At 44.2% G+C, this 72,089-nt stretch overlaps 1 protein-coding gene and 1 long non-coding RNA gene across 2 annotated transcripts; both read right to left on the bottom strand.

Annotated features, from left to right (window-relative positions):
* Positions 1-25,044: 25,044 nt before the first annotated feature.
* On the bottom strand, positions 25,045-26,853 carry LOC310858595. Its single transcript, XR_014569216.1, has 3 exons — positions 26,756-26,853; positions 26,178-26,693; positions 25,045-26,136 (listed from the first exon to the last, which is right to left on the bottom strand). It is a non-coding gene; the product is annotated as an uncharacterized lncRNA (long non-coding RNA).
* Positions 26,854-27,990: 1,137 nt separating this feature from the next.
* Positions 27,991-49,540, bottom strand: c1qtnf6b (C1q and TNF related 6b). Its single transcript, XM_083765036.1, has 3 exons — positions 49,415-49,540; positions 42,476-42,667; positions 27,991-28,867 (listed from the first exon to the last, which is right to left on the bottom strand). Exons 2-3 carry the CDS (start codon positions 42,654-42,656, stop codon positions 28,320-28,322), a joined length of 729 nt encoding a protein of 242 aa, XP_083621162.1. The 5' UTR covers positions 42,657-42,667; positions 49,415-49,540; the 3' UTR covers positions 27,991-28,319.
* Positions 49,541-72,089: the final 22,549 nt, after the last annotated feature.

The raw sequence follows: 72,089 nt of genomic DNA, 5'->3' as shown, positions 1-72,089 counted from the left end.
TGCAGGTTGACAAATAGCACTGCCTGAAGCTCATTAGTCCGATATCTCCCCAAGGCCTTTGCAGGGAGGATTCCGTCTTTGAAGAGCGGTAGGAGTTTGGTCTCCCCATGCATGCATGCCCGAGGCCCGGATTCAAATCTCGGTTCGTACGGATTGCAGCTTTAAGCCTCGGTCGCCGCCTGTCCACTGAAATTGAACAGGGTCAAAGTTGCTGTCCGGCATTGTCAACGAACGCTGTCGGAAAAAGCCCCATTACACACTGTCCCACTGAAAAAAAAAACGATATTAAAGAAAAGGCTTCTTCGTGCGGTGGTATTACACTTACCACAAGATGGTGACATTTTTGTACAGCAATATACTGTATCACACTCATGCCCAGCTGCCGTCGTTTTGGTCCCATGCACTGATAATGATTGTATATGATGATATAGTTCATTTTTTATTTTTTTATACCATTATTTTGAGGGTTTTCATTGGGGTTTTTTATTTTATACTTGCCTGTTTTATTCTTTTGTGATGCTATTTCGAAATGGTTTGATGGTCTGTCTGTAATACGGGATGCGTGCGTGTGCGTGTGTGCGTGTGTGCGTGTGTGTGTGTGTGTGTGTGTGTGTGTGTGTGTGTGTGTGTGTGTGTGTGTGTGTGTGTGAGAGCGAGAGAGAGAGAGATTGTAATGATCAGAGGCTTGCTGTTCAGCAACCAGTTCATCAGCTCTTTGCCTGTGTTCATCATTATTGTGCCAGTGTGTGTGTGTTCAGGTTTTCCCACCCTTTGCATCCATTCATCCCAAACGGAGAGAAAGAGAGAGAATTACATTTGTGGAGGATGAGGAGACAGAGAGTGAGTTTTCCTCCATGGGGGGGAAAGAGAGAGAGAGAGAGAAAATATACTTTTGAAAGAAAAAGAATAGAGATTTTTCTCCTCTGCGTGGTCACAAAGAATAAGAAGAAAAAAAGCTAATTTGTTCTCTATATGAATGGTTGTATGTTATAACAATGAACAAAAAGTAATGACTTCTATGACAAAGAAATATAATAAATTAATTTTAAAATTTTATCACCTCGACTTGTGTCTCTATTGAAAGTGTGTGGATGGAAAATGAGTGTGTGTGCATTAACCCTGATCCCACTAGAGGGCAGCACTGTAGCAGACATTATTACTGCTGATTATCACTATGTAACAAGTCTTCACATTAGACCATATTGATTGTAGTATAGCCTACTTAAATTATTATGTAGGTTTTCTAAGGGAGTTAGTTTATGAAACCATATAGCCTCTGCACCCAGGCTTTGGCTTTGTCTCTTTTTTTCCGTCTCAAAAATAAAAATGGAACAGTGACTCATGTCCTGCACCACAGAGTAAAATTGTGACAACTTGGCTCCATAGGATTTAGAAAACTATGAAATCGCAAGCTTGTAGCTAAACTAATTTTTAAACGTGTGTGTGTCTACAGTACCTTATTGTCCGGGGTCCACCAGGGGTCTATACTTGTCCTCCTCCTCCTGTGTCCCTTACGTGCAGTCGTTCACACTTAATCGGTTCTTACGCACACACACACTTCTGTTAAAGATTAGACCCAGATATAAACTTGGAAAACATCATTGGATTTTAACCAATTTTCTTGAACCAGGGACTTTGTGTTTCCTGGACACCACCTTATCTCCAGTACCAAAGAGACTTGGACCTATGGTGGGTGTGCAAATGTACCCTTTGGTTCCATATAGCCTACACTCTCAGAGTAAACCACACAATTAGCTAGTCATTGCAGTAGCTATACATTAGTTAATCAGTTAGCTCATCATAGCTAAAGCATCAGGAATTATTACAAGAGAATACTGCCTGTTGACTGTGTGTAGTACATATTGTGCATACCGACACAGGGTTGGAGCCCAATATAGTGTTAGACATAACATTACATCCAATCAGTAAGTCTGTCTATTTGGAGCATCCAGAACGTTAGAATTCAATCTTTGGGAAACCACAAGGAGAATGGTAACATCTGGGGCCACAACACCACACTCTCTGGCACATCCAGTGGTGGTGAGAATGATGTAGGCCTACTTCATGTATAAATGTCCACTGTGGTTTTTCTGTCTAGTGTATAAGTAACAGGTCAGCCACACAGTGGACAGGGGACGGAACAGCCATGGAGCTGCCCGGTCGCAGTGACCCCATCGCATGGCTGTAGCTGCCGTGGACTCATGCAGCAATAGATCTTTACTCTTTACATATCGTTGCTGTTGTGCAGAAACCTCCTACGTATCTCTATAATTATTATTCTCCATATTATTCAAACTTTTTGTGTTTTTTAGTAAATGACTTCGCCAAGGCAAACTGAATCATACACACTCATAGACAAAAACAAATTGTATTTTACACACACACACACACACACACACACACACACACACACACACACACACACACACACACACACACAGCTGTATCACTTTACAGCTACTGTACATTGCTAAAAACCTCCCTGTTATGTTATTTCAGAGATTTTGTGTTGAATAGCATTGTTACGGTTCAGCTCACTTAAACCCCACTTTAGACACCTCCATTGTGGACATGGTATTACGTATCATAGCCATTACTATGGCTTAAAGGGTATTTTTTGGTCTGGTACTTCATTCGACCTCTTTGGAGTACACCCTTCACCAGACGTCCTCATAAATCTAGAACTACAGATGTCCCGATACCAGTGGAGTGCACAGACATTTAGAGGGGCAGGTGCTCAAGTGAAAAAAAGGGCACCTTGTGCAGCGCATTTTGGGGCGGGAACCCATTTTGGTGCTTTAGCTATTGAAAAATAGCAGATCTACAAGCTCATAGCGCGCCACCGAGTGGCGCGCTACGAGCTTGTAGGTCTGCTATTTTTCTTTAATCGAAGAACCACTGACATAGAAACATATCTTTAGATTGTGGTGGGGGCCTAAATAATATAGAAGAAGCGTTTTTTTTTAATCAAGATTAAAAAAAAAAAAAAAAAAAAAAAAACTTTTTTTTAAGAGCAAAATTGCCAAAAGGGCAGGGGGTGCTCTAGCACCCCCTAGTGTCTATCTGTGCACGCCACTGCCCGATACTGTATCGGTATCGGCCCTTTTTGGTCATATCGGCGAACATGCCAGTCTAACCACCGTTCCGATACAGGGGTAAGCGGTTGACACTATGGCAGGTAAATACAATGTTGGGGCATCATGTGGAGTTAGCTTTCAAGTTGCCCAAACTGAAAGTGCACATTTGAGTGAGGATTCCGCTATTAACAACACGAGATAAAATAAATCATTGTTTTATTATTATATTATTATAAATATTATTCTCTGGTATCGGTATTCGGTATATCGGTATGGGCTAAATCGTGGTAGGCCTATCGGGATCGGATCGGGAACGAAAAACGTGTATCGGGACTAGAACCATCTAGAACCATAATTCATCACAGTGAGGTGAGGTGAGGTTGCGGGGAGAACACAAAACATAGCTTTATTGTATTTTGATAATAACTTTGATCAATAACTGGCACCAAGAAGGAGCATGTATAGGCTACTGTATAACCCATTCTGACCTGAGATCAGATTCTAAAAATGTCTATTACATCCTGACAGTTTCATTATTAACCCATTCTGACCTGAGATCAGATTCTAAAAGTGTCTTTGATTTTTCAAAAATAGCAGACCTACAAGCTCGTATCGCGCCACTCGGTGGCGCGATATGAGCTTGTAGATCTGCTATTTTTCAATAGCTAAAGCATAACATGATGCCAACACCAAAATGGGTGCCCGGTCAGAATGGGATAAAGCCAGCACAAGGGGTTTGCATTCAGTTCAGAAAATTGTAATTTCTTGTAAGCAATCATAGGGAGGTGAGAGACCATGTTGTGAGACAAACAGGATATTTTATTCCCATCTTCACAAAGTAGAGTATATATACAGGCAGCTAAACCCCTGAAAATATGGAGACTATAACAATCCTGTTGGCTGGGTGAGTCAGTCCATTTGTAATATAGTAGGTCATGCTGCGGCCGTGCTTTCAACACTTTCTGGAGGAAAAGCAGAGTGCATTCATTTAGTTTTATTTTATTTTATTCTAACCCCTGATCCAACAATCGATGACTCACCCAGAACACTTCAACCCTGTATAGTTCAATGACTGGAGTCCCCGCTAGGGAGGTGGTTCTAAAACCTTTTCATGTCGAAGACCCCCAAAGTGATATGTATTTGGCCACGGTCCGGATCTCCATCTGAAAATTGTTTGTTTCCAAAATATTCAAGATTTTCCACAGTTTAGGTATTTTTCAAATATTTTCAAAAAAAGCAGATGTGCAAGCTCACTTCTGTGAGCTGTGAGCTTGTAGACCTGCTATTTTTGAACTCCTTTTTTATCCTTATACTACACTAAATAGCCAATCTACAAGCTCACAACAGGTAAAGAACATGACAGTTTAGTAAATTGGCTATGTTCGCCAAAGGTTCCCCCCAGAATAGCGATGCTATGGCTCATGTGGTGAAGTATGAGTCAACTAGAAAAAGTGCCCTTCTGGGCACAGGTCTCCACCAGGATAGGAATGTAGGACATTGCAGCTTGCCTTCATCTGGTGGTTGGATAAAAGGGCAACAAAAGTAAATAATATAACATCTAACAGCGCCACCTTGAGGCTGAGTTGAAATTGTTCATGTGGCATTTCGTCCTCGGCCTAGTGGGAATGTGGGTGCACAATTTCACGGAAATCACGCGATGTGTTCATGATTTGCAGCATTTTGTTTGAAACTGAGCACTCCTGTGAACTTTGGAAGCCAATCTTAACCAATCAGGATGCAGTCTGAGAAATCTGAAAGACCGGTTTCGTTGAATGGCTCTAGAGAGACTGTGTACCAATTTGCGCGATGTTTGGACAAAATCTGTAGGTGTACTGTGCAAAAACTTGTTTTGCACAAAGCGGCCTCCTGGTGGCGCTATAACAGGCCGTTCTGGAAATTTTGGGGCAGAGGTTCATCGTTGGCATCCAGGGAGTGTGTGTGCAAAATTTGGCATCGACCGGGTTAACGGTGGCCAAGATTAGCTGCTCACGGACACACACGGACGGACACACGGACGGACGGACACACGGACGGACGGAGTGCAAAACATACTCTCCCCCCATGCCTTCGGCCTGGTGGAGACAATGAATATGTTTGAATACAATACTGCAGTGTAAAGTAAAGTCATCATCATGGTACGTATGTGTGTTCATTTTGTGTCCAAACATAAATAGACACATGGTTGCGTACCATGAAGTGGCATTCAAGGTATAGCCAGCTTTGGACCACTGAGCACTTGAGCAGTAACAGAAAAAGCACTTCCCCTTTAAGGGTAGCGCCTAAAAAGGCGTGACCAGGTTTGAGACCTCATGTTTTGGTGAATAGGATATAGGAGTTTTGATTTATTTTATTGGTTTGCTGCGTAATCCCTAGAACTACACAGTCCAGCTGGTGGCGGTAATGCACCTTGAAAGGTTTGCCAACCGCCATAAAACCTGAAAGAAGAAGAAGAAGAAGAAGAGGCCTCATGTTTGTCCAGAAGCCTGATTTGAGTGTTTGTTGGTTAACCATAATATCAAAGAAGAAGAAGAAGAGTGTTTGTTGGGGACCTGGAGGCATGAGATGAGATGTATACAGCCTACTACTTGGTAAGAATTAAGAAAACCTCAAACAAATATTGATGCTTTGATAATTCCTTTTGATTATATGGGGATATATTTTATATTAGTGACATTTTATATTCTATTTACAGAGTTCAGCAGGTGTGATGGTTTGTGAGGGGGAGCTGGGATGCTGCCGGACTCAGTAAAGGGTAGGGGGATGTTTTGTTTTTTTACATGGGGACAATGTTAGTCAACTGTTAAAAGCTTGTGGTCAGACAGGATCCATATAGGTGGGGCTCAGTGATATAAAGTGGTGCTAGTCCATTTAGGGTTTTAAAAACAACTTAAAATGAAATCAGGTCTTATTGTCTTACTGTCAGACAAAGAAAGGAGGTCAGTATGGGGGTAATGTCATCCTACTTATGGAGGCCAGTCAGGAGTCCAACGTAGCATTCTGGACAAGCTGCAGAAGGGCTTAGTCCAGTGAGTTGCAATAGTCCAGATGGGATGAAAACAGAGCATGAATCACTTTCTCCGTCCAGATCATGGACAGATGGAAAGTACTTTAATTGGAAACAGCTAGCTTCCCTTTTTTAAGAGTTGATCTGATTGTGAAGAAGGCAGACTCGAACAACATAAACCTGGGGTTCGATTCCAGGACGTTAAAATGTTGCCATCAGTTTCCTGCTGGAGGAGGTCAAAAGGGGGTGAGTAACAGTAGTGTCTCAGAGCCATCTGCCTGATGACCAAAAAGTCTAATATCTCCTCTGGCCAATGGGGAATTCCCATTTAGACGGGCCTAGTAGAGGGTAACGCGTTGGCTTTCCACGCGAGAGACCTGGATTCAATTCCTGGATGATACTAGCCTTGGTCCCAGCCTTACTCATCTGCCAGAGAGTGCATAGCCGGAAGTGTGAGGCCGGCATTTTGTCAGATGCATTTTCCCCGAATATGACATTTTCCGACAAATCATAACACAGTTTCATCAGAGAATGTAAACACATTTGTAAAGCGTCAACGTCATTTCCTTGAGCGGTACAAATTCCAGCAATGTGCTCTACAGCATAGGTCTTTATAGCCCCTTTTGGGACCCGTTTCTGAAGTTTGGTCGACGGTATAGGGTCCCTGAGGGTCCCTGAGGGTCCCTCAGTACTTATTCCACTCTCCATGGGAGACAGATGTACATAGCCTCCGTTCACGCCGTGCTGAGTGTTGGTGAGATGTTTCAAAGATGCATAAAGAGGCTATAGGAGACCGCCGCAACGTGTATGAAATGGCATTAACCGCCGATGCCGTTAAGTATTCTTAATCTTTAAAAAAAAGTTTTGGCTGATGGTTCACTCAGCTCGGTACTGTGGCTGCTTTGGAGAGGTTATCCTTTAAGATGAATAATCAGTTGGATAAATATGATCTGAAGTGGGACGTGTTCCTCAGTCATGTTGCAGGTCCCTTGGTGTGATCCATGGTCAGGCAATGCCCTCTTGATTGTTTATTGTATTACTACACATTATGATACGGTTGATGATGCTGCGTTTGGTCGTGTAAATAATGTAAACTATTTTCACATTTTAATTTGATTTTTCCTTTTTTTTTTCTTTTTTTAATTATTTGTTTATCATGTCTATCTTAATTGTCTATATGAATACGTACTCTGCTGTTGTTGCTTGTGTTTGTATTGTATAGGTCTTATGTTTTATGTGTTTGTAAAAAAATCTAAAATAAAGTACTGATCATAAGAATAGATGATGGCACTACACTGAAAAAAAAGAAAAAAAAAGAAAGAAAAGTTTTGGCTGCTCTGAAATTCTCTCTTCCTCACTTCCTTGACTTCCTGATTGACTTCCCATTGTACCGCCTCCCGCACCGAGACTGGCCTCTGATTGGCCGACCGCGTGCATGCAGGATGTTTATAATGCTGCTGTGTCGTGGGAGGAAGAGAGAATGTTCTAAATCCAGACGGGAGCACTTCTGGGGATGCAATCAGGAAAGCATTGTAGTAAAATACAACCTTTAGATGAAGCTTTGACAAGAAAGATAATTTAGAGATCAGTTTAAAATTGGTATGGACTGCCAGGTCATAGTTTGTTTTAGGGTTAGCCTATAGGCTAACACTAACTGGCTGAATCACATCGTGATGGGGCATAACCTGACTGCTGTTTATAATTGACAGGATTATCCGTTGCAAACTGTCAAAAGCCTATTCATCCATCGAAAATAGCTTATGTACAAGCTCGCATCGTGTTGCAGCGATCGGCTATTTTGGATTGTTATTGTACAGTGAATATGGGATTGAGGGGCCTATAGTCTATAGCCCTGGGGGTCTAGAGTGCACACAAAGCAGCTATATAGGTTTTAAGTGGTTGAGCAGGCGTGAGGGGAACAATGTGGAGGGAGCAGGTTATGGGTTTCATATGGGAGACTACATTCAGCAAACAAAGGAGGGAAGCATGTGTGCGTGTACATGTATATACAGTACATAATGTATGGTACTGTGTGCGTCAGGCTGCTGCCCTGAAACGCACTGGGTGGGGCCATTGTGGTGAGACTGTATGTAATTTGGAGTTAAGTGTGTGTGTGTGTGTGTGTGTGTGTGTGTGTGTGTGTGTGTGTGTGTGTGTGTGTGTGTGTGTGTGTGTGTGTGTGTGTGTGTGTCACAATGCAGGAATACTCTGTTACAAGTACAATAACTGTATTCAACATATTGCTTGTCGTAAAAGTATTCATGCAATTCATTTATACAAGTTAATTTCTTTTTAAACTTTTGTATACATTTATATAGGCTGCCCCGCTGCCATCCGGCTGCATTGTCAGACCGGTGGGCGACGCGAACACTTTTGTGATTTTCAAGTGGCCACTGGGAACCGCTTGCCTCGGTGGTTTATTTTTGCAAATTGCAATGATGTTAAGCAGGACATTAGGACTGTGTTGTTATAAATGGCTGTCAGGTTGGCTGACTAATGGCTGGTCAGGAGAACTTGACCTGGAAACTTCAACTCCATTAATGCCTCGCCTCATTTGCTCGACTCGACATAATATAGTCCGAGAGGAAAAATAAAAGGACATTCAAGTACTTACTGTACACTGTGAAGTCCAGAGTGTTAATTTAACTCTCATTTGTATACTGGGCCATTTGAGTTAAGTGAACATTTTACTGCGTTACGAACTGTAGCTGTTACTGCTTTTGATGTTAGTGTCAGTGGCGTGCACAGATAGACACTAGGGGGTGCTAGAGCACCCCCTGCCCTTTTGGCAATGTGCTCTAAAAAATAAAATAAAAATTCTTTTTTTTCTTAATTTGTAGTGTGTGGACCATGGTGACATTTCTTGATAAAAAACGCTTCTATATTATTTAGGCCCCCACAATCTAAAGCTATGTTTCTATGTCAGTGGTTCTAAGATTAAAAAATAAATAGCAGACCTACAAGCTCGTAGCGCGCCACTCGGTGGCGCGCTATGAGCTTGTAGATCTGCTATTTTTCAATAGCTAAAGCACCAAAATGCGCTGCACAAGGTGCTGAAGAATATGGGATTCCATAATTATACAATGATATTCTTCCTTGTGTGATTGACATGCATTGCTCTTGTGTAGACCTATTTTTGGTGATGAGGGTGTCGGCCTTCCCAGGGTGATATAATTATCCTGGAGCTGAAGTCCGGTGGCTAGCCTATCTGTATGACAAAAGAGTTTGTTGACCTGAAGGAACATCAAAGACTTGCCACTAATAATATGCAAGCAACTGTCGACCCCCACGCCAATGTAGAGTGCTTAAAGTAGTGACCAAATATACAATGAGTGGTCAGTCAGGGCGCGAGCCTTGTGTGGAGACGTTGGCCACTTTGCTGGCGGGCGTGAGTCTATGCTGTAAGCTGCTGTACTTCGTTGAAATAAACATCGTGGAACATCATCTCGTCTCATGTCTGCCGTGTACAATTCTCCTCTGTATGGTATGAAATAAATATACATCAGTGCCCTTTTTTTACTTGAGCACCTGCCCCTCTAAATGTCTGTGCACGCCACTGGTTAGTGTAGCCCCCGCCAAGACCCAGCCTGCAACAGCCCTGCCAAGCGTTGGTCTGGCGAGTGGGAGCGCCCAGGCCCTTTTTGAAACCGCCTCCTCGCCACTCGCCCTACACACTTGCACTCGGTATGTGCGTTCACGCGAGGCTGCGCCATATTAAGTGTCGATCGAAACCAAGCAGCCTTGAGTGGAAGTGGCTTATAATTATAAAGCCCTCAAGGGCGAATCTATGCCGATCTAAACTCGATTGCCTTGTGCAGCCCTGCTCTCTGTCCGCATGGAAACCGCCACCTACAAGTACCACCACAAATACATGATAAATAAACTCCTCCTAAACAATCTTCATCTGATGCAGAATAGACAACGCTCTTTATTTACCCCACCGTGAAAATGTATAAATTAAACCACACAAACAAAACACCTTTAACACAATGATTTATAAACACCATGGATGTATATATGAAATGTCCTTTTTGACAATCATGCTGTAATTCCTTTTAAATGTCCATAATGAAATCCACATGTCACACAAACACAAGATGCAATATAACTGTACAAACAAAATAACCGGTAACACAATGGCATGATGGTAACCATGGCAACCAATGGTGTCTGTTTCCTGTTTCTGCACAAGGACTGTTTTTTTATACCCAGCACCCTAATCAAGGGAACTTGGTTCAGCGAGTGGGAGCCCCGGGTTCAATCCCTGCTTCCGTGCAATGCTACATTAGCAATATAATATAATATAATATAATATAATATAATATAATATAATATATACAAGTAAGACGCGCAAACGCGGGAAGCGAACGCAGCTCGTGTGTGTGTGGTTGTGTGTGTGTGTGTGTGTGTGTGTGTGTGTGTGCTACAGCTGCGCCCTGTGTGTGTGTGTGTGTGTGTGCTACAGCTGCGCCCTCTGGTGGCGGGCGGGTGGTGTCACAGCGGGACAGACACACACATACACAGACATGAGCAGCAGGGTCTCATAGTAAGTGGCTCACTGCGTTCGCAATAATATAATACGGTCACATTGGAAGAGCCCCAGATAAATTGGCCCAACTTAAAAGTAGCTACAAATCAAATGTATGTGAACAGGTAAAATAGTACACCCAATTAATTTAAACCACTGCGTCCTTTACTGTGGCATTCATTAGCAAGCAATAATGCACAATGTACGGTACTGGAAATGTAAAATTAGGGAAGGCAATATTGTTCACAAAATTGTTGTGTAGGGGGGGATGGGGGAAGATGAAGCGTCGGGTAAATTGAACCACCCCCTGTATCTTTAAAACTACACACATGAGTTGTCATGTGACCTCAAAATCAGGACACACCCACCATTTCAACCTGACTGTGAAGATGAGAGACACATGGACAAAGTGGAAAGTACATTTATACACAAAAAAGGTTTTTTGCTGGTCAAAGTAAAAAAAACTTTTCTTTTCTGGAATAATCATTTTGATGTTAAAGCAAAATCACCCAGGTCTAAACTTATATATCATGCATGTTGGTGATATACCAATGTATAAAACCCATGTGAATCATTTAGCTAAACATTAGCGTGGAGCATAAAGCTAGCCATGTTTCGTCAAAAAGTGGCCATGGGGCAAGTTGAACCAATTCCTTGGTAAAATTGAGCCAATTTTCTTAATGTGAATGACCATTCATATTTTTGTATTAAGTATTTGCTACTCAAATTATACTGAATGACCTTTCATTTGGATGTTTGCAAATGTTTGCAAATTTGCTATATTGTATTAACAATATTGCAAATATTATAAGGTTCTGAATAACAAACTTTATTTAATTGTCTTTATATTGTTTAAATAATAAATAAACAGATAAATAAGACAAAAAATTCCAAAAAGGTAGCACATCCAAAAATGTAACAAGCGGGGGACAAGGTACTCACATTTCCATTTCTTTATTGGCAAACACCAAAAAGTTACGCTAACGCGTTTCGGCTATGCAGCCTTCATCAGAGCATTCACATCAAGTGAATTCAAGTCAATTTATACAAAAGGGTCAGAGTTCACCTACAGCTGAAATCTCAAGTTAATCAACAGGGTCCAATCACAAACTGCTTTGAATAAACATTTTGAGGCATAGTATATATCTCAGTTACACATCCAGGCATTAAAGCCAATCTTAACCCAGAAAGCATTTTAAGCTATAGCCCTCATTCAGTCCATTGGGTGTCATGGTATTGAGTGTGTATATCCACTGCATTTCTCTTTGGGCTAGTCTCTTTAGAATATCACCCCCTCTGCTGGGCATCTCCATTCTCTCAATCCCACAGGATTTTAATGAAGAAGGTGAACCATGGTTTGCTTCAGCATAATGTTTTGCAATGGCATAATCCATATTCAAAATTAAATGCTATTTTCTAATAGTCTTCATGAATAAATAAGTCTGTAAGTATGTGATAAACAAAATAATTATCACCCAGCTTTCCTGAGGTTGGATACCAAGGGCAACAACAAATGCCTTGATAAACCAAAGCTATGACTCAGTGTTGTGTCCCATTAGTGCCTCTCCTTTCTACAAATCAAATGTTTATTTATGTATCTGTAAAACATACTGTACCTGAAACCTATTTGTTGGTTGCTTGCTTTATTGCATGCTTTTTGCTTACAAATATGCAACTGCTGTTGCATACAGAAATGCTAATCTTCTTCTTTTCCTTTTGGCTTTTCCCTTCTAACTCCTCTAACTCCTCCTCTCTCACACCAACTAACTTCATGTCCTCTTTCACTACATCCATAAATCTTCTCTTTGGTCTTCCTGTAGGCTTCCTGCCTGGCAGTTCCAACCTCAACATCCTTCTACCGATAAACTCATCCGTCCTCTGTACGTGTCCAAACCATCTCAGTCTGGCCTCTCTGGTTTTATCTCTAAAACGCTGTCCCTCTGATCAGTCTGATGTACTTGTGGAACTCGTGGAATGACCTACAGTGCAGACTGAAATTGGCTTTTTAAAGTTCCTTTGAGAAGTTTCAAAAGGATCAGATGTATACTGTCCAACACCTGTTCATATTTTGTACATTGTGTATTTGCCCTGCCACTAAAAGATTAGCACTTTGGTGATTTGTTGTATATATTTCATAGGTACTTTGAGGTGTATCATGGAAATACTCGTTCCTGATCCTATCCATCCTTGTTACTCCCAGTGAGAACCTCAACATTTTAGTACTCAGTGTGACTGTCTCAAGTCTAAACCATACAACATGGCTGGTCTCACCAGTCCCCACAGTGTTGTACACCTGCCCTTATGGCTGGTCTCACCAGTCCCCACAGTGTTGTACACCTGCCCTTTCATTCTTGCTGATACTTTCCTATCAACACCTGACACATTTCTCCACCCATTCCAACCTGCTTGCACTCGTTTCTTCACCTCTTTTCCACACTCATTTTTGCATATAGGTGGATTTAGCTTTAATTGTTCCATTAGATGAATGAGTCAAATTATTAGCCGTCGCAATGGAAGTGGCCATTTAACCTACACGTATAAATGTGCACGTGCACACACACACACACACACACACACACACACACACACACACACACACACACACACACACACACTATTAGCACGTAGAAGATGTCTTTAGATCATAAACCCAGAATATGATTTCACAGTGTGCAGGGTTCAGATGAGTCAAACGTTTGTTCTAGCTCACCCAGAGCCTGCGGGCAGATCACAGCCTGGATAAAAGAAAGAAAGTCCCCATCTATGTCCTCAAGGACGGGCCTATCAACCAGTCCTCTCCTCTCAGAACAAAGGGAGAAAGTCCCCATCTATGTCCTCATGGACGGGCCTATCAACCAGTCCTCTCCTCTCAGAACAAAGGGCTCATATTAGCCCATCTATGTCCTCAAGGACGGGCCTATCAACCAGTCCTCTCCTCTCAGAACAAAGGGCTCAAATTAGTCTCTAGAGAGATATAAGGCAGAGTATAAGGCAGAGCAGTGTCCTGTCTTCATGTAACTGTCTGAGTTATGCTTGGCTCTGTCGTGTGCTGTCACAGACTGAAAATGTCAGATGTTGACGTTCACCACTTGTAACAACATGAACATGTTGTGAGCTTGTAGAGCTCTTGTTAATACTTCATTGGTTAAATATTTATAAAACCCACAGGCACTTTCAAAATGTTTCCATTAACTTTATAACTTTATACTATTGTGTGATATTTGTATGAGTGGGGCAGTAATTTACAACAAACTGTTTAAAAATAGATACTAATGAATGAAATAAAGCATCTTTATTGCATTATTTTTTTTTACAATATGCACTACTATTTAAGAAACATATCGTACAACTAAGTTGACATTTGTGTGCATTTTTCATATAAAGAAATTAACAGCACTAGTCTGTAGCACCATACTGTACAGTACAGCCAAACGAACAAATTAACTTCTGAAGTTCTCATATCCAGTCCAAATTCCTTATCAGCTGATAAGCAAATGACAGTTCTGAGAAAGATTTTGCATTGCTTAATGTGAAATTGTGAATACATTAGAATATTTTGTTTCCCTGACGGATTACATTTCCATGAACTGTAATTTGCAACAGATTACAGGTACTGTAAACAGTCACAGATGCCTTTCCAACCTTGGACGTTGTGTTATTATTGAGACAGTCTGGAGGCAATGCCGGAAGCGTTTTCCTGGATGAAAGATAGTCCAGCGGAGAGTTCCACATGCTGTTGGTTACAGTGGCTGCATATTACGAAGCACTGCCGATAACAAAACATACTGAACATGTAATTCTACACTTTGTAGTTTGTACACATGCACACACGTGCACACACACACACACACATACACACACACACACACACACACACACACACACACACACACACACACCACAGGAACACTGGGGTTGCAGCAGGTCTTCAGCGGGTAGTATACGTGTCTGGGAACTGGAAGGTTTCGCTCGGTTTTGTGTTGAACTTGAAGTGTCCTTGAGCAAGGCACTGGGGCCCAGGTGTGAGCAAGGCACTGGGGCCCAGGTGTGAGCAAGGCACTGGGGCCCAGGTGTGAGCAAGGCACTGGGGCCCAGGTGTGAGCGAGGCACTGGGGCCCAGGTGTGAGCGAGGCACTGGGGCCCAGGTGTGAGCGAGGCACTGGGGCCCAGGTGTGAGCAAGGCACTGGGGCCCAGGTGTGAGCAAGTCACTGGGGCCCAGGTGTGAGCAAGGCACTGGGGCCCAGGTGTGAGCAAGGCACTGGGGCCCAGGTGTGAGCAAGGCACTGGGGCCCAGGTGTGAGCAAGTCACTGGGGCCCAGGTGTGAGCAAGGCACTGGGGCCCAGGTGTGAGCAAGGCACTGGGGCCCAGGTGTGAGCAAGTCACTGGGGCCCAGGTGTGAGCAAGGCACTGGGGCCCAGGTGTGAGCGAGTCACTGGGGCACAGGTGTGAGCAAGTCACTGGGGCCCAGGTGTGAGCAAGGCACTGGGGCCCAGGTGTGAGCAAGGCACTGGGGCCCAGGTGTGAGTGACACCTAACTGTGCCTGCAGGGTTTGATTTGCTGGGGGGGAGGGGGGGGAATCCATGCCTCTGCTTTTGATAAACCCCCCTCTGATCATTAATTATTGTCAGTGGGGATATGTTTGATCCCTGCTTCTGGGTCAGACTGAATGGGGAAAGCACCATCTGATATGTTTAATATTTATATTTGATCATCTCAATTAACAATTACATTTTTTAATATTTTTTGTTAAACACCACATGGGATATTAACCCTCACATCCCAAATTGTGGGAAAATGTTAAAGAATATATATATTATTTTTGTTATACTGAAAATGGGCCAATGTGAATTTAGGCTCACTATGAGTTGCATCCTATTTTTTTTTCCTACTGTGTGTGTGTGTGTGTGTGTGTGTGTGTGTGTGTGTGTGTGTGTGTGTGTGTGTGTGTGTGTGTGTGTGTGTGTGTGTGTGTGTGTGTGTGTGTGTGTGTGTGTGTGTGTGTGTGTGTGTGTGTACGTGTACACTGGCAACAATTTATCAACATATGGTAAAATCTCTGCTCTTGCCAGAAAAGCATTGCTCACCTCTAAGACTTGGGTGAAGGCACTGGAATGACCCTGCCTGTAGACTCCTAAGGCACTGAAATGACCCTGCCTGTAGACTCCTGGGTGAAGGCACTGGAATGACCCTGCCTGTAGACTCCTGGGTGAAGGCACTGGAATGACCCTGCCTGTAGACTCCTGGGTGAAGGCACTGAAATGACCCTGCCTGTAGACTCCTGGGTGAAGGCACTGAAATGACCCTGCCTGTAGACTCCTGGGTGAAGGCACTGAAATGACCCTGCCTGTAGACTCCTGGGTGAAGGCACTGGAATGACCCTGCCTGTAGACTCCTGGGTGAAGGCACTGAAATGACCCTGCCTGTAGACTCCTGGGTGAAGGCACTGAAATGACCCTGCCTGTAGACTCCTAAGGCACTGAAATGACCCTGCCTGTAGACTCCTGGGTGAAGGCACTGAAATGACCCTGCCTGTAGACTCCTGGGTGAAGGCACTGAAATGACCCTGCCTGTAGACTCCTGGGTGAAGGCACTGAAATGACCCTGCCTGTAGACTGAAGGCACTGAAATGACCCTGCCTGTAGACTCCTGGGTGAAGGCACTGAAATGACCCTGCCTGTAGACTCCTGGGTGAAGGCACTGGAATGACCCTGCCTGTAGACTCCTGGGTGAAGGCACTGGAATGACCCTGCCTGTAGACTCCTGGGTGAAGGCACTGAAATGACCCTGCCTGTAGACTCCTGGGTGAAGGCACTGAAATGACCCTGCCTGTAGACTCCTGGGTGAAGGCACTGGAATGACCCTGCCTGTAGACTCCTGGGTGAAGGCACTGAAATGACCCTGCCTGTAGACTCCTGGGTGAAGGCACTGAAATGACCCTGCCTGTAGACTCCTGGGTGAAGGCACTGGAATGACCCTGCCTGTAGACTCCTGGGTGAAGGCACTGGAATGACCCTGCCTGTAGACTCCTGCCAACCTCAAACACAATACCAGGATCACAAATGTGCACGTGCATAGCATGCACATGTAGGATAAGCCAAAGCCACCCCCTATTTTTTGGTTGTTTATTTAATTATAATTCATATTCTACTCAAGAATTCTACTAATGCAGTTAATGACATTACAAGTCAAATAGTTAAAAAGATACAAGTTCATGCATAAGTGTATTTCATTTTGTCATTGTTCTATGTAATGTTTAATAGTCTCAAATACAAATAGTCACTGTGTTTCTGCCCTGCCAATAACAAAACAGAGCGATTGCTCCTCTAAGCCACAAGGGGGCAATATACTCCAGTGAGTCAGCATGTTTCTGCCAGTCAGGCAATGAGGAAACCAGTACATCCTGTATATGGTGATTGTGCATATAAGCTGGACAACATGTGTCTCACTCATTTTGTGTGTTTAACTGTCTTGTTGCAGGTGAGATATAAGAGAGTGGGTTAATTTAGACATACTGTATAAAGTAGCTGAACAGGGGATATGTGATAGTGGGAAAAGGTAGCCGTGTGTCTCCACAATGTTTTAGAGTACTGTCTGTAGTCAGGTTTTGCTTAGCAGCTTAGCAGCTTAGCTAATAGCTAGCAGCTAATGCTAACTCTGTGATAGTGACTGCAGGAGGCCCCAAGCTACTATACTGTCTGTCTGATGTTATTGATAATAATTCCAACTCACTGTGATAGTAATATGCTATTGTGGAAACAGAACTATTTGGTGTCATGTCTTTTTGTTATTTTGTTTAAACTGAATGTGATTATTTTGTTATGTCCAGTGAGTCAGCATATTTCTGCCAGTCAGGCAATGAGGAAACCAGTACATCCGGTATATGGTGATTGTGCATATAAGCTGGACAACATGTGTCTCACTCATTTTGTGTGTTTAACTGTCTTGTTGCAGTTCCTTGATGTCCAGTAAAACGGTCATAAAATCAAACCACACTGATATGGACTCATTCATTGAAGTGTGTAACAAAAATTGGTGGCAGCGGTGGGATCAGCGGTGCTACTGAGACGCAGTGAGGGATCACAGACTCAACACACAACAGACCATGGAGCTGGAACAACTGCACGATCGTCTGAGTGAGATCCTGGTGAAGTTGAAGTTCGAGCAGCTACAAGAGGTGTGTGTGTCAAGTAAGATCCCAGCTGAGAAAGCGACCAAAAAGCACACGCTGATCAGAACAATAAGTGAAGCAGTCGATGGAATCATCGAAATTGAAGATGAGGAAGTGGCACATGCATTCTTGGACCGTTTAATAGCATGTGCTGAAGACAAAACACAGAGAGATGACCAAGCACAGCGTGAAGGGGAAAAGGCCAGTCAAGACGCTGCAGCATTGGCCAGTCTACGAGGACAATATGCAGACCTGCAGCTCAGCTTCCAGGCCTCTACAAAAAGATTGGAGGAGGAAATGGCGAGGCTGACAAACAGAATGAACTATCCCAGCCAGGGGCCCAGTCCGCTAACTACCTCGTCAACAATACAGCCACCTGAGGTAACTATACGCAGGGAATTTAGAATTAATGGCCAAATTGGGGAAAAGGGTCAGAAAGACAAGTTGTCATATTCTAATTTGACCCATCAAATTGAAATGGGACGGAAAAGAAATCACTGTGAGGCTGAAATTATTGAGGCCGTGGTCAGAGCCATTAGCCCAGGTCTAAGCCTCCGTGATATGCTAGAGCTCAAAACAGACCTCACCCTTCCCCAGCTCCGTACAATTCTAAAGGGCCACTACAAAGAGGATAGCTCCACAGATCTCTATCACAGGCTGATAAATATCACTCAAGAGCAGAACGAGTCCCCACAGAACTTCTTATTCAGGGCAATTGAGCTCAAAGAGAGACTCCTGGCTGCATCAAGAGAACCAGGCGATGATGAACAGTACAGTCCTGCATTGATACAGAAGAAGTTCCAGAGAGCTGTGGGTACAGGGTTAGTTAATGATAATGTCAAATATCAGATCAAAAGCTGCCTTGATGATCCCACAGTGACTGATGATGTTCTGATTGCTAAAACCAATGAAGCCGCCAGCCTGGAGTCGGAGAGACAGCAAAAATTCAGAAAGAGCAGCAGAGAAGCTAAAGTGAGGGAAGTAAGAGCTGAAGTGCAACCAGTACAAGAAGCGTCAGTTGGAGCAGTGGGTGGGCGTGAACAGTCATCCTTCATACCTACCAAAGACAAAATGGCTAGAGCACAACCAACAGTGACTCACAAAGAATCAGAGCTCCATCAGATCATCAAACAATTAAAAGAGGAAGTCGCTGAAATAAAGGGTGCCATGCAAGAGTCACACAGGCCGTCCCCCCAGCACCGTCCCATTAGGAAACGGGGCTGCAGAGACTGTCAGGACAAGAACAGAGGGGAAGAGTGTGACCATTGTTTCAAATGTGGACATAGTGGCCACTTGTCCAGAGGATGTAGGATCCGGAACAAGCCCACAGACAGGTCAGAGCAGGTCCATATGTCATCTAACACTGTAACACCCCTCCCATCCCCCTCAGTTACAGAATCTAGCCAGAGTCAGCACCCAAAAGATGTCTACAAGCTAATCACCGACAGCATTCAACATCTAGAGGCAAAATTGGCAGCTAACACACAAGACAAGAGAAATGAAGTCGTCTGTGTCAGTCTCCTCTCCCCAAAACGAAGAGCAAAGTTACTTAACCTGATTGGAAAGAAATACACCATCACTTGCCAGTTGGATGGAGTGAAGACCAGAGCGTTGTGGGACACTGGGTCACAGGTATGTCTCATGAATGAGAAATGGAGACAACAAAATATGCCCCATACCACAGTTAGGAGTATATCGGAGATCCTGGGGCCTGGTACGTTAGATGGGAGGGCAGTAAACCAGACATCAATCCCTTTCTCTGGGTGGGTTGAAATCAAGTTCAAGTTACCTACAGAAGAGGCCACACAGTTAGAGCTTTTAGTGCCAGTTTTAGTAGCTCAGGAAGATGGGGTGGCGGAGGAGCCAATCATTGGGTTCAACGTGATTGAATATCTGTTGGAGAGAGGCATAGAACCACCACATGTGGTAACAGAGGCAGTCAGCACAGCATTCTCCTTTGATTGTAAGAAAGCTGAAGTTTTTGTAAAAGTGATGAAGAGTGGAGAAGACAGACTAGGAGAAGGCACAGTGAAAGCAGGGAGAGAGCTCACAACTATTCCAGCTGGTCAAACAAAAGCTATTAAGTGTAGTGTGAGAGCAGGTCCACTCCCTGATTGCCAGGATGTCCTGGTCGAGCCAGATGTCCATCTCCAGTTGCCAGAGGGGTTGGAGTTCAAGGAGAGTGTAGTGAGTTTACAGCGAGGTCCCTGGTCCCGCATCACCATCCCTGTCACGAATAACACAGCACATGACATCTTATTGCCACCAAGAACTGTACTCGGGCAAACTCAGATGATCAAAACTGTGTACCCAGCTGACACAAGACCAGTCGAAATAATCCAGACTCAAACAATGATACTCACCACTAACCAAACATTGACAGGAGAACAGAGGACGGAAACGGAAAACAGGAAAAGCGCAGGCAGTGATGACGTCTGGGACCCTCCTGTCCCCCTTGATCACCTTCCCCTAGAACAACAACAGGAAGTGAGACAGCTACTGAGGGAAGAGAGAAATGCATTCTCTCGTGATGACTATGATGTGGGGACCATACCCTCACTACAGCTCCAGATTCGTCTCAATGACCCCATACCGGTAAGGCGAACCTATATCTCAGTACCAAAACCACTCCATAAAGAGGTGAAAGAGTATCTTGAAGACCTGTTAAACAGGGGGTGGATAGCTAAGTCAAAATCTCCCTATTCCAGTCCCATTGTATGTGTGCGAAAAAAGGATGGGAATCTCCGCCTGTGTTGTGACTACAGGGAGCTAAATAAGAAGTCAATCCCTGACCGTCATCCAATACCACGCATACAAGACATGCTCAACACCTTAAAGGGAAGCGCCTGGTTTTCGGTCCTTGACCAAGGAAAGGCCTATCACCAGGGTTTCATGGAGGAGTCAAGCCGCCCTCTCACTGCATTTATTACACCATGGGGACTCTACGAGTGGGTGAGAATTCCCTTTGGATTATCATCAGCTCCTGCAGAGTTCCAGAGGTCAATGGAAGAGTGCCTGGTGGGACTGCGTGATGAGATATGCCTGCCTTACTTGGATGACAACTTGATTCACTCTCAGACATTCGAAAACCACTTAAATGACCTGAGAAAAGTCCTGCAGCGTTACCAGAGCCATGGAGTGAAATTGACATCAAGAAAATGTGAGCTCTTCAAAAATCAGGTGAGATTCCTGGGGAGGATGGTTACCGAAGATGGTCATACGATGGACCCTGCAGACATTGCCCCAGTCCAGTCTTTAAAACAGAGAACTCCCACCACCATTGGAGAAGTGAGAAAACTATTAGGATTTATTTCATACTATAGAAACTACATAGCAAACTTCTCACGTATCGCAAAGCCTCTGTATGACCTCCTCTCCACAGAAAAGGCAGTGAAAGAGAAACAAAAACGAAGAAAATCAGACAAAAGAACAAGCAAAGGGGGCCAGTTGCCATCGTCTCACCCCATTCAGTGGTCAGCTGAACATCAAAAGGTACTCTGTCAGCTAATTGACTTTCTCTCCCAGCCACCAGTTTTAGGATATCCTGACTACGAGCAGCCATTTATCCTACACTGCGATGCATCACAAGAGGGGCTGGGGGCCGTGATTTACCAGAGGCATCAGGGAAAACTGGTTGTGATCGCATACGGGTCCAGGACTCTAACTGCCCCTGAGAAAAACTACCACCTTCATTCAGGCAAGCTGGAGTTCCTGGCCCTTAAGTGGGCCATATGTGAGAGGTTCAGGGACTATCTTTACTATTCTCCACCATTTATAGCCTACACTGACAACAACCCACTCACATACGTGCTCACTACAGCCAAGTTGAATGCCACCACCCACAGGTGGGTAGCTGAACTCGCCGACTTCCAGTTCTCCATTAAATACCGACCAGGCCGAGCCAACAGGGATGCTGATGGTCTCTCACGCATGCCATTGGATATGGAACAGTACATGCAGACATGCACACAGGCAGTGGCACCAGAGGTCATAAGCAGCGTGACCCAGGCTCTGGCCATTCAGATGCATGAAAGTGAGCCCTGGCTGTGTCCTCTGACCATCTCAACAGTGTTAGCAGAAGAGAATGAGGAAGTGAGGATGTCAGGGTTGGAGCTCACAAAAACATCTCTGAAACAGGCACAAGAGGAGGATCCTGTAATTGGAGAAGTGCGGAAGTATGTCATCTCAAACCACTGGCCGAAAGGTGGAAAACAAGCCAGTAACAAAGACATTTCTGCCCTGGTAAGAGAAAAACAGAAACTGCACATTAATGATGATGGTTTATTGTACAGAAAGACGGCCAGCCGGTCACAGCTTCTCCTGCCTAAGAAGTTCCATGGGCTGATGTATAAAGAATTACATGAAGACATGGGCCACCTAGGGGTAGAGAGGGTCCTGACACTCGTCCGAGACCGTTTCTACTGGCCTCACATGCAGAGAGACGTAGAGCATCAAATAACACAGGTGTGCAGCTGTCTGAAGAACAAACGTCCAAACAGGCCAACCAGAGCTCCCCTCGTCAACATAACTACCACATATCCATTCGAGCTTGTCTCCATTGATTTCTTACATCTGGAGAAATGTAAAGGAGGGTTTGAGTATATCCTTGTTGTGATGGACCACTTCACACGGTTTGCCCAGGCCTACCCCTGCAAGGACAAATCTGCCAAAACAGCTGCAGACAAGATCTATGGTGATTTTATGTTGAAATTTGGATTTTGTACGAGGCTCCACCATGACATGGGTAAGGAGTTTGAGAATAAACTGTTTGCCAAGCTGGGAGAATACAGTGGAGTAAAGGGGTCCAGAACCACACCATATCACCCACAGGGAAATGGCCAGGTCGAAAGATTCAATAGGACACTGCTGGCCATGCTCAGAAACCTCCCAGAGACAGCCAAAACAGATTGGAAAGCATCCCTGGCCAAAGTGGTCCACGCTTATAATTGTACCCGCAGCGAGGCCACTGGGTATGCACCCTACTTTCTCTTGTTTGGACGGAATCCCAGGCTCCCTATTGATCTGATGTTTGGCCTCACGGCAAAAGACCAAAGCTCATCACCCAGAGGCTATGCTGAAAAATGGAGAGCTCGAATGGATGATGCTTACAAGCTGGCCTCAGCCACAGCCTACAAAGAGGGCAGAAGAGGGAAAGCTCTGTATGACAGGAAAGCCTATGGTGCAGAGTTGTATCCTGGATGCAGAGTGCTTATCCGAAAGCTTTCTGAAAGAGGCGGGCCAGGAAAACTGAGGTCATATTGGGAAGATCAAGTACACATTGTGACACAGAGAAAACAGCAAGACAGTCCAGTGTATGAGCTCAAGCCAGAGAATGGAAAGGGCCGTATTCGAGTCATGCATAGGAACCTTTTGCTGCCATGTGAATTCCTGCCAGTGGAGAATGTGGACCCCTGTACAGAAAAAAAGAAGGAAAAAAAGAAAAGCAACTCACAGGGACAAGAGAACCCAGAACAAGAACACAGTTCAGAGGATGAGGAAGAATGGAGAGGAATCATCGGATGGAAAGCAGACGACAGAGAACAGGTGGAACAGCATCTGCATACAGAGCATCAGCAGCCAGATGTCTATCCAGAGGCTGGAGCAGCAGAAGAGGAGGACCTGGATGGAGAGGATGATGCAGAGTACCAGCTGGGCAGACAGGAAGAAGAGAATGATACACAAAGCCCTGAGAGGTCATCAGATCATCAGTCTGCCGAGTCTGCATGCAGTGACAGTGACCAAGACGATGATGATCTTGACCAATCACCTGTCCGAGAGAACCGATATCCTTTGAGACAGAGAAAACAAAAGTTAATGTTTACTTATCATAGGTTAGGGATGCCCACGGTGTCACATGATTGAATAGATTGATTTAACACAGATATTAAGTACTGAGATTTGAGGATTAAGTGATTTTAGTTAGGATAAGAAAGTTTTTTTTGTGTTGATAATGAAGTGACCCACTATGACTACAGTCTACTGCATGTTGAATTACATAGGAAGTTTTCGCTACAGTATGTAAAAGTACTTTACTCAGAGATGATGCAGATATACCCATTCTCGTGATGGAAGTGGCAGTGGAATGTCATTGTGCACAATGACACCTTCTGCAAACATAAGGCATTAAGAGGAGCTACATGTCATATGGTTTACTGAAATGGACAGTAATGCATCTTCAAGTTCTTGGACTGTTTCTGACTCCTACTTGGTTATACTCTTCCTAGATGCAAGGCATAAATACAACATGTGGACTGATGATCGTAATGTCGGGACGCCATTTCATTTTGGAGGGGAGAGTGTAGGATAAGCCAAAGCCACCCCCTATTTTTTGGTTGTTTATTTAATTATAATTCATATTCTACTCAAGAATTCTACTAATGCAGTTAATGACATTACAAGTCAAATAGTTAAAAAGATACAAGTTCATGCATAAGTGTATTTCATTTTGTCATTGTTCTATGTAATGTTTAATAGTCTCAAATACAAATAGTCACTGTGTTTCTGCCCTGCCAATAACAAAACAGAGCGATTGCTCCTAAGCCACAAGGGGGCAATATACTCCAGTGAGTCAGCATGTTTCTGCCAGTCAGGCAATGAGGAAACCAGTACATCCTGTATATGGTGATTGTGCATATAAGCTGGACAACATGTGTCTCACTCATTTTGTGTGTTTAACTGTCTTGTTGCAGGTGAGATATAAGAGAGTGGGTTAATTTAGACATACTGTATAAAGTAGCTGAACAGGGGATATGTGATAGTGGGAAAAGGTAGCCGTGTGTCTCCACAATGTTTTAGAGTACTGTCTGTAGTCAGGTTTTGCTTAGCAGCTTAGCAGCTTAGCTAATAGCTAGCAGCTAATGCTAACTCTGTGATAGTGACTGCAGGAGGCCCCAAGCTACTATACTGTCTGTCTGATGTTATTGATAATAATTCCAACTCACTGTGATAGTAATATGCTATTGTGGAAACAGAACTATTTGGTGTCATGTCTTTTTGTTATTTTGTTTAAACTGAATGTGATGTTATGTATTATTTTGTTATGTCCAGTGAGTCAGCATATTTCTGCCAGTCAGGCAATGAGGAAACCAGTACATCCGGTATATGGTGATTGTGCATATAAGCTGGACAACATGTGTCTCACTCATTTTGTGTGTTTAACTGTCTTGTTGCAGTTCCTTGATGTCCAGTAAAACGGTCATAAAATCAAACCACACTGATATGGACTCATTCATTGAAGTGTGTAACACACACACTCATACACAGTAACTCTGTAACTGGTGGTAATATAAACACTGTCCAGAAGGGGTATAATTCAATGATGTTTACTTTAGAGAGGCTAAATCCAAGTGCAGTTTTCTCTTTTTCAGCTTTGCTTCCTGGCTGTGTTTATACAGCAAAAGTAGACTGTATAGATCTAGAAACGGTAGATTCTGCAGATTTATATCTTGGTGCTTTCGTTTTTAGAATAGAATTTACTGCAAAAGAAGTATACTGTGTAGGCCACTGAGTTCAAAGAGTGGGACAGATATCGGGTACATTCTTAGACTTACTGTATATTCTTAGTATTATCTCCGTTTCGGCAGACCATGTAACGTTTCAACTTTTTGTGGTTTTATAGGCGATCTACAGTACAAGCTTCACAATGCAGCGCATCGCGATGAGTTGTGAGCTTAATTGTAATGCAGATCCGCTGGGGGGGGGGGGGGGGGGGGGTTTGTTTTGTTTTTATAAATATTTAATGAATGTGACACAAGTTTCTGCAAGAGCTTCTGCAAGAGCTTGTGACAAATTAATAACCACATTGGATCCACTGGAACACAGGTTATTTCTTTCCATTTCTTGAAAAGGACCTTTTGGACATACAAGGTTTCTGGCCGATAATAATAATTCTTCTCTCTACATCAAACGTTCACCATCTCTCCTCTGCACAATACATTTCTCTATTTGCCCCCTCGCCACTCCTACAGTATGCCTCTGCCTCCCCCTTTCACTCTTTTGGAAAGATGTGTGTGTGGTCAGAGGTCATCTGGTTGTAATTGGGAGAGAACTGACCCAGCGTGGCCAGCATCCTGTTTCTGATCTGAAGAATAACAGCCAGAGGGGAGGTAAGGCTGAGGAGGGAGAGAGAGAGGAGAGAGTAGAGAGAGAGAGAGAGCGTACGTAAGGGAAGCAAAGAAAAAATAACGAGGGGCAGAAAACATGAGCGAGACAGACAGAAAGAGACATGCGTCGGAGAGATCGTATAGAAAGAATGTCCTTCCAACCTTCAGCCTTCCGCCTCCTTCCCTAAATAAACCCGTCATTTACTGCCTCATAATACACACCATAACCTTTCCACCGCCAACAGACTCTACACCTCCATCTCTTTCTCTACGTAATAAAGAACAGACTCTACACCTCCATCTCTTTCTCTACGTAATAAAGAAAAGCCGTAGCAGAGATTTTCCACACAGTAACTTTGGAATGGATCCTTTAATGGGGGGCAAAAGGTCCAATGACCAATGATGAACACATCAACCAGGTCTGTGGCGTTAAGTGAAGGCAATGAATTGGATCGACACATAAAGTACATAAAATTGCATTCCCCGAACCCGTGTCACTGAGTTGAGTTGCTTTGCTTTCCAGGAATCCCTGTGACGCCTCCCATTCATTTTATTTGCCAGCATTTTACACGCAACAGTGGTAATGGGAGGGCAATTAAAGCTACTTCATTGTTTATGTACATAGGATTAGCTATAATGGCATCAACTGGCTGGATGTCTTGTAAGAGAATTTAACTACAACAGGCTGATAACTGCTACTGACTGTGTGAAGCCGGGTGGTTAAACGCTCCAGTCGCCTCACAGTATTTAATGAGCGGCATACAGACTGCATCTGAGCTCAGGTTCTGAGCTGTTATAAAGTCCAACTGAGCTCATGTTCTGAGCTGTTCTAAACTGAGCTCAGGTTCTGAGCTGTTCTAAAGTCCTGAGAACAGACACTGGGATGAGGTTCTTTAGCAGTGAGCCGCAGCAGGCAGCAAACAATCTCTGCTCTCGCTGGCGAAGCGGGGAAGCATTGTGACGTCCCGCTTACTTTCCCCTGGGAAATGTTTAGATCTGACCATGGCTTAAAATATGTACAGTGGCACCACAGTGTTTTCCTCTAGCAAGCTTCCCTGAGGATGGCAATAATGCAACTAATAGGAGCGATATGGCCAAGCAGATGGCATTGGCATACAACAGATGCACCCACTGCTTCTGGAAGCTTTGGTTGTATGTTTCCAAAGAAAGACAGCCAATATTTGGGGGGGGGGGGGGGGGTACAGTTTTCTCCATAGGTGTAGTGGCTTGGATTTACATTTGTAGAACTTTTTTAATGGTTTCCTTTTTCACACAAGTTATCTTTAGTTACTCAGTCATTCACAATAAAGACACATTTGTAGAGGATTACTTTAAAGCAGTAAAGATAAAACAACACATCAACTTTTCTTTTGCCACAATATCGCAGGTTGAGTGGCTGAGGTTTGGGTCATAAAGACACGTGGACTATTCAGCTATTTACATCATCCCAACTGCTCTGCTGTTTCACGTCTCCATAGCAACACATAACACAGCCGTGAATCCATTATAGCACCAAGTACCTCTAGGTTTCCATATGGTAGGATAGGTTAACTTGTCAGGTTGAGAATTGATGACACAATGTCTTACCTTAAAGGACAACTTTAGTTTTTTTCAACCAAGGTTCATGTTTTAGGTTGTTATTAGAGAAACTAAAAGGTGAGTGTTAATTTTCTTTAATTTGCTGCTTTCTTTAGTTTTAGGGATTTTAGCAGTTTTTGACAGGGGGGTGGGGGCATTCGAGCATGGGGCTAAATATGTATTTTTTTACAAAATATTATGGCGATTCATTTTTTTATTATTTACTATAGTCCTAATAAACCCCAAGAAATTACATCTGGCCACAAAAGATCACAGGATCTACTGAATGTGACAAACTGACATATTGAGCCTATACACACAGTATAAGCCTTCCCCCAGTAGGCTACCTTCACATTCAGTAGATCCTGTGATCTTTTGTGGCCAGATGTAATTTCTTGGGGTTTATTAGGACTATAGTAAATAATACAAAAATAAATCACCATAAAATGTTGTAAAACGAAAGAAAGCAGCAAATTAAATAAAATTAACACTCATCTTTTACTTTCTCTAATAACAACCTAAAACATGAACCTTGGTTGAAAAAAACTAAAGTTGTCCTTTAAGATTCATATAAGAAACATGAATTAATATTAGACATAGATATTGGGGAAATATAGTAACAAATTGTTTGTGATGAAGTAGTCCCCATTAAAGCACTCTCTCCTCCTTGCTTGATGAAAGTAAATCTGTTGTTTTATCGAGAGACATCCAGCTTCCCAACACCTCTTCTCTCTCTTGGAACAACACATACCTCAGAGAAAACCATTTTGGAATGTATTTTTTCCAATACCTAACCATTATGCAGATTAGCATTTGTCCTTTTTTTTTTTTTTTTAAACAGCTCAGGCGTAATCCGTCCTCACAGGAGGCTGGGCGCCACCAGGTTGCCATTGAAGGTGATGTAGATGTCCACGCCGTCGCTGTAGATGGCGTTCTCCCTCTCTCGCTTGTACAGCCTCACCCAGACCTCGTCGTTGAGCGCCAGGTTCAGCATGACGCTCTGGCTCTGCATGATGGACCTCTCGCTGGGCTGGGCGTACAGGATGACCTGCTCCTTGTCGTTGTGCATCAGGTGCAGGTAGGTCTCCTTGAAGTTCCACGTGTGTATGTTGATGTTGAACAGGTACACGCCCGGGACGTAGCAGTAGAACTTGCCCTTGAACATGTTGAAGTGCTCGTACAGGTTGACGAACACCGTGTCGAACACCATGGCCTGGTAGTAGTCCTCGCTGTGCAGAGACTTGCGTCGCCCCACCGAGAAGGCGGAGTGGGGTATCTTACAGGCGTCTCCCGGGGTACCCACGGGGCCCTTGCTGCCTTTAGGTCCCATGGGTCCTTGGGAACCACGGGTGCCGTCTGGACCTAGCTTGCCAGGAGTGCCTTTGTCTCCCCGGTCGCCTTTATCACCTGAGGGGACAAGAATAATCACATTATGTTATGCTGTGGTTTTAAAAATGTTTTGACCCACTAGCGGTGCATGGGGCTGTTAGATGGTCCAACCATCCGTCCAGCACTTTGGACCTTAGGTCCTAACTGTATACTCCTATACACACCTGTCACAACAGTTTAATTCAGTTGTGCCAAAGACTATACAACAGGAGATTGTCTATGGGCAGATAACTTGACGATGATCCCCCAATGCACAGCAAACTGTAAAGATCAATCAAACCATTATTGCATTTGGAAGTGTATTACACATGCTGAAATGTTTATATAATGAGTTTGCAAAAAAGAACAGGGCGGGATTCGGGAATATGGGAATACGGAGTGGGACAGTGTTGAAATACTATCCATAGTCTACTGCACGATGTGAAACTACCACAACTACAAAAAATGCTGAATTAATAAACAGCTTCAGCTGCTTTGACCACAGTTTTTCCAATATAATTGTAGTATTATATCTCTCTTACAATTTAGTCAAGTGGAACACTTGAGTAAATGTAAACGGGCTGCGAGTGCTGTGCTGACTCATCCCATCTCCCAGAGTTTAGAGATTAAATTAGATCCCATAGCCTGAGATGGTCGGCTGCAGTATCCAATAACTACCTAAACAGATTTCAATTCATATGTTACTCATTCCGACCAAAACTAAACGCATACAAAGGATCCACTTGTGTGTCCTCGCTCCAAGCTCTTTGGCTCCTCGACAAGCAAATTATAAACGGAGGTGTCAAACCGCCTTGTCTCTTCGGTTTTCTTCCGGTTATTTTGTGCTATTCCAATAAAAATGTCATCAAGTCTGTGAATTCAGCAGACAATGAACAGCTCTATTCACGCATTAAGCCCATGGGGCTCAATCCGTAGTAGACACTTTGTACTGCGGAGCTGGCAGCGTCAAGTCTGTTGCATGTCAGGTCCTACTGAGTTGGACATTTCCATACAACCCCTACGGTTAATGTCTAAATAAGTACTGTATAAGATCAGTTGCATTTGTGAAAGAAGCTTCTGTCTTGTCAGAAAATGATGTCAACTCATATAAATGTCATCTTCATTTGTGAACCTGAAACAAACTGTATTCAGAGAAAAGGTCACCAAAAGTTAAGCCAGCAAGCACCTGAACATGCGTGCACTAGTGCACGCACAGACAAGCAAGCACACATTCAGGGCTCATTAATTCATTCCCTTTACTATTTTTAGTTTGTTTTCTTTTTTTGTGATGCATTAAAAGTAGTAGTAAGTAAAGATAGTCTTGACTTGACGCATGTGCTCCAACCAAAGGACATTATGCATTACTTTAAATGTTTTAGAAAAGTGTTGCTCATTGTGGAACTTGAAAAAACATCCGTCATGCTTTGCGTTAAAACCCAGATGTGTAGAAACTACTGTTGAAAGTAAGTACACAAACTATTCTGTGTGAATGTGAAAGAGGACATTGGTGAACTGTTGACATATTGCATGCATGTTCCCAAATAAACCTCAGGGATTCATACATTTCAACAATTAAACAAAACAGATAATATTGGTGAGCATAACTTGGTGTTGGACAACATGTGTGTATGTGAATACATGTTTTCCCTGATTTGTCTAGTTATGGAATTGGTTTAATCTAAACCATTGAAACTGGACCTAATGCTGTGGGTCTGACTCCGGTATCTGACTGAGCAGCCCTCACAATCAGCTTTTAACACCTCTGCTCTGCATGACTAATCCACGCTGGAAAGCTATAAGACCAAGACCTCTAGGCTTCCATGACCAACGGCATCAGAGGATACTGGACTACTCGCCCCGGTGCTTGCCCGTTTTTCCTCCCGGAATTTTCCCCAGTGAGGGGGATAACTTTGTAATATGCTATTGGCTGTTTGTATTCTTTTTGGAAAAATATAAAAAGATACTCCTGTGGAAAGGCTATATTATATTACTTATGTTGACCCTATAAACAATTTAGTATTATTTAGTATATGTAAGGTTTTGCCCCCTCAAATGGTACCTCGTCAGATAATCCCCACATATCCTACAACAACTTCTGTGAACAGACTATAGTAGCTTTTCATAAATTATATTTGTACTTAGGCTGTTCTGCTGTCATGAAAGTTTATAGTTAGAGAAATTCAAAGTCCAGCCGTCTGCTGTCCAGCCTCTCACTGGGGAAAATTCTGGGAGGAAAACAGAAACGGGGCGAGTAGTCTTGTTACCGCATCAGAGCCCTCGGTTTCACAGAGACGTAGGTTAACGGAGGTGATCTAGTGTAATCCTCCCCTAAACATATCCAAAATGGAGCCTTATTTGGTCAATTGTGACCAATGACCACAGAGCCCTGAGGAGGAATCAATTTCCCTCAACCAGTGAGTATCAAACCTTTCTAATTTTAACCCATTCTGGGTGTGCACCCATTTTGGTGTCAGCATCATGTTATGCTTTAGCTATTGAAAAATAGCAGATCTACAAGCTCATATCGAGCCACCGAGTGGCGCGCTACGAGCTTGTAGGTCTGCTATTTTTGAAAAAGAACGACTGACATTTTTAGAATCTGATCTCAGGTCAGAATGGGTTAATCAGACCAGTGTGTGTCCAGTGGAAACCTCGTATGAATCTGATCTCAGGTCAGAATGGGTTAAAGCCAAGGCTCCCAATTTGGTATGCTTCAACTCTGAGTGTACAAATGGACCAAAAGGGTCCATTTGGTTCTATTTGTACACTCTCAGAGTTACAGGACCCGTAAGAGTTGCTACACCTGATAACCATATACGGATGATCATTTGGCCCTCCAATCAAATGACAGCTTCAGGTCCTGTCTTGACACTGCTTCTCGCCACACATAGTTGAACTGATCCCAGTGTGAATGAAAATGCTCTCCCAGGCCGATGTCAGATTTGATGTTAATCACCAAGGATTAGGTTAGGATTTGGAAAAGAAAAACATCAACTGATCTATTCATGAGGTGTATTTGGCTCCATAATGGACCCACACTCCTCAAGAAGATATTATTAAATGATTTCACTTTGATGAAGTCACTCAAACTCAACACACCTACAGTATGAAGAAGGCCAAAAGCAAAACCTTTGCAGTGTCTTTGCTCCACCAGCATGCTGAATCGCTATACTCCACAGATTAGTGCCAGTTCAAATGTACTAGGTTGAGTACAGAATGTTATAGTTGTTTAGATTAACATTCTGTATGTTGTTAAATATACAGTATGATGCATTATGAAGTATCAACATGTCCATTCAGTTGTACTTGGACATGGATGAGCGTTCTGTTGGCTCCCTCTCACCGCGCTTATTGCAGATAATCACTACAATGCTGTGAGAGCAAACCACACACACACATGCATGTACAATACACACAAATACAGTTAATTTTGTTTGTTTTTATGTGTGTGTGTGTGTGTGTGTGTGTGTGTGTGTGTGTGTGTGTGTGTGTGTGAGTGTGAGTGTGAGTGTGAGTGTGAGTGTGAGTGTGAGTGTGAGTGTGAGTGTGAGTGTGAGTGTGAGTGTGAGTGTGAGTGTGTGCATGATTTCTGCCACATAAGCAGGTTGGGTGCCAGGTGAGAGAGCCTTCCTCCTCGCAGCACAGCTGCACATCAGTTATGCTGTATGCTGTAACATGCCCCAGGGGTTAGCACATTATGAAGAAATGGAGCTAAAAGGTCCTGTTTTCCACTAACTGCCTAGACTTACTGTATGCACAGAGAGAGAGAGAATGCGAGCGCGTGTGAGACAGAGGGCTGGATTTTGAAGGTGCGTTTTACCATGTTGTAATACATAAATTGGCCTCGCTCTGCGCACAATCGTATTATGAAAGCCTTATCGTCCCGTGTTGAACGCACACACATATGGCATACGACGTTCCTGAATATTTTAGCATTGTGGGAGTGTCCATATGTTAATTATTTTCGCTTTGCGCAATTTGCTATTAAGCCCCTTGACCTAAAAACACTCAGCGCATAACGATTAGACGTGGGTCTGACCACCTCATAAACGCAACAAGCACTGTTTGATTTGACACTTGAGCGGCTCTGGGAGGCTGCTGGAGTGTTGCCATGTCTGTTTATTATAAGCGGCTTCTTTTTCTGTAAAGTTGCTTGTAAATATTGGTAGTTGTACTAGTTGTGGTTGCTTTTCTTGTTTCTAAAGTGGTTATTTGGGCTTGTTGTTTAAACCAGTGATCCTCACACAGCACATTACCATGTCAAGGATCCCCAGATGAATGCATTTGCCCAACTAAGGACGGCTAATTCAAAAATTAAATAAAAAATTTCCAAGATTACTTTTGAAAATAGCAGATCTATACCAGCTCACAATGCATCACATTCATTCATTAAAACTATGAACTCTGATTGCAGGCGGATATATAATGATCATTATAACAATGTGCAAGAACATATTTAAAAAGATGGAAGAACCCTGTTGTAAACAAGTGTAATGCTTAATTAACTCACAGTTAACAGTCTTTGTATTGAGTTTGTGCTTGAAATGTAGGCCTACTGTAATTCTACAAACTGTTAATAAATATTTCAATCAATCAATCAATCAATTTTTTATTTTAATGTGTCATTAAAATTAATCTGGATATGGCAGACTCACTATCTAGAAAATAAAAACATGGCACTTCATTTAAAATAGGTTACAGACCCCTGTTATATGCGCTTCTTTTGGGATTATTGTTATAGACCTATTTAGTGGTTTCTATGCCTTTTTCTCAACCTTTAAAAAAAATAAAAACATCTCCATAATCCTTGGGAAGTTTGCTTTCATACGCTGTATCACACCCGATTCAAGTCTTCTTCAATAAAATGCTACGAGCGAAGACCATATACCATCGGGGCCACAGGCACAGCATTACAGCAGCATTCAACTCATTCCTTCATCGTGACTTGAATGAAATAAAATATAATAAACTTTATTTTATTGGTGTTTTTCAATATAAACTAATTATTTTGAGGCATAAAGGTGACAGCATGCAGTGCAATAGGAATAATTAACCCAAATGTGACAAAGTCATGTCATGTCTTCTATGGTGCCAGCCTGAAGAAATGTAATACCACGATCCCCAAAGTGCGCATTCCGTATGTGACATCAGCTGACTGGTAAAGAGAATAGTACGGACATGTTGATTGGGTACGTCTCAAACACTCCTTAAACACTCCCATGACTAATTCAAGGCCGTTTTGCGCAATCCACAGGGTGTCGAAAGCGCTTCTTAACATGCCCAAAATTGCTATATGACATTCCACACTAGCCTGGTTAATAAACCAGACTAATATCGCACGGACCGCGGGATATTAGTCTGGGGAGGCTCAGCTTGGATTTCATTTCCAGGGGGGGGCGGGTTGAAACATTTTCTCTTTGACGCAATTGGTCAGAGCTACTGTCAGTCAAAGGTCTCAAGCATTGAAAGTCACTGTACCAAAGCCCGCCCATATTGCATACCGTGTCCCGATTGGCCGCCCCATTTCTCTGGTGTAGGAAATGGGCGTACAATTGAGCCTCTCCAGACCGTAATCCGCCGGCAGGCAATTTATTTTTGCGAATGCCAAATCGGTCTGGTTTATTAACCAGGCTAATTCCACACGCCCCCAGCTCTAAAAACTGTAATATTATTGGAACTGGATAATCGACCTGAGAGACTCGTGCATGAACAGTTGTTTGCATGCGTGCAGACACAGTCAAAATGGATAGAGACTCTTAGAGAGAAAGAAATACTGTTTTTGTGCGCTAATATTGTGTGTTCTGTGTATGCTTTTACATGCCCACACGTGTGTGTGTGTGTGTGTGTGTGTGTGTGTGTGTGTGTGTGTGTGTGTGTGTGTGTGTGTGTGTGTGTGTGTGTGTGAATGGTGCATTTATTTAGTGCCTTTATCCAAGGCCCTTTACATAGATTGTGCATTGCATTCACACACACACATTCATATACACTGTGTGTGTGTGTGTGTGTGTGTGTGTGTGTGTGTGTGTGTGTGTGTGTGTGTGTGTGTGTGTGTGTGTGTGTGTTATTTTGAAGTCCACCAACTTCAACTTCGGGAATAGTGTTTATAGCTATCTAGCTATAAATCTCATGTGTTTATAGCAGACTCCTCACTCAAATGTCCACTTGCAGTTTGGGCAACTCCAAAGCAAACTCCACATGATGCCCCAACATTATATTTACCTGCCATAGGGTCAACGACCCCTTACCTCTGTGTCAGATCGGTGGTTAGACTGGCATATTGTCAGCCCCTTACCTCTGTGTCAGATCGGTGGTTAGACTGGCATATTTGCTGATACCGATATGACCCAATATGACCAAATAAGGACCGATCCGATAATTTTTCCGATACCGATACAGTATCGGGACATCTCTAGTGCAAAGCCATATTTGTTTTCTTCCTTATTCTTGCGTTAGAGTTCAGAGTGGTTGTAGGGTCAACAGCGGGTCAGAACAGATTTGGAGTCTCCACAAGGTCACCAGATAAAACAGATTAATGACACAGCATTTGGACTGCTCTGGTTGGCTCGGCCGCCGCCAACACACGCACATATTACATACACGTGTTTCCACAAAGCCCTGCTCCACTCTGATTGTGAGGCTTGGAAAGAACGTCTGCTTTCATGCCTTTCCGCCTCTCTCTCTCTCTCTCTCTCTCTCTCTCTCTCTCTCTCTCTGTCTCTCTCCTTCTCACTGGCTCTAGGAAACTTGGATGCACTACACACACACACACACACACACACACACACACACACACACACACACACACACACACACACACACACACACGTGTCACACACTATGTACGTGTGTGCATGTAAACGCACACACAGAACACACAATATTGCAACAAATTGGCCCTTAATCATCCTGGTTACTAGATAAAAGCAAAGCAGATGTAACTCATACATGCTGTCACAGGCTTGGCCGCGTTGTCTGGGTTTATTGTGAGAGCAGTAAATTGATCATATTTCAGAATGCCATGTTCGTGCAAAGTACCGTCCAACTTGCTACTGCAACCATAGCTAACCATCATTTTGTTTCTTTCTTTTTTGTTGCCCTTCTAGTGATGGTGCTCTGACAGTGGTGTTTCATTATGTTCTGTCAGTGTTCATGGTTCCAGTGGCGTGCACAGATAGACACTAGGGGGTGCTAGAGCACCCCCTGCCCTTTTGGCAATTTTGCTCTTAAAAAAAAAAAAAGTAGTTATGTTTGTAGTGTGTGGACCATGCGGTGACATTGATCAAATCTTGATAAAAAAACGCTTCTACTATATTATTTAGGCCCCCCACAATCTAAAGCTATGTTTCTATGTCAGTGGTTCTTCGATTAAAGAAAAATAGCAGACCTACAAGCTCGTAGCGCGCCACTCGGTGGCGCGCTACGAGCTTGTAGGTCTGCTATTTTTCAATAGCTAAAGCACCAAAATCGGTTCCCGCCCCCAAAATGCGCTGCACAAGGTGCCCCTTTTTTTACTTGAGCACCTGCCCCTCTAAATGTCTGTGCACGCCACTGATTGGTTCCATGCGTTGCCTATGGTGAAGATCGAGACATCGCTGCAGCAGGAGACAGAAAAAACAACCAAAAGTGTGATGTGGGCGTGGAGTCGACTAGGCATATACACACACACACACACACACACACACACACACACACACGGATATTCATATTCTGTGAATGTTTGAGAGGTGTACACACACACACACACCCAATTAATGAAACAAATATTGTGAAAAAGAATCACACCTGTGTGAAGTGAGGGGCGCTCTTATCATTATACATCAACATACATCATCTCATTCCGGCCAGTCACAATCTGTCTGGCCAATTGCTTTGTCTCAAAAACTTTGATTAACACAATTCATGCTCCCTCCAGATGAAGAACTATTTTGATATTAGCGAATATAGCAATCCAATGAACTGTTTGTACTCTAGCACCACCCTCAGGCCAACCTTTACATTTTCATCCCCATAGTGGTGAGGCTGAGGTGGTGAAGTTTCCTCTCTGGTCTGTGTGACAGCCTGTCTGTGTGACAGCCCCAGAGCCTGTCTGTGTGACAGCCCCAGAGCCTGTCTGTGTGACAGCCCCAGAGCCTGTCTGTGTGACAGACAGCCCCAGAGCCTGTCTGTGTGACAGCCCCAGAGCCTGTCTGTGTGACAGCCCCAGAGCCTGTCTGTGTGACAGCCCCAGAGCCCGTCTGTGTGACAGCCCCAGAGCCCGTCTGTGTGACAGCCCCAGAGCCTGTCTGTGTGACAGCCCCAGAGCCTGTCTGTGTGACAGCCCCAGAGCCCGTCTGTGTGACAGCCCCAGAGCCCGTCTGTGTGACAGCCCCAGAGCCTGTCTGTGTGACAGCCCCAGAGCCTGTCTGTGTGACAGCCCCAGAGCCTGTCTGTGTGACAGCCCCAGAGCCTGTCTGTGTGACAGCCCCAGAGCCTGTCTGTGTGACAGCCCCAGAGCCCGTCTGTGTGACAGCCCCAGAGCCTGTCTGTGTGACAGCCCCAGAGCCTGTCTGTGTGACAGCCCCAGAGCCTGTCTGTGTGACAGCCCCAGAGCCTGTGGCCTTTCCTCCCTGGTCTGTGTGACAGACCCAGAGCCTGTGGCCTTTCCTCTCTGGTCTGTGTGACAGCCCCAGAGCCTGTGGCCTTTCCTCCCTGGTCTGTGTGACAGACCCAGAGCCTGTCTGTGGCCTTTCTGTGTGTTGACATTAAGGCTATGTAAAGAAGGAAAGGAAATGTACGACGTCACTTTCCTGGTCAGGCAATTCCAGCTGGCAGATACATAGATCGCACTGGGAGGGAAAATAGTGCTGAACATTTGATGGAATTATTGCACTCAAGTCAATGAGAGACGAACATATGATATCACACACGTGTTACGTCACTTCACATGGGTGTGATTTTGTCCTTTTTGATATACATATATATATATTATATTGAGGTGTCTAGACGGCACAGAATAAGTTTAGTAGATGCAGTAAGTACTTTATGTGCTGACATCATGAGATGATCAACAGCCTGATTAACCAGCAGTTCTCACCATAGATACCTCAATAGAGCACCGAAGTCTGACGTCACTTTCAGTAGAGGGCGTCAGTCCCCAGGTTCATGTATTTGTTTAGTCTGACGTCACTTTCAGTAGAGGGCGTCAGTCCCCAGGTTCATGTATTTGTTTAGTCTGACGTCACTTTCAGTAGAGGGCGTCAGTCCCCAGGTTCATGTATTTGTTTAGTTGCATTGAAATCCCCATTGAGGCGATTTTAGATCGCTTCATATAAGAACTGTGTTTGAAAAATAAACATGTCACCCCGGCCGCTTCACTCATATGGATATGAAGAATCAACTGACTGAGAGAAAACGCTAATGTTACTGCTGCTGAATGAGTTAGATTTTCGCTAGAAGCAGACTGTATCATATTATGAGTGACTGACTGTTGCAAACGATACAGAGACACCTCCCTGACAATAACGCCGAGACAGCTTGTTTATTTTTGGACCACAACGCTTATAGTAGACGATATTAAGATCACCCCATGTTATTCTCCATAGAGAAATTACTTCCGCGAACCAGGGGAATCGAAGGGATGAGCGAGTTACAGGACTTCGGTGCTCTATAGAATTGTGTGCATATCTAAAAACAGGAGATCAGATCATATAACGCATGATTGGTTTCATTTTTGGTTTTATTTTCCTGAACTGATTGTCTGACAAAGGTCAAAATATAGTTTTTTCACCCGCTTGTCCACCTGGATCTCATTGATATCAATGCATTCCGTCAACCTCCAGTTCGCCTCCCAGGTGCGGCAAATGGCTGCATGCCATGGCGTACAATGTTTCTATTCCTTTACATAGCCGTGTGTGTGTGCGCGTGTGTGCGCATGTGTTTGTGCGTGCACGCTCAGTCTGCATACGTGTGTGTCTGTGTGCGTGCGTGCGTGTGTGTCTGCGTGCGTGTGTGTCTGTGTGCGTGCGTGTGTGTCTGCGTGTGTATGATTGTGCAGGTAAATGGTAAATGGTGCATTTATATAGCGCCTTTATCCAAGGCGCTTTACAGAGATTGTGCATTACATTCACCCATTCACACACACATTCATACACCGATGGCAGCGGAAACCATGCAAGGCACCAACTAGCACATCGGGAGCAATTAGGGGTTCAGTGTCTTGGTCAAGGACACTTCGACAGTAACTCTGGGGGAGCCCGGGTTCGAACTGGCAACCTTACGGTTACCATCCAGGCACTCTACCCCTGAGCCACCGCCGCCCCTGGTCTTTGGCTGGGTTGAAGCCGAGGTGCCTTTGAGGTAATTGGGAGCACCTGGCCACTGTTTCCCTTTGTTCAGCCTGTGTGTCCTTACAGCCATCACCCAGATAAGCTCCCTTTTTACTCTGACTGACACCTCACATCACACTGCATCAACACCCTCTGGTACACCACTGGTCCTCCTGACTAACACACCTCACATCACACTGCATCAACACCCTCTGGTACACCACTGGTCCTCCTGACTAACACACCTCACATCACACTGCATCAACACCCTCTGGTACACCACTGGTCCTCCTGACTAACACACCTCACATCACACTGCATCAACACACTCTGGTACACCACTGGTCCTCCTGACTAACACACCTCACATCACACTGCATCAACACCCTCTGGTACACCACTGGTCCTCCTGACTAACACACCTCACATCACACTGCATCAACACCCTCTGGTACACCACTGGTCCTCCTGACTAACACACCTCACATCACACTGCATCAACACACTCTGGTACACCACTGGTCCTCCTGACTAACACACCTCACATCACACTGCATCAACACACTCTGGTACACCACTGGTCCTCCTGACTAACACACCTCACATCACACTGCATCAACACACTCTGGTACACCACTGGTCCTCCTGACTAACACACCTCACATCACACTGCATCAACACCCTCTGGTACACCACTGGTCCTCCTGACTAACACACCTCACATCACACTGCATCAACACCCTCTGGTACACCACTGGTCCTCCTGACTAACACACCTCACATCACACTGCATCAACACACTCTGGTACACCACTGGTCCTCCTGACTAACACACCTCACATCACACTGCATCAACACACTCTGGTACACCACTGGTCCTCCTGACTAACACACCTCACATCACACTGCATCAACACCCTCTGGTACACCACTGGTCCTCCTGACTAACACACCTCACATCACACTGCATCAACACACTCTGGTACACCACTGGTCCTCCTGACTAACACACCTCACATCACACTGCATCAACACACTCTGGTACACCACTGGTCCTCCTGACTAACACACCTCACATCACACTGCATCAACACCCTCTGGTACACCACTGATCCTCCTGACTAACACACCTCACATCACACTGCATCAACACCCTCTGGTACACCACTGATCCTCCTGACTAACACACCTCACATCACACTGCATCAACACACTCTGATACACCACTGATCCTCCTGACTAACACACCTCACATCACACTGCATCAACACCCTCTGGTACACCACTGGTCCTCCTGACTAACACACCTCACATCACACTGCATCAACACCCTCTGGTACACCACTGGTCCTCCTGACTAACACACCTCACATCACACTGCATCAACACCCTCTGGTACACCACTGGTCCTCCTGACTAACACACCTCACATCACACTGCATCAACACCCTCTGGTACACCACTGGTCCTCCTGACTAACACACCTCACATCACACTGCATCAACACCCTCTGGTACACCACTGGTCCTCCTGACTAACACACCTCACATCACACTGCATCAACACCCTCTGGTACACCACTGGTCCTCCTGACTAACACACCTCACATCACACTGCATCAACACCCTCTGGTACACCACTGGTCCTCCTGACTAACACACCTCACATCACACTGCATCAACACCCTCTGGTACACCACTGGTCCTCCTGACTAACACACCTCACATCACACTGCATCAACACCCTCTGGTACACCACTGGTCCTCCTGACTAACACACCTCACATCACACTGCATCAACACCCTCTGGTACACCACTGGTCCTCCTGACTAACACACCTCACATCACACTGCATCAACACCCTCTGGTACACCACTGGTCCTCCTGACTAACACACCTCACATCACACTGCATCAACACCCTCTGGTACACCACTGGTCCTCCTGACTAACACACCTCACATCACACTGCATCAACACCCTCTGGTACACCACTGGTCCTCCTGACTAACACACCTCACATCACACTGCATCAACACCCTCTGGTACACCACTGGTCCTCCTGACTAACACACCTCACATCACACTGCATCAACACCCTCTGGTACACCACTGGTCCTCCTGACTAACACACCTCACATCACACTGCATCAACACCCTCTGGTACACCACTGGTCCTCCTGACTAACACACCTCACATCACACTGCATCAACACACTCTGGTACACCACTGGTCCTCCTGACTAACACACCTCACATCACACTGCATCAACACCCTCTGGTACACCACTGGTCCTCCTGACTAACACACCTCACATCACACTGCATCAACACCCTCTGGTACACCACTGGTCCTCCTGACTAACACACCTCACATCACACTGCATCAACACCCTCTGGTACACCACTGGTCCTCCTGACTAACACACCTCACATCACACTGCATCAACACCCTCTGGTACACCACTGGTCCTCCTGACTAACACACCTCACATCACACTGCATCAACACACTCTGGTACACCACTGGTCCTCCTGACTAACACACCTCACATCACACTGCATCAACACCCTCTGGTACACCACTGGTCCTCCTGACTAACACAGTCACACCTCCATGTATTTGTCTCATTTTTTGTGAAACGTTTGACGGAAAGAAATGACTCCTCGTATAGGAATATACCTACAAATCTTGTTTTCCAGCAGACATTCTTAGTTAAAACAAAGAGAGAGAATATGTTGTGTATTCTCTTCATCTTGGACGTGGCCGGCATCCATTATATGTACCCACACCGCACCCTACCACAGTGCACTGCTAGACATGATGGGATCATCAAGGTACATAATAACCCATTCTGACCTGAGATCAGATTCATACGAGGTTTCCACTGGACACACACTGGTCTGATGAACCCATTCTGACCTGAGATCAGATTCTAAAAAATGTCAGTCGTTCTTCGATTTTTCAAAAAATAGCAGACCTACAAGCTCGTATCGCGCCACTCGGTGGCGCGATATGAGCTTGTAGATCTGCTATTTTTAAATAGCTAAAGCATAAGATGATGCCGACACCAAAATGGGTGCCCGTTCAGAATGGGATAAGGTCAGTGCACTAACAAGCCACCATGGGAACCCCATCACTAAAAAGTCACTGAAGAGAAAAAAGCAGAGAAAGTGAGGAGCAGCAGACAGACAGGGAGGAGCAGCAGACAGACAGGGAGCAGCAGACAGACAGGGAGCAGCAGACAGACAGGGAGTATACAGTAATCAGACTAGTCACCTTCCTATGTCATGTCGTACTGAATGTTCCCATGCAGAGCGGGCGGGTCGGTTCTGGTCGCGTACCTTTGAGGATGGTCATGTTGATGACGGTGCGGAGCTCCGGTATATTGTTCACGGTGGAGGACGCCGCCGGCGGCTCCAGGTGATCGCAGCACCGCCGGCATATTCTGGCGGGAGGCCGGGAGGGGACACAGTGGGCCAGGAGGGGGAGGAGCAATACCACAGACAGACACGCCTGCAACATGGCTATCACACCTGGGGAGGGGAGAGAGAAAGCACGACAGAGGGAGAGAAGGGGAGAAAAATGGGTAATGGGTTGGTGGGATCTAGCCTGGTGGTGGAACCACTCCACCCTGCTAGACAAAATGTGCATTCTGCCAGAAGGGAGAGTCTGGTCTCTCTCGGGCAGAGACGATGTACTCCGAACAGTGGCGTGCACAGATAGACACTAGGGGGTGCTAGAGCACCCCCTGCCCTTTTGGCAATGTGCTCTTTAAAAAAAAAAAAAAAAGTTTTATTTTTCTTTCTTAATTTGTAGTGTGGACCATGCGGTGACATTGATCCAATCTTGATAAAAAACGCTTCTACTATATTATTTAGGCCCCCACAATCTAAAGCTATGTTTCTATGTCAGTGGTTCTTCGATAAATAGCGATAAATAGCAGACCTACAAGCTCGTAGCGCGCCACTCGGTGGCGCGCTACGAGCTTGTAGGTCTGCTATTTATCAATAGCTAAAGCACCAAAATGGGTTCCCGCCCCAAAATGCGCTGCACAAGGTGCCCTTTTTTTCACTTGAGCACCTGCCCCTCTAAATGTCTGTGCACGCCACTGACTCCGAACCTATTCTGGTCGGAGCGATTTGCGTCCGTAATGCGGCTCAACTCATGGGGGGCCCGGCGGGCGGGCGGCCCGCATATCAAACTAGAGGTCCTTGAAATTAAAAATATTGAGAATGACTGGCGTACAGTAGGCTATTTCCTGTCTCTGACATTAGTGTAGCTCAATTGCCTTCATGTGAGAGTGAGATTGGGAGGTTGGGGTTCGAGTCACACCAAAGAAGACTACAGTAGTATACAAATGTGACCCAGCATCAATGGTTGTAGTGGGGGTGACATACAGGGGCTGTACTGTACATCATGACTGGGGCTGTACTAGAAATAGAGTAGAGAAATATACCTACAAAACATGACTCCTCTATTTTGTTTTTTTTCCAGCAGACATTCTTAGTTAACCCATTCTGACCTGAGATCAGATTCATACGAGGTTTCCGCTGGACACACACTGGTCTGATTAAAACAAAGAGAGAGAATATCGTGTGTACGTACGACACAAATGTTGATATTCTCTCCATCTTGGACGTGGGCCATCCATTATGTACCCACACACACTGTTGAATATGAAAATATCGATAGTAACGAAACTCCGCCATATATAGGGCAGCAGAGAGGGCACACTTTGCCAGCCTTTCTGCCTCGTCTTTGGGGCGGGCATCCAAAGTTATCGAAACCCTACGACAAGTCTTGCACTGTTGCTTAATATGTTAAAGTGCTCTCTGTAGTTGTTCTCCTGCATGTGCCTGGAAGTCCACCCGTTGCTATTCCGGGGTTATTCCGACAGCGGACGGACATACCACTGGAAGGCCGCCGGGTCTATATTGCCTCTCTTCCCAGTAAGGTGTTCATGGGAGAGGGTTAGGTCTAAGCCAAATTCCAATATCCAGAATCTCGGCCACTCGCTCACTCACACTCGCTCCCTCCAGCATGGTGGTGTTACGGTGAAATTGGTGACCTGCTGAAATATGTGAAAATCTTGCAGACATCACATAATGTCAGTGTCCGAATGAAAATCGTTGCAGTTTGTTCATTAGCAAAGTTCAACCTAGCGGTATTCAGGCCACATATTTAAAGACCTCCATGTAGTTGTGTGAAGTCCACAAGATGGTAACATATTTCGGCAGGTCACAAATTTCACCATCATTTGCCATGCTGGAGTGAGCGAGTGGCCGGGATTTTGGGGTATTGGAATTTGGCTATAGAGGTAGAGGAGGGGCCGTCAGGTAGCGTTGTCGTAGATTTCACTGGTGCAAATGCATCTACTTCATTGACGACGGAGCAGTTTAACGTCATGTCCAGGATACACACACACACACACACACACACACACACACACACACACACACACACACACACACACACACACACAGCCCATGGCTTCTTATACCTGCATCTGTTAGTCTGAGCGACAATGCACATGGTTTTAGTTAACTGTCAAATTAGCACACACACACACACACACACACACACACACACACAGTCTTCATACAGAGTGTGGTAATAGAGTTTGGCAGGGAAATGGACACAGTGGGAGCTGTAACCAATCACTGAGTTACATCATCGGGCTGAGGGGTTAGCGTGAGGAGAGAAGAGAACCTCCTTCTCACTGTGAGCAGGACCCCAGGGACCCCCAGGGACCCCAGGGACCCCCAGGGACCCCAGGGACCCCTGTGGACCCCAGGGACCCCCTGTGGACCCCAGGGACCCCCAGGGACCCCAGGGACCCCTGTGGTCCGCAAGGATCTCAGGGGTCCCTGAGATGCAAATAAAGATGGGGTCCATGCGCCTCATGCATATCAAATGGTAACAAGAAGACTCGCCCCGGTGCGTGCCCGTTTTTCCTCCCGGAATCTTCCCCAGTGAGGGGGATAACTTTGTAATATGCTATTGGCTGTTTGTATTCTTTTTGGAAAAATATAAAAAGATACTCCTGTGGAAAGGCTATATTATATTACTTATATTGACCCTATAAACAATTTAGTATTATGTAAAGTTTTGCCCCCTCAAATGGTACCTCGTCAGATAATCCTCACATTATCCTACAACAACTTCTGTGAACAGACTTCACTGTAGTAGCTTTTCATAAATTATATTTGTACTTAGGCTGTTCTGCTGTCATGAAAGTTTATAGTTAGAGAAATTCAAAGTCCAGCCGTCTGCTGTCCAGCCTCTCCCACCCCTCACTGGGGAAAATTATGGGAGGAAAACAGAAACGGGGTGAGTCATCTTGTATTCTATCAAATTGGGGTCCTGGAAATGAAAAGAGAGTACAGTGGTATAGTTGACAATATCGAATTCTTGGATATCTGAGGTCTTTTAGAGTTAGACGACAGTGTTGTTCAATAACTACATCATCAACATTTAGGAGCCCTGAATCCATGGACTACATTTCCTTGAAATTAGTGGGATATGTCTGAAGTATAATGGAGACCATGAGGTCATTGAGTCCCCAATTAGTTTTAGTTTTTTTTCCCCCATTATTGCTGTTTTTCTGAGAAAGAGAAGTTGTTGTTTTAAAGGTTCCATCTGTACAATATGTCCAGAATAGGGACACCAGGTTGAAAGAGCCTTGCGTCCTCAATGATTTTAGTATTATTAATATAACTTACAATAAACAAATACAATAAATGATATTTCCTGGCTAAATATTGAGGATAACACACACAAGTTATAAAGCTAATATTACCATGTGGCCCTTAACCCATTCTGACCGGGCACCCATTTTGGTGTCAGCATCATGTTATGCTTTAGCTATTGAAAAATAGCAGATCTACAAGCTCATATCGCGCCACCGAGTGGCGCGCTACAAGCTTGTAGGTCTGCTATTTTTTGAAAAATCGAAGAACGACTGACATTTTTAGAATCTGATCTCAGGTCAGAATGGGTTAATCAGACCAGTGTGTGTCCAGTGGAAACCTCGTATGAATCTGATCTCAGGTCAGAATGGGTCAACAGTCTGGGAGATTTGTGGAAAATGACCGCTGTACTTTCTAGCCTATAGATCTGCAAATCAGACCACTCCAAACAGTGACTCTGCACCCTGTTCAAAATGTACTGTATATATGCATAACAAGTGGGGTGTGTAGTGTAGCTGAAAGTAGGGATGCACCGATCCGGCTTTTTGGCATTCGATACCGATTTCGATACATGGGGGTCCAGTATCTGCCGATACAGAGTACCGATCCGATACCCCCCACAAAGAAACGTAATAACCTATTAAGCTGTATGCCTCACTGTGTGGAGCCTGGAATCATTATTTTGTATAAGGCAACATCAAGGCTTGACTTAAACATTACTTTCCCAACTTTGTAAAACAAAATGTAACAAACACAGATATAAATGCACTGAATTATTTATTAAATAACTGTGCAACAATTAGACCAGGTTAATGTGTGCGCAGGCTAGCCTGGCTGCATTCCACATGTTATACTGTCAATACTACACTGCTGTGTCACAGAGGAGGTAGAGTTGTTTTCATACTGTAATTACACATAATTATCGGATCGGATCGGATCGGATAATGGATCGGCCACCGATCCGATACCAGATCTAGAATTTTAGCCTGGATCGGCGCCGATCTCCGATACGAGTATCGGATCGGTGCATCCCTAGCTGAAAGAACGTGTGGTTGCTCGACAAAGTCTTTATTTAAGTAAGTAAGTAAGCCTTTATGTAGGCACAAAGAATGCCAGCTGTGAACATATGTTACCATGTCATGTGTGAGAGGCAGGCATACCGTATGGCAGAGGATGTAGTCAGCTAAATATCTTGAATTCTCTGGATTACACGTACTGCTGTATTGGAAACATACAGACTGAGAAATGTGGTTCAAGAGTGGAGTACTTTAACCCATTCTGACCTGAGATCAGATTCATACAAGTTTTCCGCCGGACACACACTGGTCTGATTAACCCATTCTGACCTGAGATCAGATTATAAAAATGTCAGTCGTTCTTCGATTTTTTCAAAAATAGCAGACCTACAAGCTCGTATCGCGCCACTCGGTGGCGCGATATGAGCTTGTAGATCTGCTATTTTTAAATAGCTAAAGCATAACATGATGCTGACACCAAAATGGGTGCCCGGTCATTGTTTCCAAGAGTCAAGGCTGTGTAATTATATTGTATTGATTTTGATTTAATCCTATAGGGCACACTAATCAACCCTGGCTTTATGTCATGATTGCAGATGACAGTTTCCAGATGACTAGGAGGCATAATCAGTACAAATTAAAACAAAGTATTTCTTCTTGTCTCCCTGAAAACCTCAACTTGGTTTATGTTTTATTGGTGGTTTATACTGGTTTATGATGCTGCTGTGCCCAACCCTTAATTCCCCCTGTTGAAAATAGCTGATCTGCAAGTTCACAACACAAAGTACAATGCGTTGTGAATTTGTGCAGATGAGCTATTTTTGGCACACACATCATTTATGCTCCCCTCAGCTGTGTCCTTTGGAACTGCAATAACATAAGAATATAATAGGCCTAATATAGGAAACCCAAGTTTAATGCTTTATATTGGTGTGTAGAGAGACAGGAAACCTAGAGCAGAGTGAGGAGAGACATGCTATAGACCAGTTAGTTCTCAAACTTTTTCCTGTCAAGAAGTTCTAAATGAATGTTGATTTGGACCCCCATCTGCATGAGCCCATACAAGATTTGTAGTGTAAAAACAGCTGTCAAAGATATTCAAACATTTTCGAGATTAATTTTTATACATAGCCGCTGTATAGGCCAGGGTTATAAAGTGGTTAAACCTATTTTGATATTAACTCATTTTGCTGGGGACCTCCTGGAACCCACTGAAGGACCCCATGGGGTGCCCCGGACCCCACTTTGAGAACCCCTGCCTTAGACTTCGGACCACCATAACTTGAGTGTACAAATGAAACGTGTCCATTTGGGTTCCATTTGTACACTCTCAGAGTTACAGACCCATAAGGGTCTGATTGGTTTCTAAGTTTGCTGGGGACCCCCTGGAGCCCCCTCAAGGGGTCCCCGCACCCCTCCACCGTGCACTGCTGCCAGGTATACATAATAAGGTCAGTGGTCTAAGGGCCGATTCATACTCCTATTTTAGAGCCGAATAAAAGTCGGTTCGGCGCTGTAGAGCCTACAATTTGACGTCATTTGAGGTTCGGGGGGGGGGGGCGGGTACCGTGCTAAAGTCGGCTCTTCGGTGCTACTGAAAATTTCTGACGAGCCGAAATCATTTCGGCACTACAGCGCCGAAACAGCGAGTATGAATCGGCCCTAAGTCTAACAAGCCACCATGGGCACCGGCCCACCCAAATCACTATACTTTGCTAAATCTGCAAATAGACAATTAAGACAGGATGGGGAGTAGAGATGAGACAGATAAAGAGACATGGAGACATGGAGAGAGAGAGGTTCTCTGGGGCTTTGCAGTGCTGGAGAAGAATGTTAACAGTAGTTTGATGGATAGAGCATGGCTGTGTGTGTTTATCCCATTCAGTTTTTCTCTCTGTGTGTCTTGCACTGTGTTAAGAAGATAAAAAGAGTTCAAAGTTTCAGACTATGGAGTTCCACCACAATCACAACCAGAGATGAATTCCACTCACTCAGCATGTCAGCAATATCGATTCTTGAACATAAATTATCTATTATGCTCTTTTTACGCACGTTTAATTCACTGTACGAAATGTGAAATAAAATTATTCATATAGGCACACGACCATTCACACAGATGAGAACAAAGACGAAAACGCTTAATTGTGGGCTGCAATGTTAATGAATGACAGCTAACTCCCTGCAGGAAACGATGGATTAAGGAGCCACGTCTGCAAAGTCGAATCAGTTTGGCAATTGTCACTAGTCCAATGAGCCAAATAAAGAACACACGTAGCCTATCTGCATGTAAACGGTCATAGATCGTTCTTCGAGTATGACAGTTGAGAACAACTTCTCAAATATGCATGCTGCTAAAAACACTGCTGTGCGACTTTATCGTGAACAACGTTTCTCTGAGCTATAATACAAAAAAGTCAAAGACTGCGCTTTTGAAAGCTTGGCGAGCAGCGCGCCTCCTTGGGCACTTTTCCAACTGCTTTTGTTGTAGACGTGTCGGTGTCAATAAATGTTTTTTTTTTTTTTTAAATGACGCTGCTATAAGGTTGAAATGATGTCAAAATGTTTAGTCACTTACCTTGTTGACTTTCATACGGCAGCGGTGTTCTCGCAAAGTAAATTAGACAGCTGCTTGTTTGTCAAACAGCTGGAAGCCCCCGGTGTGACAGAAGTTGTGCGCACGTTGCACATTGTCTCCCCCCCCCTCCCTCCCTCTCTCTCCCTCCCTCTCTCTCTCTCTCTCTCTCTCTCTCTCTCTCTCTCTCTCTCTCTCTCTCTCTCTCTCTCTCTCTCTCTCTCTCTCTCTCTCTCTCTCTCTCTCTCTCTCTCTCTCTCTCTCTCTCTCTCTCTCTCTGTGCTCTTTAGCCTCCCAGCTCTTCTCTTCAACTTTCTTTCTTTCTCGTTTTTTCATCAGCTGCTTATAATCCTTCCTCCTCCATATTCCTCCCAACCTGCCAATCACCATTACTACAAAAATAGACGAGTGGGAAAACTAAGCAGACATGTAATAAGTAGTAGCAGCTCATGTTCTCTCTCTACATCCATAATGTTGACAGTTAATGAATGGGGGGATAGCCTGGCTATAATGCTCTCCATCTGACCAACATGTGTTCCAAAGATAACTACAGTATTTCTCATAAACCTATACCTGCAGGTTGACCATAAATCTCTCTCTTTCTGATCTTGTCATATTTTCTCAGATCAACACTCTGTAATTTAGCTTCTCTGTGGCAGGGACGGTAGCACGAATACCGGAAGACTCGACCCGGTGCTTGCCCTTTTTTCCTCCCGGAATTGTCACCAGTGAGGGGGATAACTTTGTAATATGCTATTGGCTGTTTGTATTCTTTTTGGAAAAATATAAAAAGATACTCTTGTAGAAAGGCTATATTATTTTACTTATATTGACCCTATAAACAATTTAGTATTATTTAGTATATGTAAGGTTTTGCCCCCTCAAATGGTACCTCGTCAGATAATCCCCACATATCCTACAACAACTTCTGTGAACAGACTTCACTGTAGTAGCTTTTCATAAATTATATTTGTACTTAGGCTGTCTGCTGTCATGAAAGTTTATAGTTAGAGAAATTCAAAGTCCAGCCGTCTGCTGTCCAGCCTCTCCCACCCCTCACTGGGGAAAATTCTGGGAGGAAAACAGAAACGGGGCGAGTCTTCTTGTTACCGGTAGCACGAGTGTGCGCAACATTTTGGGGCTTTTTCAGGGTTTTTTTTATCATCTTTTTGACTTAAAGCTGCATTAAGCAATAATATGTTAACATTTTAATGACTTTCTTTTGGTATTCAAACAGCCAGCAATGAGCAAAACGCTCCCAAACAAAATGTAGTCTCTGTGACATCATCTAGGGGCCACAATCTGCATTCAAAGATGTTCCTACAGAAGCTTTGCATTGGTCGAAGCAGGAAACCTGGTCGAAATGACTAACCAATCAGGAAGTACTAGACAGGAAAATCAACCAATGACATTAAAGCTTTTAGGCAGTTTTCCTGAAGGGCCCGGCTAATTTGGACCTGCTCTGTGGATCAATATAAACCCCAAAATGTAATTAACATTTCATACCCTGTCGTTTGTACAACAACATTTCCCAGTGTGACTATAGCAATTAGCTTATGCCGCTTGTAGACACATAACACTGGGGTTGAATCAGTTCACATCCTGTTAGAAGTTCTTTTTTGCAATGGTTGGCATTTTTCCATATTCTGAGCCTTGGCAGTGAGCCTATATATATACTTCACTCTGGCCTCTAATTGGTTAAAAGTCCCTATGCTCACATACAGTGCATTTATTTGGAAGTAATTACATAGAACAACATTCCTCCCCGTTAAGAAGTTTCTGCCAGCTGCACTTGATCAGTGAAATGCTTCAGTGAATCCTTAAGCCATGCTACATTTACAGCAACAGGTAATAAACCACAACTCATTATTGGACAGTATACTATATTGTAGGACACCGTACACGCACGCATGCACACACACACACACACACACACACACACACACACACACACACACACACACACACACACACACACACACTCGCGCTCATTTCAGTTCAAACGTCTGATGAAATGGATATGCTGCACCTGATTGAAGAGCAGAGGAGGATGGGTCACATTGGTAATCCACTGGGGCATGGTATACATAGTGATCTTCCATTTTGTTCCACTTTTAATCTGAAGACCTCTTCAGACTTCAAGCACTTAATTCCCATGTCACATGTCCTATAGCATGTTATGTAGACAGATGCCAGGTTCATTTGTTGACCTGGCATCTCCTATAGTTTGTATATAGTTTCAATGTACAGATTATTTGTTTTGGGATATGCCTCTTTAAAATGATGATAGGTTCTTGGTTTAACTGCTAAATTGTTAGTGAGGTGCAATTGTTCATTGCATTTATCATACTTCATACTTTCATCAGTGGCGTGCACAGACATTTAGAGGGGCAGGTGCTTTAGCTATTGAAAAATAGCAGATCTACAAGCTCGTAGCGCGCCACCGAGTGGCGCGCTACGAGCTTGTAGGTCTGCTATTTATTTTTTTATCGAAGAACCACTGACATAGAAACATATATCTTTAGATTGTGGGGGCCTAAATAATAATAATAGAAGCGTTTTTTATCAAGATTTGATCAATGTCACCGCATGGTCCACACACTAAAAAGTATGAAAAAAAAGAAAACTTTTGTTTTTGTTTTTTGAGCACATTGCCAAAAGGGCAAGGGGTGCTCTAGCACCCCCTAGTGTCTATCTGTGCACGCCACTGACTTTCATGGAAGAACCACCATGTGAAGGAATCAACCCTATGGATTTGATTGACATGAGACATGCAGAAGTGAACACGTACATACGTGTGTCATGGGTTAGTCCGTGCCCTATACATTGACACGAAACAAGACAGGAACGCCCAAAAACGTCACAGCCGGTTTTTTAACAAGACAGGAACGCCCAAAAACATCACATCCGGTTTTTTACCCTGGGCAGAATTTTCTATGGCTGCCAATGCAACTTTTTCCAATCCTTAATCACATACGGACAAACATCCATGCCGATAATATCTAACTTGCGGAGGTAACGTGCCTTGTCCACGGGCAACAGATCTTTCAACGTATGGCATTGCAAATACGTTTGATAATCGCTACTCTGCGCAATATTGTTTTGAAAATGCCGCAAATTGCATTGCAGTGAACGAGAGCAAATCACAAATCACAAATCTTACCCTGGGGGGTGGGCGGAGCCGTGGAGTCGCAGCTGACGCCCCTCCCTCCGCTCTGATGACGCGTTGTTATGTCAATGTATACACACAACCTAGGACCTTGCACACACACCATCAGCTGAGTCACATGACTATATTTGCATAAATTTGTGTTGCATGTTTCATAACATTTGTACAAATTAAAAATGTAAGTAATTTTATACAATGATTGAAACCGTTTTAAATTATGTTTATTTAATGACACTGAATGTAAATTGTTGTTGGTCACCTGTCTCTGCAAGTGCTGGAAATCTGTTGATTGGAATGGGCCAAGCACTGTAGAGGAGGAGGGGTGTTTGTTCATGTTAGTATGTTTTGTCTTATTTATATTATACTCTGTAAATTAATTGGCGCCGGGGAATAAGTTATTTCAGTCTGTTATGATCAATAATAAATGTGTAAGATAACTCATAGGCCTTAGTTAGCCAGGTCTGAGTTAATTGGTTACCACTTACTGATCATGTGATATGGTTTAGCCCACCTGTTTAAAGCCAGACATGCTACAGGTGAGGAGACTCAGGAGAGTTCAGTCAGTGTTGCTTGGGGCTAGTAGGTGAGAACACCAGTGGAGACCTACCTGTTAGATAGACAGGGCATTGCCTCAGTGTTAGTTTCTTAAGTGTGTATTATTAAGTTCCTATCTTTTTTATTTGGCCAGTATTATTTATTTTTGTGAAGAAGAGAAAGTGGGGGTGGATTGGACATACCCTCCGAAAACCTACTGACATCATCACTAGGCAAGCACTGGACTGGAACCCACAGGGCAAAAGAAAAGTGGGGAGGCCAAAACAGACCTGGAGAAGATCAGTGGAGAGTGAGGCAAAGTCGACCGGATTACCGTGGGCCCAGCTGAAGAACACTGCTCAAAACAGAGTCCGATGGCGGGGTGTGATTGCGGCCCTATGCTCCACCTAGGAGCCTACAGGAATAAGTAAGTCAATTTATTTTTGTATTGTCACCAAGTTTGTTACTTAAGGAGGTAAATACCCGAAAATGTACTCGTGGACCTGTCTACTTTGTGGAGCCTCGTGCTGGCAGCCAGCCTTTCCACAACGTGAGTTGACAATCAATATCCATAGGTGAAGTATAGTGTGTTTGTCCTTGCCTGCATGTGTTTGGTATTTTGGCGTTTTGCTGTGTAGCGGTGTGTGATTCACAGAGAGATGTAGTGTGTCTGTGTAGCGGTGTAGGATTCACAGAGAGATGTAGTGTGTCTGTGTAGCGGTGTAGGATTCACAGAGAGATGTAGTGTGTCTGTGTAGCGGTGTGGGATTCACAGAGAGATGTAGTGTGTCTGTGTAGCGGTGTAGGATTCACAGAGAGATGTAGTGTGTCTGTGTAGCGGTGTGGGATTCACAGAGAGATGTAGTGTGTCTGTGTAGCGGTGTAGGATTCACAGAGAGATGTAGTGTGTCTGTGTAGCGGTGTGGGATTCACAGAGAGATGTAGTGTGTCTGTGTAGCGGTGTAGGATTCACAGAGAGATGTAGTGTGTCTGTGTAGCGGTGTGGGATTCACAGAGAGATGTAGTGTGTCTGTGTAGCGGTGTAGGATTCACAGAGAGATGTAGTGTGTCTGTGTAGCGGTGTAGGATTCACAGAGAGATGTAGTGTGTCTGTGTAGCGGTGTGGGATTCACAGAGAGATGTAGTGTGTCTGTGTAGCGGTGTAGGATTCACAGAGAGATGTAGTGTGTCTGTGTAGCGGTGTAGGATTCACAGAGAGATGTAGTGTGTCTGTGTAGCGGTGTAGGATTCACAGAGAGATGTAGTGTGTCTGTGTAGCGGTGTGAGATTCACAGAGAGATGTAGTGTGTCTGTGTAGCGGTGTGGGATTCACAGAGAGATGTAGTGTGTCTGTGTAGCGGTGTAGGATTCACAGAGAGATGTAGTGTGTCTGTGTAGCGGTGTAGGATTCACAGAGAGATGTAGTGTGTCTGTGTAGCGGTGTAGGATTCACAGAGAGATGTAGTGTGTCTGTGTAGCGGTGTAGGATTCACAGAGAGATGTAGTGTGTCTGTGTAGCGGTGTAGGATTCACAGAGAGATGTAGTGTGTCTGTGTAGCGGTGTAGGATTCACAGAGAGATGTAGTGTGTCTGTGTAGCGGTGTGGGATTCACAGAGAGATGTAGTGTGTCTGTGTAGCGGTGTAGGATTCACAGAGAGATGTAGTGTGTCTGTGTAGCGGTGTGAGATTCACAGAGAGATATAGTGTGTCTGTGTAGCGGTGTAGGATTCACAGAGACATGTAGTGTGTCTGTGTAGCGGTGTAGGATTCACAGAGAGATGTAGTGTGTCTGTGTAGCGGTGTAGGATTCACAGAGACATGTAGTGTGTCTGTGTAGCGGTGTAGGATTCACAGAGAGATGTAGTGTGTCTGTGTAGCGGTGTAGGATTCACAGAGAGATGTAGTGTGTCTGTGTAGCGGTGTGGGATTCACAGAGAGATGTAGTGTGTCTGTGTAGCGGTGTAGGATTCACAGAGAGAGGTAGTGTGTCTGTGTAGCGGTGTAGGATTCACAGAGAGAGGTAGTGTGTCTGTGTAGCGGTGTAGGATTCACAGAGAGATGTAGTGTGTCGTTCATAGATCAGCAGAGCATAAACGAGTACCATGATTTGTGTCGTCCACAATATAGTCCACTAGTCCAGCAGCCGACAGGCTTCTTTTGTTTAAAGTGGGAAATTTGGTATATAGCCTTATTGGCCTAAAATAGTCTATATACTGTACATACATTCGACCCACTTTTTGGTCCAATAGACATCTAATATTTGTCTGAAGGGCTGTCTAAAAATGCGATAATGTTTTTTTTTAGACTATTCTTAGATTAGACGTTGATTAGCGCCGCGGTTGATTAGACGTCTATAGATGGTCTATATATAGACGTTTAACTTAAACTTTCATTTTTAGTTTAGTATTATCGCATTTTTAGCCGGCTATTGCTCAGTGGGTCATGAATCCACTTGCTGACCGGCTGTCAGTATTGAGCAATTGTTTTTACAGGGTTTTCTTATGACCCTACCATTAACATCCTATGGCAGGCAAAATTGTCAAAACTGTCAAACTTTCCTTATGCTTTAAGTAGCATGTGACATTTCAAACTAGGGTTTTCATGATTCTGAATCCATTCCAAGCATTAGTTTTGCACAAAAAACACTCCTTGGTCTAAAAACGGCCACAGAAGTTATGACAAATGTGATGCGTTCAGCACATGAAAACCCTATAGTTTGACATGTCACGTGCTACTTAAAGGACAACTTTAGTTTTTTTCAACCAAGGTTCATGTTTTAGTTTCTTATTAGAGAAACTAAAAGGTGAGTGTTAATTTTTTTTCATTTGCTGCTTTCTTTTGTTTTAGGGATTTTAGCTCTTTTTGACATTCGAGCATGGGGCTAAATATGTATTTTTTCACAAAATGTTATGGCGATTTAATTGTATTTACTATAGTCCTACTAGACCCCAAGAAATGACATCTGGCCACAAAAGATCACAAGATCTATTGAATGTGACAAACTGACATATTGAGCCTATACACACAGTATAAGCCTTCCCCCAGTAAGCCTCCTTTACATTCAGTAGATCATGTGATATTTTGTGGCCAGATGTAATTTCCTGGGGTTTATTAGGACTATAGTAAAATAATAAAATAATAAATCACCATAAAATGTTGTGGAAAAATACATATTTAGCCCCATGCTCGAATGCCCCCGCCCCCCTGTCAAAAAGAGCTAAAATCCCTAAAATGAAAGAAAGCAGCAAATGAAAAACAATTAACACTCATCTTTTACTTTCTCTAATAACAACCTAAAACATCAACCTTGGTTGAAAAAAACTAAAGTTGTCCTTTAACTTAAAGCAAAAGGAAAATTAGACATTTTTGCCTGCCATAGGATGTTAATGGTAGCGTCACAAGAAGCTTCTATAAAAGATTTGCTCAATACTGGCCTATACCAAATGTCCCAGCCGTCCACCTCGGCTGCCGGACTATACTGGTATATATAGTGAGGAGCTTGCTCATGCATCCATTGCCATTTTGTACAGTTACGTTGGCGGTCGAGGCACACACGCATAGATTCAGATTTTACAGAGGCCAGTTTCGAATTGCAGCCGTCCGTAGGTGCCCTTTGAGAGCGGTTTTGAAGGAGTCAAGGGATTCACACTTAATGACTGTTGGTAGGGCGTTCCACATTTTGGTGGCATAGGAGCGAAAATAATTTAGTCCCTTGTTTGTGCCGAATCTGGGTTGTACATGGTTTGTTGCACTCCCTCTGGTGTTGTGGGTGTGGACTTCGTTTACATTAAGGAAGTATTTAGACAGGTACATGGTTATCTTGGTGGTGTATCGAATCTTGTGGACCAGACCCATTGCAAGATGCTGTACTCTGTCGTCGACCCTAAGCCATCCCAGCCTGTCAAAGTGGGCAGGGGTGAGGTGGGTTCGGGGGGTGAGGCCCAAGTAGAATTCTACACACTTATGTTATGCTTGTCTGTTTAACTTTGGTATGAATTTCTCAAGCTGGAAAACATATTTTAACATGTTTGTCACGCATTCTAACCCACGAGCAAATCTATTACGAGAAGAATATTATAGGACCTTTACAAAATAAAAGGATTTAGTTAGTGAACCGGATAGATTGCAAAGCTATTGGTTCCGTTTGGCTCATCACTAAACCATTTTCTTAACAACTTAAACCTTATATACTTTGTTAACCGAAAAGAAACGATCTACAAGGCTATTGCTATTCTTGCCTATTTTCAACTATTTTTGCAGAATGTTCACTTATGTGTTTTGCTACCACTGTATATGGTTAAGCTACTGGCGTGTTTAAAACATGGAGTAACTATGGAGACGGACGGACAGTCCAGTGGACTTTCAGCCGGCTTTTGTCTTTCACAGTCCAGTGTATAATCAAAGCATAGTCATCGCTTACCAGACCAATTGTAGGCATTTTCCATGGTGACAGGTCACATGGGCAGGTATAATAGAATCTTTAGAAATTAGAATGCCAATCAGTTCTATAATGTCTGTTCGATCTATTTGGACCGATACAAGTAGAGTGTTAACTTCACAGCAGGAGTGTTGTCACAGCTCCTGTTACTGTCATTAAGGACCTGTAGTCAACAACTGTTCCAAGGTCTATTTCCACTACTATTGACGTCTATAAGTGTAACATTCCTGTATCCTTATAAGGTGCTTTCCCCCTGCTGGGGCCCGAGGCGTGACCACGAGGCATTAAGGGCTAAGATTCTGTTAATATCATTGTCAAAACTTCACTCTGTTTGGTTATTAATATTTTACAGTAGTACACATGGATGCACTGCATGCTGCGCAGACCTTCTATAGCCTAGGGCCTAGGCGGACATAATGATCAGGTTCCTCTATGTACCATAATAGTTGGATTTTACTGTGTAAACATGCGTGGTCCCAGCTAACTCCAGTCATTTTACTGTGTAAACATGCGTGGTCCCAGCTAACTCCAGTCATTTTACTGTGTAAACATGCGTGGTCCCAGCTAACTCCAGTCTTGGACATCGATGACTCCCAGTATAGGGTTTCATATTTAGTGAACTTGTAGATTGGCTTTTATACACACACACACACACACACACACACACACACACACACACACACACACACACACACACACACACACACACACACACACACAGAGTACAATATATATAGGGCTTCAGTGGTTATGAAATGTCCCTCTTGTTTTGTTTCATTCTGTGTTACAAATGGAACCCTGGAGGCAGCTGTAGAGGATATAGGAGAGACAATAAATAAGTGATTGGTGAAATGTAACAAAAGTAAGATTGAATTTATGGACCTTCTGTTTTTTATTATCTTCTGTCTTCCCCCCCCCCCCCCCCCACACCACCACCACCACCACCAAGGAAATAACAACATGATTCTGCAATGGAATTGGTTTACTCAATGTCAGTTGCTGTTCTCCTTATGCTGCAAACGCCCCCTCCTCTCTCTCTCTCTCTCTCTCTCTGTCTCTGTCTCTCTGTCTCTCTCTCTCTGTCTCTCTCTCTGTCTCTCTGTCCTTTAAAGGTCTTTGTAGTGTTGTCTCCAGTGTGGCAGTGTGGTGTTGGAGGTGGTGGTACATGTGCTTCCATCTGGGAAAGCTCAACATGAAGGCAGAGCAGACGGATGGTTTTAGGGGGAGAGGGTGTGTGTGTGTGTGTGTGTGTGTGGTAAAACTTGGGAAGGGCCCGGGGTGCTGTATGTTTCCATAATTCAGAGCTCTCTCTCTCTCTCTCTCTCTCTCTCTCTCTCTCAACAAAAACTACTTGTCTATGTGGGTGGGTTGGGGGGGAGCACTGCACAAAGATGATCATTTTGTGAAAGACGGGAAGATGATTACAGAGAAGCAGCTTATCTAAGAGCTTTTGTACAAACAAACACACACACACACACACACACACACACACACACACACACACACACACACACACACACACACACACACACACACACACACACACACAGAATATGTGAATTAATGACTATAATTGTTTTTCGTCACAGTTAAGGCACTATATGCTTCCAATTCTCTTTCCCACTCTACTACTATTGTATAATTTCGTACCCAGTTCAGTTCAGTTCAGTTCAACTCCGCATTCTTTATACCGTATAGGCATGATCTGAAGGTTCAGCATGTCTGTCATTATCTCTGATAATTTACCGCACTGTAAAATCCCTAGGATGATGAAATGGACACTCAGGACTTTACTGTAGTGTGCGTATATGGGTTGTTTGAGTTTCATATCTCTGGGGGGACTCGGGGAGTGTAAATCATTAAATAATGATGAAGGACTTCAATTTACTGCGGCAGCATGTCTCTGGGGTGCTGCCCTTAAGGCACCAGCCATTACACTAATACTCCTCTTTGTTGAAACCACTGCTGTGTCTGATTCCATTCTGTCTGCCTCGTATCTGGATGTCTGGCCCCACTGCTCCGTCTCCAACTAACTACCCGTCTGTTTGTCCTGCTCTTGCTTGTGTCTCTGTATCCAGCTGTTTCACTATATATCCTCCTTTCCAGTGGCGTGCACAGACATTTAGAGGGGCAGGTGCTCAAGTGAAGAAAAAAAAGGGCACCTTGTGCAGCGCATTTTCGGGCGGGAACCCATTTTGGTGCTTTATAGCTATTGAAAAATAGCAGATCTACAAGCTCATAGCGCGCCACCGAGTGGCGCGCTACGAGCTTGTAGGTCTGCTATTTTTCTTTTTATCGAAGAACCACTGACATAGAAACATAGCTTTAGATTGTGGGGGGCCTAAAATAATATAGTAGAAGCGTTTTTTTTTATCAAGATTTGATCAATGTCACCGCATGGTCCACACACTACAAATTAAGAAAAGAAATAAAACGTTTTTTTTTTTTTTTAAGAGCAAATTGCCAAAAGGGCAGGGGGTGCTCTAGCACCCGCTAGTGTCCATCTGTGCACGCCACTGTTCCTGTCTGTCTGTCTGTCTGTCTGTGACCTGTCTCTCTCTCTGTTTGCGCCAAATAGTCTCTCTTTCCGATTATCTTTGATTGATTGATAATTTTATTAGACAACTAGAAAAAGTGCCCTTCTGGGCACAGGTCTCCACCAGGATAGGAATGTAGGACATTGCAGCTTGCCTTCATCTGGTGGTTGGATAAAAGGGCAACAAAAGTAAATTAGAGGTAAAAACACTTTTCGGCCAGTTATAGCGCCACCTTGAGGCTGAGTTGAAATTGTTCATGTGGCATTTCTTCCTCGGCCTAGTGGGAATGTGCGTGCACAATTTCACGGAAATCACGCGATGTGTTCATGATTTGCAGCATTTTTTTTGAAACTGAGCACTCCTGTGAACTTTGGAAGCCAATCTTAACCAATCAGGATGGAGTCTGAGAAATCTGAAAGACCGGTTTCGTTGAATGGCTCTAGAGAGACTGTGTACCAATTTGCGCGATGTTTGGACAAAATCTGTAGGTGTACTGTGCAAAAACTTGTTTTGCACAAAGCGGCCTCCTGGTGGCGCTATAACAGGCCGTTCTGGAAATTTTGGGGCAGAGGTTCATCGTTGGCATCACAGAAGAAAGACCTTGTGGTCTTGTTTCCATCCGGGTCCCATGCATGCATTCACAACATCATCAACAACAACAACAATTTAAATATCTCAACAAGACATCTCCCATCTCTACTACCCCCCACCCCCTCACCCCCGTCTCACTGTAACATTTTTCATGTTTAACAGATTCCTGAAAAGGGAAATATTTTGCAACCTCAGTAACTCTTCATTCATGAGACAGATGGCTATAAACCTTGAAAGAACCTTCAACAGACCATTCAGCTTCAATCAGGCGTAACGCTACGTACATATTCTCATGTCTCTCACTGTATTTGACCAATTCACAAGAAACCTCCCTTCCATTGTGTGGTATTTTAATTAATTTGAAAATAATTGGCAAACATTTTATAGGTTATTTTATGTAGGCCTATGTATGTACATCCCGTCACAAGTAGACTCATATACTATTGTTATAGTAGGGTATAAATATCTAAATATATATATATTTATATATAAGAGGCGCTTTTGTGCATCAATTCACGCACACATTCATACACCGATGGTGGCGGAAACCATGCAAGGCACCAACCAGCACATCCAGAGCAATTAGGGGTTCAGTGTCTTGCTCAAGGACACTTCGACAGTAACTCTGGGGGAGCCCGGGTTCGAACTGAGCCGCGGCCGCCGCCGTGTGTAACTGTTAGATTCATGACCTCAGCTGCCTGACTCGGTGACAAAACACTTATCTGCATAAGCATATTGATAACCATGACGCGATGATTGTCCACTACCACTACTGTATCAGAGGAACTGACTGTGCAATATGATATGATATGAGATGTATGCTTGTTCCTGATCATTATGTGCTTCTCTTCGTTTTTTATAATCTGGTAGGGACGTCAATGATCCACTGTCCTTAAATATTTGTCTGTGTGTAATAAACGTCAGAAGATATGTGTAATGCATCGCTGTGTTGGCATATTATGTTCTCGACTCGAATGATCCTCACTCCCAAGTTTTAGATGGAGACTTCTAGAGGCCTTATAGATGGTCGCCCGAAGATCACAACGGTAACGATACACTAACTGCATCGATTTTAACCCATTCTGACCTGAGATCAGATTCATACGAGGTTTCCACTGGACACACACTCGTCTGATTAACCCATTCTGACCCGAGATCAGATTCTAAAAATGTCAGTCGCTCTTCGATTTTTCAAAAATAGCAGACCTACAAGCTCGTATCGCGCCACTCGGTGGCGCGATATGAGCTTGTAGATCTGCTATTTTTCAATAGCTAAAGCATAACATGATGCCAACACCAAAATGGGTGCCCGGTCAGAATGGGTTAATAATATATAGATTTAAGTATATCGATATGTAAATAGCCTATAGCAACATGTCGTATATCATTTCACTTTGTATATAATATCGCTTTGCAATGCAAATAATCGTATCAAATCGTTTTGCAGCGCAAATAAGCGATTGTAAGAGGGGTTTAATTATTTTTCCATTCAATATCACTAAACTGGGTCTATCGATATGTGTGTGTATCCTCTGTTTATGTCAAGTTGCGGGTTTGACCATACTGTGTTCAAGATGTAGTGCCCCAGAAAAGACCCAGCCACAACAACTCTGCTAATCGTGCTTAGCTCTATTGGTACAGTATAGAGCACCGAAGTCCTGACGTAACTCGCTCATCCCTTCCATTCCCCTGGTTCGCGGAAGTAATTTCTCTATGGAGAATAACATGGGGTGATCTTAATATCGTCTACTATAAGCGTTGTGGTCCAAAAATAAACAAGCTGTCTCGGCGTTATTGTCGGGAAGGTGTCTCTGTATCGTTTGCAACAGTCAGTCACTCATATATGATACAGTCTGCTTCTAGCGAAAATCTAACTAATTCAGCAGCAGTAACATTAGCGTTTTCTCTCAGTCAGTTGATTCTTCATATCCATATGAGTGAAGCGGCCGGGATGACATGTTTATTTTTCAAACACAGTTCTTATATGAGGCGATCTCAAATCGCCTCAATGGGGATTTCAATGCAACTAAACAAATACATGAACCTGGGGACTGACGCCCTCTACTGAAAGTGACGTCAGACTTCGGTGCTCTATAGGTTGTGTGTTTTGCCAAGTGGGAGATCAAGAAAATCACTACACATCAAATCGAATTTATTCAAGGAATATATTTCTTAGTTGCACCAATATTCCTCTTGTGTGTAGCACTTTTGTTATTAGTACCGGTAAGTCCATTTGACCGAAGGTAACGTACATCATCACGTAGATCGTCACCACAATAGTCAACATTCCCACAAGCAGGCGGTTTCACTGCAAGGACAATGCCTTCCCAATGTTTCCTGTAGCCACTTTACAGGACAATTTGCGATACTAAACGCCACATTGTGATGATTTGTGCGGCTTTGTTCAAAATCTTTATGCTCATTGCGCAATAACTTGCTACTGACAGCTAAAGATTGGACAGGAAGGCCAAAGCCATTATTACTGTCTTGTTAACCCATTTTGGGGCGGGAACCCCTTTTGGTGTTGGCATCATGTTATGCTTTAGCTATTGAAAAATAGCAGATCTACAAGCTCATAGCGCGCCACCGAGTGGCACGCTATACGAGCTTGTAGGTCTGCTATTTTTGAAAAATGACTGACGACTGACATAGAAACATAGCTTTTTCAGAAAACTGTTTAGAAGATTTTTTTTTAATCTGATCTCAGGTCAGGTTGTCTGAGTTTGCTTGTGCGCTCCATCAGTGACTTTGTGTACTGCTGGTTCTCCTTACCATCCTCTATCTACCCTTCTCTCTCTTTCACTCTTAAATATCCTCTGCAATCTTTTGCAATGGAATTACTTCAGTCTACTGCGATCAGTGTCTGTGTCAGGAGACTGGATGCCGGACAGACAGACAGACTGACTGACTGATCAAAGCACTTGTTCATTAAGCTTACATTGTAATAGGCTGATCTCTCTTTGTCTCTGCTCTGAGCTCTGTCCCTGTTAAGCCTGAACACGGCACGTTGTGAGCTTGTAGATCTTGTATTTTACTATTTTCGGCACGTGACACCATCATTAGACGAAGCATGACATTAAGCATCTATTCAGTATCCCTGTGTCTGTGCCTGTGTCTGTGTCTGTGTCTGTGCCTGTGTCTGTGTCTGTGTCTGTGCCTGTGTCTGTGTCTGTGTCTGTGTCTGTGCCTGTGTCTGTGTCTGTGTCTGTGCCTTTGCTCTGAGCTTTGTCCTAGTTTCTCTGAACGTCTCTCACACCCACCCACCCCCTAGAAGAGATGGAGAAAGTCTCCAGTGTGTATTCTGAGGAAGGGGAGATGAAAGATTGATTTTGTATTATTTCCTTTCACTCACAAGAGTGATTGGTCATACTGTCCGGGGTCCAAGGAACATTATGTTTGGCTACTTCTTGATAACTTATTTCATTACCTTGTGTGTGTGTGTGTGTGTGTGTGTGTGTGTGTGTGTGTGTGTGTGTGTGTGTCCGCTCCCACCCTCCCTCCCTCCCTCTTTTAAGTGTCCTGTCATCTCTCTCTGTGATTTTATTTCTCTCCCTCCTACAGTCTCTCAACATGGTTCCCTTCACCCCTACACTCACTCACCCCTACACTCACTCACCCCTACACTAACCCCTACACTCACTCACCCCTACACTAACCCCTACACTCACTCACCCCTACACTAACCCCTACACTCACTCACCCCTACACTAACCCCTACACTCACTCACCCCTACACTCACTCACCCCTACACTCACTCACCCCTACACTAACCCCTACACTCACTCACCCCTACACTAACCCCTACACTCACTCACCCCTACACTAACCCCTACACTCACTCACCCCTACACTCACTCACCCCTACACTCACTCACCCCTACACTAACCCCTACACTCACTCACCCCTACACTAACCCCTACACTCACTCACCCCTACACTAACCCCTACACTCACTCACCCCTACACTAACCCCTACACTCACTCACCCCTACACTAACCCCTACACTCACTAACCCCTACACTCACTCACCCCTACACTCACTCACCCCTACACAAACCCCTACACTCACTCACCCCTACACTAACCCCTACACTCACTCACCCCTACACTAACCCCTACACTCACTAACCCCTACACTCACTCACCCCTACACTCACTCACCCCTACACTAACCCCTACACTCACTCACCCCTACACTAACCCCTACACTCACTCACCCCTACACTAACCCCTACACTCACTCACCCCTACACTCACTCACCCCTACACTAACCCCTACACTCACTCACCCCTACACTAACCCCTACACTCACTCACCCCTACACTAACCCCTACACTCACTAACCCCTACACTCACTCACCCCTACACTCACTCACCCCTACACTAACCCCTACACTCACTCACCCCTACACTAACCCCTACACTCACTCACCCCTACACTAACCCCTACACTCACTCACCCCTACACTAACCCCTACACTCACTCACCCCTACACTTCACCCCTACACTCACTAACCCCTACACTCACTCACCCCTACACTAACCCCTACACTCACTCACCCCTACACTAACCCCTACACTCACTCACCCCTACACTTCACCCCTACACTCACTCACCCCTACACTCACTCACCCCTACACTCACTCACCCCTACACTAACCCCTACACTCACTCACCCCTACACTTCACCCCTACACTCACTCACCCCTACACTTCACCCCTACACTCACTCACCCCTACACTTCACCCCTACACTCACTCACCCCTACACTTCACCCCTACACTCACTCACCCCTACACTTCACCCCTACACTCACTCACCCCTACACTTCACCCCTACACTCACTCACCCCTACACTTCACCCCTACACTCACTCACCCCTACACTTCACCCCTACACTCACTCACCCCTACACTTCACCCCTACACTCACTCACCCCTACACTTCACCCCTACACTCACTCACCCCTACACTTCACCCCTACACTCACTCACCCCTACACTTCACCCCTACACTCACTCACCCCTACACTTCACCCCTACACTCACTCACCCCTACACTTCACCCCTACACTCACTCACCCCTACACTTCACCCCTACACTCACTCACCCCTACACTTCACCCCTACACTCACTAACCCCTACACTCACTCACCCCTACACTCACTCACCCCTACACTTCACCCCTACACTCACTCACCCCTACACTTCACCCCTACACTCACTAACCCCTACACTCACTCACCCCTACACTCACTCACCCCTACACTTCACCCCTACACTCACTAACCCCTACACTCACTCACCCCTACACTAACCCCTACACTCACTAACCCCTACACTAACCCCTACACTCACTCACCCCTACACTAACCCCTACACTCACTCACCCCTACACTAACCCCTACACTCACTCACCCCTACACTAACCCCTACACTCACTCACCCCTACACTAACCCCTACACTCACCCCTACACTCACTAACCCCTACACTCACTCACCCCTACACTAACCCCTACACTCACCCCTACACTCACTAACCCCTACACTCACTCACCCCTACACTAACCCCTACACTCACTAACCCCTACACTAACCCCTACACTCACTAACCCCTACACTCACTAACCCCTACACTAACCCCTACACTCACTAACCCCTACACTAACCCCTACACTCACTCACCCCTACACTAACCCCTACACTCACTCACCCCTACACTAACCCCTACACTCACTCACCCCTACACTAACCCCTACACTCACCCCTACACTCACTAACCCCTACACTCACTCACCCCTACACTAACCCCTACACTCACTAACCCCTACACTCACTAACCCCTACACTTCACCCCTACACTCACTAACCCCTACACTCACTCACCCCTACACTAACCCCTACACTCACTAACCCCTACACTAACCCCTACACTCACTCACCCCTACACTAACCCCTACACTCACTCACCCCTACACTAACCCCTACACTCACCCCTACACTCACTAACCCCTACACTCACTCACCCCTACACTAACCCCTACACTCACTAACCCCTACACTAACCCCTACACTCACTCACCCCTACACTAACCCCTACACTCACTAACCCCTACACTCACTCACCCCTACACTAACCCCTACACTCACTAACCCCTACACTCACTCACCCCTACACTAACCCCTACACTCACTAACCCCTACACTCACTCACCCCTACACTAACCCCTACACTCACTAACCCCTACACTCACTCACCCCTACACTAACCCCTACACTCACTAACCCCTACACTAACCCCTACACTCACTCACCCCTACACTAACCCCTACACTCACCCCTACACTCACTCACCCCTACACTAACCCCTACACTCACCCCTACACTCACTAACCCCTACACTCACTCACCCCTACACTAACCCCTACACTCACTAACCCCTACACTCACTCACCCCTACACTAACCCCTACACTCACTAACCCCTACACTCACTCACCCCTACACTAACCCCTACACTCACTCACCCCTACACTAACCCCTACACTCACTCACCCCTACACTCACTCAGCATGATTCAATTGATCACCACACCTCAGCCCACTTGTTTTCCACACGTTCTCGTCTTTCAACCTCCTCCTCCACACGTCTCTTATACAGTCACTCACCTTGACTCAAAATGTCACTGTATTTTCATGATATCTGTCTTTCCTGATATCTGTCTTCTCTCTCTCTCTCCACACTCCCTGTCCAACTCATGCTGTTGAGATTTATTTTCCTTGCCTCTTTTCCTCTCTTAGTGGTGGAAAGTACATTTACTCATAGTATTGAACAATATTAAAAGGACTGGGAGCAATAATTAAAACTTCAGATTACATATACAACAGGTAGCCTAAACATGTGTGTGCATACATATAATATAACGCATATTAAACTCATATGCACATAATATAAAACACTGTAAACTAAATATAAACTGTAATGTAGTAGTATATGTGTGATTGATGCCAAAAGGTGACACGAATAGTCTGCTCTTTAAAGGGTCAAATTCAGGATTTTCTTTTGTTGCTTTGGCACTACTTTTACATTAGTAAAACGATCAGAGTACTTCTCCCTCTCTTTCTCTCTCTTTATTTCCTGCCAGGCCTCTGGACTCCCCAAACGCCCTCCCCTTCTCCCTCTCTGCTCGTATAACCACTCTAACCACTATTCCCAAGATGACGACGACCACAATGAAAATACACACCGCCCTCAGTAGGAGCCCAGGGGAGACATGGATGGATGGAGAGGTTGAAATGGACAAAAACATCCTCCTGTTGAAGGACAAAAATGGCCTCCCCCTGGCCAGCCGGGACGCCTGATGGAGGGGAAAGGAACTGGTTGGAATAACTTGCTCCTTCCCCCTGTCAGGTGTAAAGGAGCAACTTGGACACTCAGGCATGAAGGAAGCATGAGTTAAGTCCGTTGCTCTCCCTAGGTTGGCGGAGGGTGTGTAGAGCCCAGGATCACATCACAGGATGATTGACACAGGGGTGAAAAATGGGTTACAAAATCGTGGGACAAAAATTATAAATTATTTGAAGGACACAAATGTAGCTGCACAAAGACACACCCGTGGGCGTGGACGACACACGGTGTGATCGTCCTACGGTATGTACAGTATATATGTATATATGTAAATTGTGAGTTTGCAGATCTGCTATTTGGCTTGAATATTTGCTTATGTCATACCCAGACAGACACTGTGATCATGGGTTAACTACTTGAACCATCATACCCAGACAGACACTGTGATCATGGGTTAACTACTTGAACCATCATACCCAGACAGACACTGTGATCATGGGTTAACTACTTGAACCATCATACCCAGACAGACACTGTGATCATGGGTTAACTACTTGAACCATCATACCCAGACAGACACTGTGATCATGGGTTAACTACTTGAACCCTTTAACTACGTGTTTCTCTCTACAGCACAACTCTTTACTGAAAACAGACAATTTACATTCTGCAAGATCAATAGGCGTCACATTGCTAGTAGATGTGATTGTTTACAGAATAATTACTTACCTATACAAGTAAGACGCGCAAACGCGGGAAGCGAACGCAGCTCGTGTGTGTGTTTGTGGTTGTGTGTGTGTGTGTGTTACAGCTGCGCCCTGTGTGTGTGTGTGTGTGTGTGTGTGTGTGTGTGCTACAGCTGCGCCCTCTGGTGGCGGGCGGGTGGTGTCACAGCGGGACAGACACACAGACACACACACACAGACAGACATGATCTGCAGGGTCTCATAGTTAGTGCTCATTGCGTTCGCAATCACTGCGTTCGCAATAATGACATTCCCAGATTAGTTACAATAGGGTTCAAGTACTGAATTGTTGTGAACTGTTATGACACACTTACAGTACAAACGTAATGATGTGGGCCACTACAGCAGGACACGTTGGAGATAAATATTGAGTGTAACAATCATCATTTATAGGCCTTTACGCATTACTAAGATGCCTGTGTTTAGATGTGTGTATACATGTACAGCCTTATGAGCCTGCATGACATAAGTCATGACGGATGTAATAATAATAATAATAAAACTTTATTTGTATAGCACCTTTCATGACATGAAATGCAGCTCAAAGTGCTTTACAGAACAATGGAGAATAAAAGAAAAGCAAGGCAACGACAGTAATGCAATACAGTGAGGACATGAATAACAAAAACTAAAATAAAAACAACTAAAAGATCAATTAAAAGCAATGTTGTAGAAGTGGGTCTTGAGCTGAGACATTTAAAAATGTCTACAGAGGCTGCCTGTCGAAGGTACAGAGGGAGCTTGTTCCATGCCGACGGCCCGTAGAAGCAAAAAGCTGCTTCCCCGTATTTTTTAGTTGCCATTTTTTTAGGCAAAGCGAGCAGGCCAGCAGTGGAAGACCTTAGTCTAATGTAGTTGAATGCTCTAATGCTGTATTTGGTTCATGGTGAACTGGAACAGCTCTCCTCTCCCTCACTATTACTCTGTTGCTCTCTTTCTCCCTGTTACTTTATGTTAGTTCAGGTCTTGGTATGCCTTCTGTCTGTCTGGGTCCTTCATGCAATGTTTTTTTCTTTCTTTCATTTTTTCCCCCAGTGTGGCGCCTAAGGGGGCGATCCATCTAAAAACGCATGTGTGTGTGTACTGTGCAGTCTGTTCTACTGTCATACCTCGGCCCGGCACCTGGCTTTAAGTGAGTGGATATGTGTGCTTTTGTGTACTTTTCTGTACTGTGTATACTATAGTGTCCCATCCTCCACCTTGTGTTCGCCTGAGACTGATGTCATCAGCAGCCTGACATCAGAGAACTGCGTAGTAGCCACACAGTTATTAGACCAAGACTTGTTAAATAGAATAAAATAAAATAAATCACACCCATGTGAAGTAAGCGGTGATCCTCGTACAATCATGACGTATAATAGACACTATATTTGCTCTATTTGCTCAGACACTATATGACGTAGAATTCTCTTCATTGTCAATGGGAATTTAATGTTTGTGTAGGATGGAAATCTACCCTAATAGCTGAATATAGCAGGAGTTAGCGCCCCTCAAAAATGTATTCTAATCTATTCTATTCTAGCACTAGACCTGTTTTTAGTAGCCAATTATTTTTACCCATTTTGTCTTCCCGATTTAGTCATTACACCCAAAAAATATTCATGTCGCTCTTTTTAACGTTTATATTATATGCGGTTAAAGCTTTTCCTGAATATATTTGAATCCCTCTCATTATGGACCTGTGTAATATTCCTATAATCTGCCACTCACCACCTTGACTGTATAATCAGTCAACTGCAGTCTATTGAGCTCTGACTGGACTTATTAGTTTCTAGCCCCAAAACCCGTAGACAACAGCTGATGGTGGAAGAGAGGAGCAGTCACTCCTCTCTCGCCCCACTAACAATGATTTTTTTTAATTTTTTTTTAAAGATATTTTTTTTGCGGCTTACGCCTTTTATTGATTTTTTAAGGGACAGACAGTAGGCTGACAGGAAACGGGAGAGAGATGGGGGGATGACATGCGGTAAAGGCCGTGTCGGGTCCGGGAGTCGAACCCGCGGCACACTGCGACTGGATCACCAGTCCGGTGCCCAGACCGTTACGCTACGGCCTGGGCCCCAATGATTTATTATACAGGATTACAGATCATTATACAAGAATGTACAACCTCTCCGTCTACCTCCCAGAGCATAAAGTATAACTGACTTGCATATTTAATGCGACATGTATTGCAGGGGAAACATCGCATATTTTTAGGGTGCATGCATGCAGACAGCAGAACCTAGTTTGAGTCACGCTGGGAATACACATTATCTGGAGAGGCTGAGCCATGGCAAGCAAAGAGACGATGGAGAGGAAGGAGAGAGAGAAGCTGCTAAACCCATTCTGACCTGAGATCAGATTCATACGAGGTTTCCGCCGGACACACACTGGTCTGATGAACCCATTCTGACCTGAGATCAGATTCATACGAAGGTTTCCACTGGACACACACTGGTCTGATGAACCCATTCTGACTCTTCGATTTTTCAAAAATAGCAGACCTACAAGCTCGTATCGCGCCACTCGGTGGCGCGATACGAGCTTGTAGATCTGCTATTTTTAAATAGCTAAAGCATAACATGATGCTGACACCAAAATGGGTGCCCGGTCAGAATGGGTAACAATTGGCAGTGAAATAGACAGAGTAGCTGCTGTCTGTCGGCACTCTTTCAGAACCTTCAAATTATGGCAAATTACCGAGAAGCGCGCTTTGAAAATAATTCTTAATTTTATATTATATCCTAACAAATCTTTTTTTTTTTTCTTTTTTTTTTTTTAATCTTTTAAATCGACTACCGGTAAATCAATTGGTCAGATTATTCCCTCAAGAAAAGCAGCTGTTGTCCACCATTGTGTATGTGTGAAAGAAAGCTATATAAAATATATATATAGCGCTCCTTTGGCCAGATTAGACTACAGTAAGTATAGTAGTTTTTCTATGTCAAACACTACTGCAATTAACTGGGAGCTAGCTCGCTAAAACATTCTGGCTTGCTTGCACAAGCTTACACTAGCAGGCATGTGCTTGTTTGGCAAGGAAACTACCAATCAGCATTGGTAAATATGCAATATTTTTGTTTTCAGATTTCAGATCATTTATATACTAAGTACCATTACATAATACAGCCATACACTGATGAATTATACATTTTTCCTCTTCATTGGGTTGATCAAATTCTCCAATTGAGTACCACAGACGAAAAACAGTCTAAGTCCAAATTTCATTCTGACCCCTCCACGAAAAGGCCTCGTTGTCCTGAACCCTTATCTATAATTTATACATTATGGATCAATAGTGTGGACTTAGACTGTTTTTCGTCTGT

The sequence above is a fragment of the Protomyctophum parallelum genome, assembly GCF_964188405.1.
Source record: "Protomyctophum parallelum genome assembly, chromosome: 5".
Taxonomy (NCBI): domain Eukaryota; kingdom Metazoa; phylum Chordata; class Actinopteri; order Myctophiformes; family Myctophidae; genus Protomyctophum; species Protomyctophum parallelum.
This window is presented reverse-complemented; position numbering and strand designations above follow the sequence as displayed.

Bases quoted from the DNA above. Each gene is read 5' to 3' on its own strand.
- c1qtnf6b (XM_083765036.1), bottom strand. From the start codon at position 42,656: ATGTTGCAGGCGTGTCTGTCTGTGGTATTGCTCCTCCCCCTCCTGGCC. The intron at 28,868-42,475 runs GTACGCGACCAG...TTGTCCCCTCAG, and splicing joins CAACATGACCATCCTCAAAG to GTGATAAAGGCGACCGGGGA.